This window comes from Patiria miniata, unplaced genomic scaffold, assembly GCF_015706575.1.
Source record: "Patiria miniata isolate m_02_andy unplaced genomic scaffold, ASM1570657v1 HiC_scaffold_13, whole genome shotgun sequence".
Taxonomy (NCBI): Eukaryota; Metazoa; Echinodermata; class Asteroidea; order Valvatida; family Asterinidae; genus Patiria; species Patiria miniata.
The window spans coordinates 5,866,736-5,921,243 of record NW_024037051.1 but is presented as its reverse complement, the minus strand read 5'-3'; the positions used below and the strand labels follow the sequence as shown (position 1 = coordinate 5,921,243).

At 39.9% G+C, this 54,508-nt stretch overlaps 2 protein-coding genes across 2 annotated transcripts; both read right to left on the bottom strand.

The window, feature by feature from the left end:
• Positions 1-11,422: 11,422 nt before the first annotated feature.
• Positions 11,423-37,104, bottom strand: LOC119721002 (A disintegrin and metalloproteinase with thrombospondin motifs 4-like). The gene is made up of 11 exons (XM_038190869.1): positions 37,035-37,104; positions 31,054-31,126; positions 30,222-30,511; positions 29,846-29,999; positions 28,524-28,693; positions 27,404-27,490; positions 18,783-18,904; positions 18,138-18,278; positions 13,040-13,192; positions 12,300-12,353; positions 11,423-11,938 (listed from the first exon to the last, which is right to left on the bottom strand). Exons 1-10 carry the CDS (start codon positions 37,092-37,094, stop codon positions 12,326-12,328), a joined length of 1,278 nt encoding a protein of 425 aa, XP_038046797.1. The 5' UTR covers positions 37,095-37,104; the 3' UTR covers positions 11,423-11,938; positions 12,300-12,325.
• A 4,964-nt stretch (positions 37,105-42,068) lies between these two features.
• Positions 42,069-54,000, bottom strand: LOC119720991 (A disintegrin and metalloproteinase with thrombospondin motifs 6-like). Its single transcript, XM_038190859.1, has 6 exons — positions 53,923-54,000; positions 50,400-50,521; positions 49,752-49,892; positions 43,930-44,082; positions 43,146-43,199; positions 42,069-42,781 (listed from the first exon to the last, which is right to left on the bottom strand). The coding sequence occupies exons 2-5, from the start codon at positions 50,507-50,509 to the stop codon at positions 43,172-43,174; spliced, it is 432 nt and encodes a 143-aa protein (XP_038046787.1). The 5' UTR covers positions 50,510-50,521; positions 53,923-54,000; the 3' UTR covers positions 42,069-42,781; positions 43,146-43,171.
• Between the last annotated feature and the right edge of the window lie 508 nt (positions 54,001-54,508).

The window sequence follows — 54,508 nt, the reverse complement described above, 5'->3', positions numbered from 1 at the left end:
TACCGGCCCTTTGAGGCCGGTATGATCCTCAGCCGGTATTTTTGCCCCTCAGTCACTCAACAAACAACCTACTGGTATGCAGCCTGATGTCTGCCTCCAAAGTTAAACAAAGAGTTCTAAGCGGATTAGTGTCTATTGTTTAAACATGGCGTAAACAACTTTCCAGACTCTATCTTTCCATAGATGGATGGCTGGCACATATTTATTCATTACATTTCATTTGAGCGTATTACCTAGCAGTTTGGTTTCTATGAAAGTGAAATTTAGCAAAAGAAGAAGCAGAAATTAATCCCTAATTATTTATCACAACCATTCGCCTGTAACTGACTCCCGAGGAAAGTGGCCAGTTAATTTCTATAGCAGTAACGTACCTAAGGCCTTTTGCTGACCGTGGAGGATTAAGTTGATTAAATACTCCTCATTGTTGGGTCCCAGATGATGGACCTGCAATTATCAGGTATGAACACAATAGATTACCTATACATGTATTGAGTGGGTGCCTTAGCCGGACACTGGCCGATTGCGCGGCCATTTTGAAGAGGATTAAACTCACCGGCCAAGCTACCGGCTGGCCTGTACTTAAACCGGCCGGTGATGGAAGCTCGGCCTTACTACCGAATGATCTTGAATTTGGAACATGTTAGCAAGTAAGACAAATCGAGATATTCTATGAAGTCTTTTTAAGAATAATCTCAACTTTCACTGATATATGTCATTTACATCTATGGCAAATATATTGTAACGGCGGTGCCGGGCCGCCGGCAGAGGGCGCCAGCACGGACCCACGGTGCAACCGTAGCGTTGGGACCCCTGCTGCTGGGCCAGGGAGACCCGTTGCCAGACTGCGCCGACTCAGTAGTGTGACTTTTGTATAGCGTCCCTTTTTGTTGTGAGTTGTATAAAGAGAGAGCCTCGTGTAAAGAAAGTGGCAAGAATAAAGCGGCCGGAGAGCCCCGAAACCCTGAAGAATAGTGTCTGTGGTTTCCTTCGTCTGGCGTGTGAGAACCCCAGATTCGTTCTACGTTACATTGGTGGCAGCGGTGGCATGTCTGACGGAGGAAAAACAGGTAGAATTTGGAGTGTTTTTCGCCAGGAATACACCGGGTCGAGTTAGTCTGGCGTCCGACTCGCCACGCGGCGGGTACGCACGCTGGATCAGGGCCTCGCAGAGCGTAAACCAACCTGGTGAGATGGCCAGCAAAGCGTTCGTCACGTTGGATGACTCGGAGTTGGACTTTTTCAGGGTTTCGGGGAGCCAGCTAGGCCCACATGCTAAAACCCATGGGGAATCGCGCCGCACTGTGCACCACGGCGCAACAGACGCTCTGTTCCACTCGGAACACTGCCGAGTTGTGCCTGTTGATAATAAAGCAGGGCTGGCCGGGCTTGATCGTCCGGAGACACCCCGCATCAACACACGTGCCAGGTCCCACGAGGGGTCGCCCCGTGCTGCAAGACGATGGCGCAACAGACGGTTCGTTCCACTCGGAGCGATCCCGATTTGTGCTGTCCGATGCAGCGGGGGCGGGGCTTCGTCGGGACATACCCCAGTTTGCTGGTAATAACACAGTACATGCCAGGTCCCACGAGGGGCCGCCCCGTGCTGTAGACGCTGGCGCAGCAGACGTCTCGTTCCATTCGGAGCGATTCCGAGCTGTGCTGGTTGATGCAGCGGGGGCGGGTTTTCGTCCTGGGGCAACCCACAACCCCTACGCTCATAAAAACAGTGCTAGGCCCCACATGGAAGCACCACTCGGTGCTTACATGGATACGACTGGTGCGGCCTCCCATTCGGGGCGCCCCCAGGCTGGATTTGCCCACATACCGGGGGCGGGAAACCGTCCGAGCGCGCCTCAGGCGGCACGACCGGGAGTGGATCTCCCCCAGCAGTACGTTCGTCCCCACTATCGCAGTATGGCGAGTCCTGACCTCCACTCGGAGCAGGCTCGCACTGCACGACTCTATGGGACGGGACCAGTGGACTTGCTCCGCGCACGAGTCAATGGGGTGGAGCCCGTAGAGTTGCTCCGCACACGATTCAATGAGGCGGAGCTGACAGAGTTGCTCCGCACGGGAATCTATGGGGCGGAGCCGGTAGAGTTGCTCCGCACGGGATTCAATGGAGCGGAGCCGGCGAGGTTGCTCCGCACGGGAGTCTATGGAGCGGAGCCGATGGAGTTGCTCCGCACGGGAGTCTTTGGGGCGGAGCCGATGGAGTTGCTCCGCACGGGAGTCAATGGAGTGGAGCCGACAGAGTGGCTCCGCACGGGAGTTAATCGAGCGGAACCGTGGAGTTGCTCCGCAAGGGAGTCAATGGAGAGGAGCCGGCGCAGTTGCTCGGCACGGGACTCAATGGAGCGGAGCCGATGGAGTTGCTCCGCACAGGAGTCAACGGAGAGGAGACCCCGGGGAGGGCCCAGAGGAGAACCCAGAGGTGATCCCAGAGGTGATCCCAACGGAGAACCCAGAGGAGACCCCAGAGGTGACCCCGGAGGAGACCACAGAGGAGACCAGGAGACCCAAGCGGATACCCCAGCGGAGGCGCCGCCTTGTTCGGGGACGAACAAGGGTCCTCGGAGGGGGCTGTGTAACGGCGGTGCCGGGCCGCCGGCAGAGGGCGCCAGCACGGACCCACGGTGCAACCGTAGCGTTGGGACCCCTGCTGCTGGGCCAGGGAGACCCGTTGCCAGACTGCGCCGACTCAGTAGTGTGACTTTTGTATAGCGTCCCTTTTTGTTGTGAGTTGTATAAAGAGAGAGCCTCGTGTAAAGAAAGTGGCCAGAATAAATGGCCGGAGAGCCCCGAAACCCTGAAGAATAGTGTCTGTGGTTTCCTTCGTCTGGCGTGTGAGAACCCCAGATTCGTTCTACGTTACAACATAGCTATTCTCAAATTTGACCATTTTTGGCAGCCATATTGGCAGCCGTCTTGAATTTGGTTCATGGTAGCAAAACGAAAGAATGCTTGAAATGAATTTGTAAGGGTTAAGAGCATGTATATAACAATTAAATGTATGCATTTTTCATATTCTGTGGCTAATATATATAATTTGTCTCACATTTGACAGCTTTTGGAGGCCATATTTGCGGCCATCCTGGCCGTGATCTTGAATTTGAAGCATAATAACAAAAAATGGGATACCAGAAATGAATTTGCGAGGGTAAAAAACACAACTTACAATTTTATTGATGCTTTGATCACACTATTTGGCTGATATATGATTTTTTTCATTTTTATACACAATTTTGGCCGACATATTGGCCGCCATCTTAGACGCCATCATGCATTTGAAGCATGATAGCAAAAAAGCAATACCAGAAATGAATTGTTGAGGGTCAAAAACATATAACTAACAATATCACTTATGATTTTATCATATTATCAGGCTGATATATGACTTTTGCAATTTTTTTCCAATATGGCGGCCATATTTGCCACCAAATTGGCCGCAATCTTTAATTTGAAGCATGATAGTAAAACAAGGATATCAGTAATAGTTTTTGAGGGTCTAAAACAATTAACTAACCATTTTATTTCTGCTTTTATCACAAAATTTGGCAAATATATATTTTTGCCCCAGTTTTTACCATTTACAGCGGCCATATTGGCCGCCATCTTAAATATCTCCTTCGCATCGGATTTTATTATTTTTACTGTTAACATCCAAAATGTGCCTTAGGACCCTAAAAGACACCCCAAAAAATTGGTGAAAGTTAGTTCGGGGGATAACGGAACATAGCGCTCATTTGTGTTGTTACAATTAGAGTAAATACGCAGCAACAGGACCGTTTTCAAACGTTAAATTGAAAGTATATCGAGATCACAATGACGAATATTCCTGGATCACGCGTTATTTGACAGAGGAACTCACATTCTTTCAATTAGTAACAGACTTATTTTGTTTGCCATCTGACAATAAATTGCCCTTTCCTGTTAAAGTCAACACGTTTTCGGTAAGGTGTGAAAAACGCACGTTTTGCGCTATTTTGCGCAAGAAAACCTGCTATAACTTCCAAAGCGTTTGTTGTTGTCATTTGGATCAAGCGGCATGTTGGAGTCTAATACTTTCTCATTACATTCATGTAAAACTTATAGTGATTGGTCAAATGTAACCCATTGCCCTAGTCAATAGTAGTGTATTTCCAGCAATAGACACCACGGTTTTATAACGCTAAATCCCGTTGCGTGATGTGTGCATGTACGCGCTTGCTCGTCCCCAGACACACACCCAATGTATAGGCATATGTACAGTGCGCGCGTGTGCAGTGTGTGTAGCATTTTATGTGCTATGTTCCAATATGGGGGGGGGGGGGGGTGCACGGGGGTCCCCCTTACATACTCCCCTAATACTACTGCGTTATTTCGCAACACCGTTGCGTGATTTCGCAAAAGTATTGCATTATTTCGCACAACTATTGCGTTATTAAAGGGAATAACAGTGTGAGGAGCCGGTCTTCACTGCGTGATAATGACCGGGTTTGGGGGTGACCGCTGTTAATGGACCGAGACGAAGTTAAAAATACCTTTTTAACGAAATAAACAGTTAAAATGCTCCAATTTTGTGACTTTTTCCGACGATATTTCCAGACTTTTTTGTGTTCATGTTCATGGGCCATATTTCAGCTTATGCATGGTACCCTGTCTCTTCAATAAGCGTTGTTATATACACCACAGCCGGGCCCAGGCTGCGCTGGACAATTGCAACGTCTTCATTGCGTACGCGTACGACTTCTGCTGCCGTAGCCATACAAATTACAACAATGTTTTCATATTTTTACCTTATGGAGGAAGCTGACATTTCGTTTACACATTCCTTGTGTCCAGAATAACAAAGATGCTTGGTTTAGGAAAGGTAAATATGTCGATGGGCGAAGTATTTACAGAAAATAAATCGTAGATCTACACTTTCGTCGGAACATCCTCAGTAAAGTGCACTGCCGCTGTACGATGTCGTTTCAAAACTTCCTTACTTCCTTACGCGCGCGCACCCATAGCAACGCGCGTCAGTCTCACGCGAAGGTGGTTGAGCGCATGTGCAGTGCTGTATTGTTACAAGCTGCCGTATGACTGTTGTAAATTTGGCCAATCATTGCCTTCCATGGGGCTGGATCAATGCTGGTTCAGGGGCCATTTATTCGCTTGTTTTTTGAAGCCGGTCTTTATATCACCGTTAATGCCCGGCCACGTGATCGAGTCTCAACCAATCAGAAACCATCAACTCTCCAAGGTATTTATTAAATCGCAATAACAATATTTGTTTTTACTTTTTAAACTTGGCACGAGTGGGCCTCCATAGTATCGCGTTATTTCTCATTACAAATATTTTTCTTTAACTTTTAAAACCTTGCACGAACGGGCTTCCGTATAATAGTTTTAAAAATTGAAATAAAAAATAATTGTTTTATATTTCGCAAAAAAGCCGATCGCCATCGTGTTTACCTTAAGAAATAAGATCTTATGTATTTTGGATTTCGCCTAAAGTCTTATCTCGTCATGATTTTTTAGATTTACTCCTAAACCTCTTGCTAAAAGTAGTGCAACGTCTACCGAATCCTGGGACACGCCAGACGAAGGAAACCACAGACACTATTCTTCAGGGTTTCGGGGCTCTAGGCCATTTATTCTTACCACTTTCTTTACACGAGGCTCTCTTTTCAACTCACAACGAAAAGAACGTTATACAAAAATGTCACACTACTGAGTCGGCGCAGTACGGCAACGGGTCTCCCTGGCCCAGCACGGCAGGGGTCCCAACGCTAAGGTTGCACCGTGGGTCCGTGCTGGCGCACTCTGCCGGCGGCCCGGCACCGACGTACGTCACACAGCCCCCTCCGAAGACCCTTGTTCGTCCCCGAACAAGGCGGCGCCTTCGCTGGGATATCCGCTTGGGTCTCCTGGTCTCCTCCATGGTCTCCTCCGGGGCCACTTCTTGGGTCTCCTCTGGGTTCTCCTCTGGGTTCTCCGCTGGGATCACCTCTGGGTTCTCAGGGGCGGATCGAGGAATTTTCGGAGGGGGGGGTTTCATCAGCAAAAAAATCTGAAAATGTACAGAGGTTTTTTTCTCCGGACACTTGGCCTCCGTAAAATGAAAAACTGGGGGGGGGGGGGGGGGACCATGTTTCAATAGGGGGCGCTGTTCAAATTCGACGATTATTAACACTATATTCCAAAATGGTGAACCGTATTTTGAACAGGCAGACATTATACCAGTATAATTTGTTTGTGGTGTCACAACGGGGGGGGGGGGGGTTCGACTTATTTTTTAGGAATTTGTATGGAATTTTTTGGTTGACAGAGCTGGGGGGGTTGACCCCCCCCCCCCCCCCCCCCCCCCCCTCTGGATCCGCGCCTGAGTTCTCCTCTGGGGCCATCCCCGGGGTCTTCTCTCCATAGACTCCCGTGCGGAGCAACTCTACCGGCTCCGCTCCATTGAATCCCGTGCGGAGCAACTTCGCCGGCTCCGCTCCATAGACTCCCGTGCGGAGCAACTCTACCGGGGAACACGCATCCGGCGCATGTATATGCACGGGACGGAGCCGTTTCCGAAGGGAAACGTGCGTCTGTCGTATGAATGCGTGTGCCACGGGGCTGCTCCGGAGGGAAGCATGCATCCGGTGTATGAATGTGTGTGCTACTTTATTATTATTATTATTATTAAATGGTTTATTTTAAAAACATCATATCGCAGCCTCGCGGCCGAATTGCACAATGTTTTACATGATTTACAAATATTTTTAAAAGACAATGCTTACATACAAATAAGAAAAGAGCGTTATACAAGTCCGACAACGGGTCTCCCTGGCCGAGCAGCAGGGGTCCCAACGCTAAGGTTGCACCGTGGGTCCGCGCTGGCGCCCTCTGCCGGCGGCCCGGCACCGACGTCACAGTATCTAGATAGCGCCGCACAGTAATACTTTTGCAGCAAAACCAAACAGGCGCTCTAACGACTGTACTTGTAAAAACGATACCTATACTCAGTCTTGTAGTTGAGTCACTTGAGTCTCGAGTCACTTCAAGTTCGGTCGAAAACGAGTCCGAGTGTTGAATCACTGATTCAAGTCCGAGTCCTAGTCCGAGTCCAGCCTTCTTCGAAAATCCGCGTGAGGAAACACTTGCAATGATGACCACGTACTATTATGTACATGTAAGCCTAGGCATAATACGAAATGGACTGGACACACATACAAAATATTGTGACAAAAATCACCTTTTCCTTTTGAGTAATCTTTCCGTACTTGCGGGTAGTCTGGTTTCCTGATCATGAATCTCGTACGACAGGGCCATTTTCACTTCTCAAATCCAGTATTTATTCACTGTCTAGACTTACCAAATATTCGTAGTATTTGTAGAATAATTCCATAATGTTGTGAAGAAGCCATTAACTATGCTTTACACTGTTGTTTCTCTCAGGTACTTATGCAAGTTTCATAACGATTCAAGGCATTTGACGTATGCGCACAGTGTTCATTACCAGCACACTTTCGCAAAATGTGGTTCGGCCACCTTTCTATACAAAACCACATTTGCCTGGGGTTTTGTGCGGGAGTGTGTGGCCTAGTGGTTAGGGTTCGTGACTCATGATCAGAGGGTCCGGGGTTCGAATCCAGCCGCTGGTCATATATTGTGTCCTTGGGCAAGGCACTTCACCCCCACTTGCCCATCTCCACCCAGGATAGTATGAATGGGTACCGGCATTAGCTGGGGAGTAACCTGCGATGGACTAGCATCCCATCCAGGGGGAGTAGAAATATTCTCAGTCGTTTCATGCTACTGAAACCGGAGGTAAACGCCGGCCTCATGAGCACATTGGCTCGGGACAGACTTTTACTTTGTGCGTAAACCTTATCAGTCGGACGATCACACTCAATTGACTTCGGCAAAACCCATCATAAAGAATAAGTTAACCTGACCATTTTGTTCCGAGAGTGTGATTCTAATGTTGAATGCACCTATTGTTTGTGTGTTATGTACTTTAATGCAGCTGAGATTTCATCATCAGGGTTGGTGACTCGTTTTGCATACGCGATACGCGCTACGCGCAAGTAAGCCTATTAGAGGGCGCGCGCGTACCGCGACCCAGATTCAGCTTTGCCAAAAGTGCATAGGCGAGCTGGAACAGCGATCGAGTGCATGCTCTGTTCGCCTCTCCAGAACAAACCCTGTGGGAAGAACCAAGCGGATGCCAGTGACCGGAAGAAGAAGAGGAATAAGAATTCAAGAAGGAACAAGCAAGAAGGAACAAGCAAGAAGATGAAGAAACAACATGAATTGAAGAAGTATAGCCAGAGGAAGAAGATAAGAAGTATGAAGAGACGAATACCGATGTCCACAGGGAAAAGGAAGCAACGTACAGCCCATGCATTATGCGCCGTGTACTGTGTGTACATATCCGCGCATGCATGCATGCAATGCATGGCTTCGTGTATTGTGATACGAGAAGTCACCATCTGTATTTTACACTAAAACTATATGGTAAAATAACCCTTGCTAAGTTGCAGGATAACTATTAGTAAAACCTGATTGCTTACATTATTTGAGTGGGCGTACACCCAAGTCACCGCACGACATTTTTTAAAATTATGATAGGGCTGTTAACGTTTTGCGTGTTTTCACTAGTAAAATAAGTATTGTACAGCCAGTTAGTTGGGTATGAAGCCTATAAAAAAGGTAGTCTCTGCATGTATGTAGCCATGTGGTCTATTATATGTGAGCAGATTCGCTGATTAATTATGCAAGACAACCCCCTCTTGACCTCTAGATTTTTACCAATCAGCGGGCACTTTCTATATCGGGTCTGTGTATTGACCAACCTCGTCCCCAGGGTGTCGAGCAGTACGCGCCCACCACTACCTGCTCTCTCACCCTGGTATTGGATCATTTGCATGTGCAAGATTTTTGCACACGTATGCAAATGAGGAACAGTCTGGTGCCTGAATATGCGTTACACATTAGCATTTGTTTTTGTATGCGGTGTCTGGGGTAAAAACAGAGTCAATTCGTAGCAGCGCGAGCACGGCGTGAGTTACGAAAACACGATTTTTGAAATCAAACTGTTACGATCTTATCGAGACAACATGCAGTATCATATTTCATTTTAATATGAGCAAATTGGAAAGGAAATTAGTATTTTCGAGAAGGCGTGGACGAATGATCGCGAAAACACGTACTGCACGTTGTGAATATATAGCACCAAGTACACGATAAAAATCCATTACTAGCCAATTGCGGTATCCAATCAGGATACAGGAAGAAAGTTTCCTATCCAGGGTTTACTATTGGAAACGCGGTTGGAAATAAAGTAAGCACTGGGGACGAGGTTGTGTATTGACCGTTTTGTCGTGGTATTTATACAGCGCAAGTGACGTATTTTGAGTCGTATTTTGGTCGAATAGAGAGCGCGACGCGAGCTACTAGGACGTATCAACAGCGAGCAGAGCGTAGTGTGAACGCAGTGACAGCGCAGCGGCAGCAACTAGATCGAGTAATTGAGCTTGACAGCCTCGGGGCGCATAGAGAGCGAGTTGAGTGCATCGTAAGCGCGGGAAGAGCACAGTATGAGCATAGCTTGAGCTTCTTTGAGACAGAAAGTTGTCATTTTCTTGCGTCCTCGCTGCGATTGTTAAATTTATGAAATATTTTTGGTCGCCGTAAGGTCTCCTATGAGATCGCATATAATGTGACAGGCCCTTTATACAGAAGACTGGGCTCCGTGGATAACTCAAGACTTATGAAAAGGCAGAGCAGGATAGAATAAACCCCGCTTCTAAAATGTCTGTTCACCTGGCTTTATCGGAGGTGGGACCAGTTTAGAAGTCAAAGTAGTTTCACGTTTCCAATCATTTGTTCTTTCAGGGGTGTGTTCCACTCCAATCCCTAATCCACGTAGTTTATCCACTCCCTCCACCCCGGTACACTACACAGGCATGGGCGTCGCCAGGATATTTTCCAGGGGAGGAGGGGGCAAAGCACATTTTCCCCCAAGATTTCCTAACTTTTTTCAACATATTCTCAATTGATCATTTTCCAATATTGCCCTAACCCTCCCTCCCCCAATCAAAATTCACGGCAATATGGCTTCGCATTTAGTTTTCCTTTTTTTTCCTATAGCCTGACCAGATTTCTGCCAACCTCAGGAACATATATTTCAAGCAAGTTATACCACGGAAGAACAACCCTCCCACTAATAGTACACGGTGGTAAAAGAAAGTGAACAAGCTTGAACGACTTATGAAGAACAATACATGTCAGCAACGTGGGCAACACCCCTATGAAATAACCAGAATGTCTAAGCGCTCCTAACGCTGACCTTTTGTGCTGAAACTATTATACGATTCAACGACTATCTTCGCCAAATACGACGGCGTTTGAATGAAGATATTGATTTGTAAAACAAAAATATATGTTTTCCAAAAATAAGAGGCCCGCAAAAATGGTAAAGCGCCCACATGTGGTATTTAAACCACAGCGCAACTAAATGATGTCATAATATTGTAGAGCACCAACCACTAGCCTAATAAGATTTCTCTCAAAATTCAGGAAATTCGGCTGAAGATACATCTAACGATGGAGGGCACCAAAAGATTTTTTGACACTGTCCAATAAATATAATTACCACCCTGAAAATCGATTTCAAAATCCTCTAGACACTTTCATAATAGAAACAGAACAATTTTGATGTTTCAATGTTCAACAATTCAAATTTATTCCCTTCACCTCAAAATGAAAACAAAAATTGTATCAAGTTTATACAACCGCAGCAAATATTTACATATTTCATTTATATATTTATTTATTTTTATTTTTTTTTGGGGGGGGGGGAAGTACAAGAATTGCAATTAATGACTGTTCATTGACATGTGTAAACATGATCTGGGTGAACAATACAGGTGAGGAGGCTCAATTTTGGAGACTGTTTTGGAAATTTCAAAAGGATATTTTCATCGAGTCCTTTTTGAAGGGAATGTACATGGTTGGCTTTTTTACTGTAATTTTCAGAAATGAACTATTTGAGGGGTTAGTATAATAGATCAAATATTGTTGCCCTGACATGTCCGAAGTTTTGTGTTCAAAAATGTTTGAAAAACCAAGAAAAACAAAAATGTTCAAGTAGTCTATTCCCCTGACTCCACTAAGGATAAAATGGATCAATTTGTAGATGCCGGAAAATTGTAAGGTAAGGGAACCAGTGCAGCTGGCCTGCACCCGTTCATGACCATGTAACAAATAGCAAACAACATTTGGACTGTAAAAAATGGAAAATTTGAAGCAGAAGTTGAAAAATAGTTAAGTTTTTCCAACGGTGGTCGGCCAACCACCGTAGGAAATGTATACAAAAATACCATTTTCTTGAAAATGACTTCACACCGTGTGCCATAATTTTACAGGATGCTTTAGACTGTCATTTACCATCATCCTAGTAAGGTATTTTGTAAAAACTTGATAGTTTTATTTTTCGATGTTTGCAAATGTTGTATATTCCCTTTAATGTTAAAAACCGCCAGAAATGTGGTCCCTTAAAATTAAAAGTTTCAAACCAAAATTGTTGCCAGACTGTAGTTTTCAATAGAGGTCTGCAGCTAAGCGTATAGTTAATTTTGAAACTTCAGTCACTAATTTCGTAGTACACTTTATTGTAATCCTGGGGTATAGATTAAAGTGAATACTGAGCACATTTTGTGAACAGAAAACAGTTAAACTCGAAAACTTTCAATTACACATTTTACATGATTGTCACACTATTGTGTCCTCCTGTACCAATATAATTATACATACAGGGTTCTACACGTGTAGAGTGTTATCGGTATTGGTATAAGAGCTGAACAGTGGAAACAGTCCTTCACGAATGAAAACAATACTTTCAAGTGACCTATTTTTAATGCATTTTAAAAACTTTAAATCGAAAGAAAAAAAACAATGTCGATCATTTTCCCGCTTTGTCCTGAAAATACAAACAAACAAAATACAAATAAATATCTTTCGGTAAAGATCCCATGGTTTAGAAAGTAGGTGGCTTTTGAAAGCAAAGACTCTGCTTGTCTGATATTGTTCCTATCAAGACGTCTTTCTTATTTTGTTTCATTTTGAACACAGCATTGCATATACTAAACTTAGTCGATCTACTCCCTCAAATTCAACCCCCCCAACAAAAATCACTTAAAGGACCCTCAGTTTATTGATTAAGGACCATAAAATCAAAGTGATAAAATTGAACCCAGTCTATGATGGTCCAGAGAGGCAAACAATAAAAAAAGGGAAATTACTGCTAATAATTGAACGTGACGCAAATTATATGTACTTACGATTTGAATCACATCCTGGTAAAAATTCAAGCATCGTTGTAGCATGTCGTCTGACTGTTAATGAAGAATCAAGATCAATATGGTATTTAAGGAAAATAGTTCTAGCCCTTCAAAAATCAGGTATTATAGTGGAAAATTATCACATCTGTTAATAGATCTCAATCCGGGTATTATAATTTTATAGTTGTTTTTGTTTGTTTGTTTATTTGTTTGCTGAGGTGTTTGTTTGTTTGTTTGTTTGTTGGGGGGGTTGTTGGGGTGTTTGTTTGTTGGGGTGTTGGGGTGTTTGTTTGTTTGTTTGTTTGTTTGTTTATTTGTTTGTTTGTTTGGGTGTTTGTTTGTTTGTTTGTTTGTTTGTTTGTTTGTTTGTTTGTTTGCTGGGGGGGTTGTTGGGGTGCTTGTTTGTTTGTTTGTTTGTTTGTTTGTTGGGGTGTTTGTTTGTTTGTTTGTGGGGGTGTTGGGCTGTTTGTTTCTTTGATCGATGCGATCCAGGCTATGTTGCACGGTGAACTAGAAGCACTCACTGGAAGCATTCACCACGCGCGTCAGTGTAATAACACCCGTGGGCCGGGACCGGCGCCTGCATCGAGCGAGATGGGTAAATCATATAAATATTCATATCCTCCTGATTCTTGATTCTTAGCAAATCAGAGTGCTCCGTCCAATTTTGGTAGCAAGCTTGATATGTTTGATTTAAAGTCTAGTTTTGTACCCTTTTTTTGGGGGGGGGGGCAACTCACGTGATACGGGTGTCGTAGTAGCTCCGGCTACATGACGACCAGCCGAGATCTAAGCGAGGATTCTCTTTGTATTGAGCCATCAAGTAACCGCTTGACGAGCAGCCGTTTCTAGGACCACCCGATGGACCTGAAGCATCATGCCACATGCCCAAGCTGTAATCGTTGCAAAAAAATGTAAAAATCAAGATGGCGTTGAAGGTTTCAATAACATCTTACCACAGATACGCCATTAACCAACCTGGTTCCCAGGGTGTCGAGCAGTATGCTCCCACCACTATATACCTTCTCACTCACCCTGGTATAAGATCATTTGCATATCCAATTTTGTTTGGATACGTATATATGCAAATGAGAATATTCTGGTATTATTATTATTGGTTTATTTATACTTGCTTGCAGCCCGAAGGTTTAATAGTATTTATCGTACAACCATAAAACGTCTAATAAATACAAAAGCGTTTACACATTTTAATTCCTTTTAACGTTTGGATAAAAACACATCAGGTAAACTTTTCAATTTTTTTTTCAGAGAGAATGAAATACACAAAGATCTAACCATCACAACATAAATAATCCTGACATTAGTGAAAGGGCAGTACAAACTTGACACAACAATTATTAATCGAATGGAAGTCAGATCATTACGCCAAGTGTATCATTAAAATAAGTCACAGGCATCTTAAACTTGACTGCAGCTCATGGGATAGCCTTGGTCAATGCTCTCGTCGTTATTCGTCCCGTACGCGGTCAATCGTCGGCATATATCCTCACGCGCTATGCACATGCATGTAAAAATACAGCGCGAACAGCGACCTCACGCGGCCACTATTTTTATGCAAATCAGTTGGAGACGATGTCGAGCCTTGGTTCAATCGTCCATGTGAGGTTTTGGGGGTGGTGCTCATTATGTTAATAGCCGTAGCTGACCTTAAATGTCGTTTTCTTATTGGTCGATCGTTGCGTGGAAACTTGCATAGTGAAACGTGGCACCGTACATAATCCATACACGTACACATTGTGTGTCTCTGCACACGGCACCAATGCACAAAAACTGTGGTTCCTGTCACGTCCGCAAAAGCCGGAATAGCTGCAAATAATTTGATGACGTCCGGATTTACCAAGGTGTGATTGGACACTCCACATATTAGCCCCGCCTACATTATCTGTATTCGCATACGAGGTGGTGCGCTGGAAATCTAGCGCAAAGTAAAGAAAAACATAAGCTTTGGCCGACGATTGAACCAAGGCTCGACATCGTCTCCAACTGATTTGCATAAAAATAGTGGCCGCGTGAGGTCGCTGTTCGCGCTGTATTTTTACATGTGCATAGCGCGTAAGGATATATGCCGACGATTGACCGCGTACGGGACGAATAACGACGAGAGCATTGACCAAGGCTACTCATGGGAATAAACTGACCAGGAATGCGTTCTAACAGGGTTGGTTGATTTAAATCACGTTGATTTTAATCACTGATATAAATTGCGATATAAATCAAATGATCTTTTTAATATCAATGATTTGAAACACTTCTTTGTAGAAATCTTATTTTTGGCGAAATATATTGATTGAGGGTGATTTTAATCATTTAAATCAACTGATTCCACCTAATTACAAAGTGTAAGATGTTCTTTACACTTTCAAACACCCCTACGTGGACTTCATCAGCATCGAATCAACTTACATGTAGGTTTTGCATAATTACCTGAATCATTGATTAAAGTCAAGATCTGAGTTTAAAAGCTTTTCTTTGAATTTGAATTTCAATGACAGCACACTCACTTTTGCTTTAACCATTCATTGATCTGTTTAGTAATATTGTGAATCAGCTGTGCTGGTGTAGGCTTACCTGAACCATCTAAAAGTGTATTAAAGTCCCAATTGATAGTCTTATTCCTGTTTCTCCATAAAAAAAATGTAGATTGGGATAAATGTAATGCCTTTTAGAGGTGCAAGGCCTGATTTCTGTTTTCCACCTCGTATGAAGGACCATCATCAAACAATATATTTTGATATTTTATCTTTGTAACCATGTGCAATTCAGCCGCAATGCTGCAAGACATTGGATTTTTAATAAACCAGAATAATAATGATATTAATAATTATTTAAAAACTATACGTTCACAATATACATCCACATTATAATAACTATAAGTTCACAAGGATCAGTGCTGTCATTTTGAAATTTTTATGAAATAAACATTCCCATGGATAACTGTACTCGTTTTGCGTACATACCATGTACACATAAAATAAGTCACGTTTTTCATTCATATCTGCTCACAATGTATCTGAGCTGTACCAATCAAGCCATAAAGTGTCTTCAGTTTTAATAATGTTCCATTTAACCAATGAGGTAGACTACATGTATTGAACCAGTATAAATGGATCGAGAGATCTATGTCTGTTTGAAAACAGAACATAGGGCTTTTCCGCTTATTTTATTTTGTATGACTTTCTGCTTTTTTGCCAATGTGGAGTCATGTAGTTTATATTTTTGGTTCAAAGTTCATAAAAAGTTATATTGAGCTAGAATAGCCAACAGATATAAAATGTAATTAGTTGATGGCGTCATGTTGACACCACTTTGGATTTGGCATTTGATGACGTCACATGCCCTACTGTGACATCATCTTGATTACACTTTCCAATGCACATTTTTGCATTGTGGTCTTGGTTTGCACTAAGCTTAAAGTCAATCCAATGAAAGGATGTGTTAAATTTTAGAAGCGCAATGAAATTGTAAATATGAAAAAAAATTCATAAAAAAATCAACCGTAAACGTCATAGTGACGTCTTTTCGGAATTTGCATATTGGTACCATTACTTAGCTATCCTCCAAGTTTCATGACAATCGGACCTTCCCTTATATGTGTATTCAAAAATCGCATTTTTGATGACGTTATGATGATGTCACACATTTTTCAAAATTTTGTGCATATACCTGATACCTCACAAACATAATACGAAAAGAATTTTGAATTTTGCATGTTACATTCGTGAGATATGGCTTAAAGGTCAAAAATTCCACAATTTGACATAAAATCACACAGAGTAACATGCACTACTAGGGATGAGTTCCGATATATGTTGAAAGTCATTATACCGTTTAGGAGAAAACCCGCGGTCTGATGACGTCATCATTTTTTTTTCGCACACAGGTGTTGTTTGCATTAAGGTCATTATATACCCTCATTTTGAAGCGATTACCGCAAACTTCGCCACAGACATCAACTCAAAATTCATTTTAAACATTTTTCAACCTGCCGCTAGAGGGCGCTCTTAAATGTATGACTTCACCCGTAATTTGTTGTGAACTACAACTACAACCACAGACTAACAGCGTTGAAAGCAAGTTCACATTTTTTTCCAGTTTTAAATTATAAGCTACTTCCGGTTTGGACCGGAAGGAAGGGTCACGTGACTTTACGCACACGAGATAAAATAAAGACCCTGGATTATTATATCAATTCCCGCAAAAATCAAGTTCAGGTCTCTCACGGTTTATTTTATATTAATTTTCAAAGATTAAATCTATAAATCTGTAAAGTGACGTCACGTGACCAATGATGACGTCACCATGACGTCACTCTTCGGGACACAACTTGACTATAGGGGCTATGCCTGTGGTAACTTTGAATGATGTATGACAAAGATTAATGCCAAACGTGTATAAAGTCTATGGGATTTAGGCGACAAAAAGAAGAAATAAAAAAGAGAGAACAAAAAGAAAGGCTTTTCCGCACTATGCAGAAAAGCCAAAAATCAGAAAAAAAAGAAAGGCTTTTCACAAATTTTGCGAAAAAGCCAAAAAAAAATCAGAACACAAAAAAGGCTTTTTCGCAAACTTGCGAAAAAGCCAAAAATTAGAACTAAAACAATGCTTTTCCGCTTTCATAGGTCTGACAAAATCTCATCTCCCATCCAAATAAAGGCCTATAAGTCCGACGCCTCATAGGTCCGACGCCCATAGGTCCGACGCCTCGTAAGTCCGGCGCCTCATGTCCGAAACATCGTTTGTTCGTTGTCCCAATTATGACGTGTCGGACTTATGAGGCGTCAGAGCAATTTGGCCGAATCCCTTAGTTTGATGTCTCATAAATCGGACGCCTCATAATTCCGGAAATGTCGGACTCAAGTTATGAGGCGTCGGACTTACGATACGGCCCCGTTTGCGGGCGTTTTTAATACACTCAACCAAAAAAGAAAGTCCCCCCTTAATTCTTTTTTGTCTAACTCAAAAACTACTGGGCACATCTTGCTCATTTTACGACTGATCAATACAGAAATTCCTTAGCAATCTAGACATACTCTTTGTATGGCCGAAAACAGTGATAATGTGTACAAAATGATTTTTGCACTTTTGTATACGTGCAAGGTGAGTGTGAACCGCAACTTGCACGTATACAAAATTGCAACTGTTTTCGGTATCATTTGTCATAAATTGTATAAATTCGTACACATAATTATCGTTCTGGGCCAAATAAAGAGTATGGCTGGATTGCTAAGGAATTTCTGTACAGATTTGTCGTTATTCGAGCGCGAGGTGCTCAGTAGTTTTTGAGTTAGACAAAAAAGTATTGGAAGGGGGGCTTTCTTTTTTGGTTGAGTGTAGCTATGGGTCCTGAGAAGGCACCAAACCAGCATGCCAAGATTACGATAGCATCACTGTTGTGATAGCACGTAGCTTTTAAAGTCCTCGAAATATTATGTGCGAATGGAAGCACGGGCGGATGTAGCTTTCGGGAAGTGTGAGGCTTGAGGGAAGGCGTGCCTAAGGCACGCCCTGCCAAGGGCATGCCCCCCCCCCCCTAAAATGTTGAATTGTACAAAACTTCCTCTTGCATTCTAATGCAGTTTGAGAATACATCTAGGAACTTAAGCATTCTATTTATTAATTTTCCCCCCAATTTACGAGGATCAGAACATTAATCAGCAGCTGAAAGGGTATTTGGGGGATTGCAACCCTCCTCTAGAACCGCCACTGGGAAGTAGCTTACACGGGAATGTAGAAAACGAAAATTGTCATCCCTACAGGATCAATAGTATAGGCTCCTTGTGTGTGGCGGCCATTTGTGGAAAACATAGCAAAACTCACTTGTGTCCGATCTCGTGTGCGGTAGTGCTAGTGGCATCCAATCCACGGAATTCACTGAGTGATGTACCCCACCGGCCACACTGCCCAACGTAGGCTATGCCCAGTAAATTGTTACCAGCCGACGAACTTGAAAGGTCTCTTCTGTTTGGGACGAAAGGAAAACACAAAGCGCAAAGGGTGTGGAGTAGTTTTAGCATTACATGATGTAGGTATTTGGAGTCCAAAACTAAAGTCTATTATTGAAACATCTGATCAAATTTAAGGAATCTGCATGGTTGTTTGCTTGGTTTTTTTTTCAAAACAAGGGCCGAAATCCTTCGAGTTTCACGCTCTCCACCCCACGTATTACACATGTCAAGTTTCGTTTTTTGTTCTTTTCTTACTTTGAGTATTTATAATTTTTACCTTTTTGTTGTTGTTTTCTCCGTCCTTCTCTTCGAGATTCAACCCCGAGAGTGAATCTGCTTTTTTATTGCTATTTCTAGCAAAACATTTGTTTCCACTTTTAAATACGATATCGACCAAAAAATAGTTGTGATATTCTAATTTTACTTTAGAAATCGATTTTGAATTATTTGCGGCCCGACAATAATCCGCCCCACTCGCAGACAGAGATTTACGCCACTGTTGCGCACGAATACTCACCCTGTCAAGAATGCAGCGTTGTCCCAATGCTCACTGCTTGAGGACGATTTCTTATTACTATCTTGCCAGCTCGCGCAGTTTGAAAGGTAGTTGTTACCATCAGAAACCGTATTCAATCCACTCTAAATAAACCAAGACAAAACAAGAGGTTCGCGTTTGTTGTTACAAACGCAGAGTGGTCGGGTAGACAACTATTTCATTAGACATTGTCCAGTTAAGTTATGAATATGTTTATTTCAGAAAAAAGGATCAATAACTTTAACATTTCCAGTACCATTTTTTTGTACAAAAAGAATGCGTCTTTTTAGGGTATGATAAATTTCAGTAAACATTTAGGTAGGCCTACACGTACAAGTTATTTTCGGTTTGATGACGTCTTCAGTCAAAAAAGGGAAGGGAATACTGATTCAATTCAAGGAGGACACTTGTTTATCATTAAGTAAAAATAACGCGGTAATGTGGAAATTAAGTGTATGTAATAATAACACCCAACTTCCGGTTTGATGACGTCAAAGTATTTGGAAGCAAAAGGTCAATATTAAGTGTATCAGATGTCATTTTTGGGGGCAAGGATTTAAGTCATGAAACAGGGATCATTATGATGGATTTCAGTTAAAAATAAAATGATCATTGTTATATTCTCCGTACAATAACTTCCGGCTCGATGACGTCATGATTATGAAATCTTGCAAATTCATTTGTGGTTGCTCGCGGGATATATAGGGGCAATTTGATAAATATGTGATTGAGGGTTTCAAAAGATCAAACTGTTTTCGATGTGTCGCTAGAGGGCGCCCTTTCGTGGGATGACGTCAACATTAAGTTTTTTGTGATAGGAATTCCTCAACACTTCCATAATGTATTTGTCTGTTGTAAAATGCTTCCGTTTAGAGTTAGATTCAATTTCTATTGCACTTCCGGTAACACAGGAAGTAAAGCATCGGAAGTAAAGGTTAAGCAGTTTTGTGCCCGGGAATATGAAATGTTGCTCAAGGCACGGTCTACAACCTCACGAAAAAACGAAGACGATACTCTATTTAGTTCAAGAGATATAGGTCGAACTATTTTGTCAAAACGTGCCTTCAAATCGCTTGTAATTTGATACCTGATGACGTCATGATGACGTAACAACATTTATAACATCTTCGTAACATGGTACAAGTTCACTTTAGGTTTTATGATCATACCGTAAACCGTTCGGAAGAAATTGTGCTTTCAGGCTAAAATCGATTTCAGGCTAATATCTTCATTTTGAATTCACCTAACTTTGACCTTCCGGTAGAACCGGAAGTAAAGGTCAAGCGAGTTTATGTACACAACAAAAAATGTTCATCAATCAATGGTCTATCTGATAACAAGATTGGAACATAATTGATCATTTTGTTCATGAGTTATAGATGAAAGAAGATCGTCATTTTTTAAACGAAAATCGCTTGTAATTTGACACCCGATGACGTCATAATGACGTCAGAGTAATATGCTTCACTTAAGATGAGGGTCGATAAATATTGAAAGTTACAAGTTCCTTTCATAAACCGTTTAGGAGAAAACCTGCGGAAACGTGCAGTACGGGAAAAAAAGAAAGAAAGAACTAGAGCTTCGCGTTTGTTGTTACAAACGCAGAGTGGTCGGGTAGACAACTATTTTATGAAACACTGTCCAGTTAAGTTATGAATATTTTTATATAAGAACAAAGGATCACGAAATTAAATCCTTTCCAAGACAATCAAATTATTTTTTTGTTAAAAAAATGCATCTATAACGGTGTGATCAATTTCAGTAAACATTCTATGTACACATACAAGTTATTTCTTGGTTGATGACGTCATTATTCAAAAACGGGAAGTGATGTTCATTGTGAAGTAAAATAACGTATGTATTCATAACACCTACATTCCGCTTTGATGACGACACAGTATTTGGAAGCAAAGGTTAACAATGTAATAGATATCTTATTTGGGCTAAGATCGACATGGATCAAAGGATATTAAATTTAAAATTTGATCGTTTCAAATTCTCATAGAGGTAACTTCCGGTCTGATGACGTCATGAATTTGCAACCTTGCCAAGTTATATGTGGTTAATCAAAGAATATCACGGGCCGATTTCGTACAATTTGAACGGATGGTTTTCAAACTAAAGAAAGCAAACACTATTCTATGTGCTGCTAGGGGGAGCCCTTTCAAAAGATGACGTCATCACATTGTTTTATGTGCCTGACATTCCTCACTAAAAACTTTCTTAATGTGTATGTGTGTAGTAAAATGCTTCCGCTTTTAAATTATATTCGGTTTTTATTGCACTTCCGGTAACACCGGAAGTAAAGGTCCTGCGGTTTTGTGTCTGGGAACAGGAAATGTTTTGTTCACGGCATATTCTACAACCTCACGAAAAAACGAACACGATACTTTATTTAATAGTTCAAAAGATATGACGCAAACTATTTTGTCAAAATTTGCCCTTAAATCGCTGGTAATTTGATATTTGATGACGTCATGATAACGTAACAAATTATAACATCTTCGTTACATGGTACAAGTTCACACAATGTTTTATGATCATAACGTAAACTGTTTGGATTAAATGTTGCTTTTTTTATTTTAGGCTAAACTTCTTCGTTTTGAATTCACCTAACTTTGACCTTCCGGTTGACCCAGAAGTACAGGTCAAGCGAGTTCATCTACACAACAAAAATGTTAATTAATTAGTGGTCTATCCGATTACAATGTTTGAACATGATTGATCATTTTGTTCAAGAGTTATAGGTGAAAGTAATTGGTCACTTTTTCAGCTCAAATCGCTTTTAATTTGACTCGATGACGTCATAATTACGTCAGAGTAATATGCACCACTAAGGATGAGGGTCGATATATATTGCAAGTTACAAGTTCATACCATAAATCGGTCAGGAGAAAACCCGCGGAAACGTGCCGTACGGGAAAAAGAAAGAAAGAAAGACTAAAGGTTTGCGTTTGTTGTTACAAACGCAGAGTGGTCGGGTAAACAATTTTATTAGACATTGTCCAGTTAAGTTATGAAAATGTTTATATTTCAGAAAAAAAAGGGATCAAGAACTTTAACATTTCCATTACCAATAATTGTGTACAAAAAGAATGCGTCTTTTTAGGGTATATTTTAGAAACAACAAACTTCCGGTTTGATGACGTCATAGTATTTCGAAGCAAAAGACAAATATTAAGTGTAACAGATGTCAATTTGGATGTCAAGTCACGAGACAGGGATCAAATGATGGATTTAAATTAAATATAAAATGATCATTGTTGAATTCTCCCCACAGTAACTTTCGGTCTGATGACGTAATCATGATTATGAAATCTTGCAAATTCATTTATGATTGCTCACGTGATATATAGGGGCAATTTCATAAAAATTTGATTGAGGGGTTTGAAATTTCAAAAGATTAAACTGTATTTGATGTGCCGCTAGAGGGCGCCATTTTGTGGTATGACGTCAAAATTATATTTTTGTGTTTGGCATTCCTCACTTAATACTTCCATTATGTATTTGTTTGTAGTAAAATGCTTCCGTTTTAGAGTTAGATTCAATTTCTATTGCATTTCCGGTAACACCGGAAGTGAAGGTCTAGCAGTTTTGTGCCCGGGCATAAGAAATGTTGCTAACGGCATAGTCTACAACCTCACAAAAAATGAACACGATACTCTATTTAGTTCAAGAGATATAGGTCAAACTATTTTGTCAAATCGTGCCATCAAATTGTTTGTAATTTGATACTTGATGACGTCATGATGACGTAACAAAATTTATAACATCTTCGTAACATGGTTCAAGTTCACACTAGGTTTTACGATCATACCATAAACTGTTTTGATTTCAGGCTAATGTCTACATTTTGAATTCACCTAAATTTGACCTTCCGGTAGAACCGGAAGGCAAGGTCAAGCTAGTTCACGTACACGACATAAAATGTTTATCAATTAATGGTCTTTCTGATTACAAGGTTGGAAGATGATTGATCATTTTGTTCAAGAGTTATAGGTGACAGAAGATCGTCATTTTTTTAACGAAAATCGCTTGTAATTTGACACCCGATGACGTCATAATGACGTCAGAGTAACATGCAGCACTTAGGATGAGGGTTGATATTAAATGAAAGTTACAAGTTCATATCAAACACCGTGTAGGAGAAAACCCGCGGAAACGTGCTGTACGGAAAAGAAAGAAAGACTAGAGGTTCGCGTTTGTTGTTACAAACGCAAAGTGGTCGGTAGACAACTGTTTTGTGAAACAATACCCAGTTGGGTTGTGAATATTTTTTGGGTAAGAACAAAGGATCATGAAATTTGAACTTCCGTATACATTTTAGGTACACGTACAAGTTATTTCTGGTTTGATGACGTCAGTCAAAAAAGGGAAGGGAATACTGATTTAGTTCAAGGAGAATACCCGTTTAACAAAAAGTAAAGATAACTCATGGAAGTATGGACTTTCTAAGTGTGTGTAATAATAACACCAAACTTCCGGTTAGATGACGTCACAGTATTTGGAAGCAAAAGGTCAACTTTAAGTGTAGCAGATGTCATAAACTGGACTAGGAACAAAGTCATGAGACAGGGATCAAATGAAGTGGAAATCAACAAAATGATCATTGTTAAATTCTCCCTACGGTAACTTCCGGTTTGATGACGTCATGATTTTGAAACCTTGCAAATTCATTCGTGGTTGCTTACGGAATATGAAGGGGCCATGTGATAAAATTTTGATCGAGGGTTTTTAAAGATTAAACTGAAAAGATTAAACTCTTTTTGATGTGCCGCTAGAGGGCGCCCTTTTAGGGATGACGTCAAAATTATGTTTTTGTGTTTGGCATTCCTCACTTAACACTTCCATAATGTATTTGTCTGTAGTAAAATGCTTCCATTTTAGAGTTATATTTAATTTTTCTTGCCCTTCCGGTAACACCGGAAGTGAAGGTCAAGCGGTTTTGTACTAGGGAATAAGAATTGTTGCCTGATGCATCATTTACAACCTAACGCAAAAACGAACACGATACTCTATTTAGTTCTAAAGATATAGCTGAAACTATTTTCACAAATTTGGCCGTTAAATTGCTTGTACTTTGATACATGATGACGTCATGATAACGTCAAATTTGTTTTTAACACCTTCGGACGGGCATTGAAGTTCATACCAGGTTTTCACGTACACGACAAAAAAATGTTAATCAATTAATGGTTTATCTAATTACAAGGTTGGAACATAATTGATCATTTTGTTCAAGAGTAATAGGCAGAAGAAGACGGTCATATTTTCAACGAAAATCGCTTGTAATTTAACACCGTATGACGTCATCGTGACGTCAGAGTAATTTGCACCACTCGGGATGAGGGTCGATATATGTTTAAAGTTTTAAGTTCATACCATCAACCGTTTAGGAGAAAACCCGCGGAGAAGTGCCGTACGGAATGTCAGAAAAAAAGAACTTCAACATTTCCAGTACCAATTAAGCGTAATCAAGATGATGTCATAGTAGGGCATGTGACGTCAACAAATGCCAAATCCGAAGTGATGTCAACATGATACCATCAACTTATTTCTATACATTATATATCTGATGGCTATACTAGCTCAATATAACTTTTTATGAACTTTGAAACAAAAAATATAATCTACATGACTATTGGCAAAAAAGCATAAAGTCATACAAAAAATAAAATTAGAGGTTCGCATTGTTGTTACAAACGCAGAGTGGTCGGGCAGGCAATTTGTTCATTAAACACTGCCGAGTTGAGTTATGAATATGTTTATATAAGAACAAAGATTCACAATTAAATCCTTTCCAGTACAATCAATTCTTTGTTGAGAATGCATCTTTAACGGTGCGATAAATTTGAGTAAACATTACATGTACGCATACAAGTTATTTCTAGCTTTATGACGTCATTATTCAAAGTGGAATAAAAACCGAACATAACTCAAAAGCGGAAGCATTTTACTACACACATTAAATTAGGAAAGTGTTTAGTGAGGAATGTCAGACAAATAAAACAGTGTGATGACGTCATCTTTCGAAAGGGCGCCCCCCTAGCGGCACAGAAGATAGTGTGAGCTTTCTTTAATTTGAAAACTATCCGTTCAAATTTTACCACATCGCCCCTTGATATTCTTTGATTAACCACATATAACTTGGCAAGGTTTCAAATTCATGACGTCATCAGACCGGAAGTTACTTCTATGAGAATTTGAAAACGATCATATTTTAAATGTAATTCTATCAATTGATTCATGTCGATCTAAGCCCCAAAAAAGGTATCCATTACAATGTTCACCTTTGCTTCCAAATACTGTGTCGTCATCAAACCGGAAGGTGGTTGTTATGAATACATACGTCATTTTACTTTACAATGAACATCTCTTTCCGTTTTTGATTAATGACGTCATCAACCAAGAAAGAACTTGCATGTGTACATAGAATGCTTACTGAAATTGATCACACCGTTAAAGATGTATGTTTTTACTTGCAGATAAAAATAATTGATTTTACTGGAAATGATCTTATTTCGAAATCCTTTTTCTTACATAAAAATATTCATAACTTAAAGGAAACATGCAGTGGAAATTCAGCTCATCTTGTTTTCATGCACATTACTATGTGTTGCAACAATACATACAAGATCTTAATACTTGTTTTCATTGGAAGTGACAAGAAAGTGGTAGTTTTTCAATGATTAGTAAATCCTTTCATCAATATATAAGAGGGCGCTATTTTGCTTTTGTCACACAAGGTACTCCTTGCCAAAGGTGCGTTATGAACAGTACAAACATTAGTCCTTCAAAATTACCCACAAAACTTTTTTGGAAGAAATATTTGCCACTACGATTGTCCAAATAAGCTGTTTTACATGATAAACAATAACAAGTAGAATTTACTCCAAGAAAATAAAGAAAACTTTGACATATATTTGGATACACAAAGCTATAAAGACACTTCGGTTCTGCCTTGAATGACATCACGCTTTGGCTCATGAATATGGACATTTTCATTAGCATAAAAGCTTAAATGTTGAAATTTCTTTCTTTTACTGCTACAAAGGAGGTGGAAACTTCATAGTTACATTGCACATGGCAAGAAAGCTGTTTTAAATGTATTTAAGTCATATAAATCCTATTACATGTTCCCGTTAACTGGACAGTGTTTCATAAAATAGTTGTCTACCCGACCACTCTGCGTTTGTAACAACAAACGCAAAACTCTAGTTTTGATTTCAGGTTCAAGTCTTCATTTGGAATTCACATAACTTTAACCTTCCGGTTGACCCGGAAGAAAGGGTTAAGTGAGTTCACAAACGTACACAAAAAGAAATGTTTATCAATTCATGGTCTATCTGATTACAGAATATAAACATCACTGGTTATTTTGTTCAAGAGTTATGGGTGAAAGTAATTGGACCCTTTTTCATGTAAAATCGCTTGTAATTTGACACCCAACAAAGAAGATTTGTGAGAACAATTCTAGACAGTGGTCGGGTTGTGCCTGACCACTCAATAAGCGGAAAAGCCCTATGTTTGCCCATATCATTTGTACACGTTTTTTGTTACCGGCACTTTGGGCACTGAAATCAATTCGATTGACTTTATACTTGGCATACACTTTAGACCAGCAGCTGAAGTTGTGTACCGAACATTGACATCATCGTGACGTCATCATGAGTCACGTGACGTCACATTATATACGATTTTTCTGTTGTGACTATTTTCTAGCAGAATTCGGCTAGATCTCACAGATTGGGCTATATCTTCAGAACTGCAGGTCCGATTGGAATGAAAGTTGATATGTACTTAGACTGGGATGTGTTACAGATGAAAATTTAAGTGACGTCACGATGACTTCATCACGTGACATGTGACGTCATATTAAAAATTGCATATTTTGAAGGCCAATATCTACAGAACTACAGGTCTGATTGTGTTGAAACTTGGTATGCACCTAAACCGGGATGTGTTATAGATGAAAATTTAAGTGACGTCACGATGACGTCATCACGTGACATGTGACGTCATATTAAAAAAATATTTAAACAAAATTGTTTTAAAACATTTTTGTTTTAAACAAAATCATTGGTTGCACTGGAAAGGTTAAATTTTCGTGGTCTTTGTTTTGACATAAAATTATTCATACCTTAACTGGGCTGTGTCTAATGAAACAGTTGTCGGCCCGACCACGCTGCGTTTGTAACTCAACAAACGCCTTGACCTCTTGTCTTTCATTTGTCTTTATCATTTTCTTTAGGGCATATTTAAATTATTGGCAAGAAACGAATATGTTAAAAACGTGAGCCACAGTCCAAATAAAAAACTTGTTGCAGACACTATACTTTTCCTTGCAAAACTTGCGTTATTGTTTTCGTTAAGTTCAAAAATATATCAATACAAAGAAACACAGTTTCAGTCCAACGATAAATGTAGCCTGGACACGTTAGACTTGATGCAATATTAAAATAATACTTCATATGGGCTTCAGCAAATCCATTCTTCATTAGAGATAAACTTCTTCAGTATGAACTTCAACTTTAATTTGTTCCATGACTCGCTTCCATGTGATAACTACATGACTTGTATAGGCTTATACGTCATAAACCTACCTCAGATGCTCCAAAGACCTTGACGTACGTCAGCCTGGGAACCAGCCCAGTTCCTCTCAGAGAACTCAATTGCAAAACATTTTTCACCTTAATTATATATAAGAATGAGAAAGCAAAGAGGAAAATTCGCTTAAAGAATACTTGTAAATATGCGTCTTTCATCACCAACAATAGTAGGCGCACATCACCAACAATGGTAGGCGCACAACGTGAAGAGCCTTCTCAAAAGTACCAAAATAAAGCGAAAATGGTGACGACAAAATAGTAATAGCAAAAAGATAATGGGGGAGTGGTCGAGCAACACCTTTTTGGTCAACTGACTGCATCTGGCCTTCAAATTCATTTTGATTAGATAATGACGCCAATTAAACGCCGCCAATGGGCGCAGGAAAATAACTCAACAAAGGCCACTATCTGTATCGCAATGTGGTATGAAAGACTGGCATAAGCTCAAGCACATGTAGGCCAATTTTCCCTTATTTCCAATTGACCTTTTTACTTTAGGCCTACCTTTTTTTCTTCACAACAGTTCCCGCTTTTCAACATTATTTGATGCTTTAGTGACACACTAGGTACACATTGATTAATGGAAAGTGTTTTAAAGGCACGTATAGGGTTTACTGCTTTTGTGCACTTGTTTTCGTTTGAAGCAATAGCTTCAAAGTTTAGGTAGGGTGCATCCTGCTGAAGTTTTTGCTTTATATGAATGCAGGAACAAAACATGTCTAACTGGAATCCGTTGCTAACGCACGTTTAAAGTTGCCCGCGGGCACCCTATTATTTCAAAACATCCGTCAGGTTTAGTTTTCTTCCGAATCATTTCGCAGGGTGTTTGATAACGGTGTTACAACGGATAATGTAGTAACCAACGGATAACGTATCACCAACCGATAATGTAACATAAATTGACCCATGGTGTGGCAACATTTACTACACTATCGGTCAATGTTTTTTAAATTATCGGTTATAGTGCTATAGCATCGGTCAATTTGTGTGAGACATTATCGGTCGGTGATACGCTATTCGTTGGTTACTACATTCTTCTCAGTTGTAACAAACAGTCTGATGTTCGCTTTGAGCAAGGTTTCTGTCATTGATATACTGTCATACGAAAACTCACCGCGTTGAAGAGGGTGTTAACGCACGTGGTGGTTGCGCTGGTGCCCCCTTTACGAGAATTTAAATCTGGATCGGAAATGAATGCCAGCTCCAGATATTTCGTTGCCTTCGTGTCAATCGGCAAGGCTTCTGGCGGCTCGTCGGCAAATGTTAACGGCAAAGTTGGTGGCGCTTAGGAGAACAATTAAAAAACAAACCAGTCGGGCATCAAGCTTGGAGTTTGACAAGCTGTCATAACTGACGAGCAGAGTTGTAACGAGTCACTGATTTTTGTGACTCGAGTCGAGTCATTTTAAAGAAGTGACTAAGTCGAGTAGAGTCATTAGATCAACGAGTCGAGTCAATTCGAGTCACAAATATTTTAACACTATATTATAAATTACACTAAAAAGCAACAAACACAAGTGAGAAAGAATACAGGCACCAGTCTATTACGAAAATCCAAAGACATAAAGTATGCTATATGGTACCCAACCAACAGTTGCTAGCTCATGTCACAGATAAGAAGATGTGAAACCTCGGTCTTATAACTGGTTTGGCTTCGGGTCTAGATTTTGTTGTTCGCTGATCCCCGACAACGTCAATACCTAATTGCATTATACAAAACTGTTTCTGATTATTAAAAGGTTGGCCCGTCCGTATCCATTTTGTTTTGTAAAATCGGGAAATAAATTTAGCCAGCGTTCCACCAAGAGCTTAATAAGAAATCGCCCGAAACCAATGATGAAACCACGGATTGAGAAATGCGTTTTAAGTCTGGTTCCGGGTTTAGCATTACATGCCACAGGTATAGAACCACAAGGTGGGAGTCCGCGACACGGTGTATGTTTGTTGTATCACTATGGAGGAAGGAAAACAGACGGCCGCTGTATATGAGCGTACATTATTCGCGAACATAATGTGACGTGAACAAAAACTGGCAACGCGAACGGCGCGGCGTAAGTCATTGCAAATATTTTTCGCAAATAAGGTTTGCTTTTATTTTGGGACTCGAGTCGTATTAGCCTTCCTCGAGTCGAGTTAAGTCATTGTGATGAGGGACTCGAGTCGAGTCGAGTCATTTGCTCCAGTGACTCGAGTCGAGTCGAGTCATTTACCCGTCGGGACTCGAGTCGAGTCGAGTCGCCAAAAAAATGTGACTCGAGTCGGACTCGAGTCGAGTCATTGACTCGAGTCATTACAACTTTAGTTGAGCATTCCAGTTTTCAGTTTCAGAATGAATGATCTGCGTCAGAAATGTGAGTTCTTTATTGTTTTGACTTACATGCGGAATTTGTTTTAAAAGTGTGATCAATAAAAACAAAATCAAATAAATTATATTACGTTCTGTCTCGCAGAATGCCCCTCTTTCCACTGGTCTGTTCCTATAGGCAACGTGCGGGTGACCCCGACCAACATCTCGCTTGACGGCATGTTCGTCATCTAGTGGCTCGATGTAAAGCTCACCACGGCCATGGTTGCGAAATATGACCGCCATCTTGCAAAAAAGACACCATTCAGAAAATAAAACAACCGAATAAAAGGCATGCAAACAGACCTTTGGTGTCGGCTCCAGACAAGGTTTACTTTTGAAATAATTCCTTTCATTATTTATTTGGGAAATATCATAACTTATTCCAATCAATGATACTATATACCCTTCTTCAAACATTTTGGTGGCAGCTATGGGATTCACCGAAGCACTAGGCCTATGACTTACCAAGCCGTCACAAACGGTTACGGATGCAAGAGAGTCCTTTTCACCGGCTACCTTCCCTGTGTAGACGCAGTCAGTCCGAAGTGGCACTTTCTGGATGCCTTCATCTGTGTAGATCTCAACCTTGAGTCCAGGGGCATAATTACTGTCGTCGTGGTCTACGATGAGGTTAAGCGTCTCTCCAAAGGCTTCGACTTCCAGTTCTAAGAATGAGGCGGCAGTGGCTCCCTTGCCAACACTCCTCTTGCCTTCAGCTTCGACTACGAGTGGGTACACAATCTCATATTCCGGGGCTACAAAGAAAGGAAATTTAATTGTTATCTTCTTCAGTGCTATGACCTTCTTAGGTGACTTCTCTCAACAATACCCCTTTCAAACTTATTGCAACATGTAATGAGCGTGCACAAAGGAATGCATTGTGGTCATGCGTTGTGGAATACTGAGTTTAATAGCTACAATCCCGCCAAAGTGGTTGGGACACTTCCTTGGCCTTTCCCCCGCTCCCCCGGTCAATGTTGTTCTCTCCAGCTATTGGAGCACACGCCGCGCAATGAGAGACAACATTGAGCGGGGGCAAGGGGGTTGGGGCCCTAAATGGTGATGCTGAAACGAAATAGTTTTGCAAACGACGCAAAAGTTTGCGACAACCTTCAATAGTTTTGCAAATAAACCCAATACATGTATTATACTTCGTATACTAAGCAAAATTTTTTGTGGCAATAATTATATTTTCTATGTTTCGAGAGACAATCATGATTTTTTCATATTCGGTTCCAAGGCACCAAAATAAAACGATGTTTTAGCGCGGTTGCCCTCATCAATTGTGCCACAATACCTTTTTCGTGGCTTTCAACACCGAAGTAGCGAAAAAGCTCCTCCGTTGCAAATTCAAGATCTTTGTTACGAACCTATACAGCGAAAAAAAATAAGAAATATGAGTGTTGTTCATGTTTATTTAATACACCCAAAACCACACCTTTTTATACTTCTTTGAAAATCATTTATAATTGGGTGGTGTCTTTGACACATTTGTAAATAAATTAAATAACTCTTAATGAAATGTATGGATGACTGGTCATTCTATTTATAGTGCATCACATCCGCACGGGAGTTGTGAGCTGTACATGGCACTTAAAAAAGAATCACAGGGAACAAAGCAGAAAGCTGAATCCCATTTAGTACGTGGTTACATAATCATGAAAATGCAAATCATACAGGGTGTCCTGAAAATGATGGCGCATGTAAACCCCGCCATTTTCGCCAATTTACAACCGGAATTTACTGCAAATCGTGTAAGCACACGATCGTGTAAGCACACGATCTTCAAGGTTACAGATTTAGCTTGAGAATACCGTTTGCTTAATTAAGATTGCTTTTGAAAATCCAGAGAAATGTTTGAATAACCGCAAAGCCCAAAACACCATTCTCTGCCACTTTTAGGAAGCGAGTGCTTCAAAGGTCAGACAATGCCAGCATGGCTCTTTTTATAAGATTATCCCTATGGGTGTAAGACAAACATTCCATTCACACGACAATATAGGGTTTTGTTCTTATGTTGAAACGATTTAATAGTACAGACAGGTTCACTTTGTAAAACTTCAATGAAAGAGTTCAATTAAATATAAATAAATATTGCACACTCTGCTTAAAAATGTTAAACTCACTAACAGTAAAATGATTTGGTTTTAGATTGGGACTATACTGATTTTAACTGCTTCACAGAAAGTAGCTTCTTGGCTTTGCCGTTATTCAAACATATCTTTAGATTTTCAAAAGCTATCTCAATGAAACAAACGATCTTCTCAAGCTAAATCTATTATCTTGACGATGGTGTAAACATCTGTAGAAAATGTTTGTTGTAAACAGCGGCGGCACAACGGGTTTGTAACGGGGGGGAGCACCCACAAAGGGGCACTTGCAAACCCGTGCTGAAATGGGGGGGGGGGGCCTGGTACCATCTTTCAACATAGGGGGCGCTCTTCAAAACCAATGATTATATGCTAAACATACATTATGTGCCAATTTTCAGGGCGTCTTGTATGGATTATAGGACTTGGTTTTCATATTCCTCGTTTATATCAAAAAATTCTCTAACATTATTTGGAAAAGGTTACTTCTAAGAAATAGTAAGATACTTTAAGGGCATTTTTTATTTATCTCGAGGGGACACTTTAATGATCGAGGGGGCACATTTATGGCCGCAAAAGGGGCACTTGGGAAAATCTGGGGGGGGCAAACGTATCCCCAGCCCAGCCCCCCCCCCCCCCCGGTTCCGCCGCCCCTGGTTGTAAATTAGCAAAAATGGAGGGGTTTACATGCACCATTTTTTTCAGGACGCCCTGTAAGTAAACGGAAAAAGCACTGAAGCCTGTACAACCAAGATGTAAAAGGAGACATGTGAAACTTAAGTATGTGCCAGCAACAAGACAGCAGCCATTTTCTGCTTGACATATTCAAATTTTCACAAGATATTCATGCATGGCCGACTTGTAGTTGCACAAGAACATTGTACAGTGGGTATGTGGGTATCGAGGGGCTTAACCAATTCCCTACTCTATCAGGTAATGACCCTTGATTGCAAGGTTAATCTTGATATTGTAAGCACGGTTGAAAGATTGGATAGCCAAAACGCACGTAGAATCATTCAGCAAGAACGGGATAATCCGTTTCAGCTAATTGACACACAAAAGACTGAACAAAACAGGGTGCAGAAGGGGAAAAGGCTGGCTTCTCTCACCCAAGACAACCTACAACACGGATAAAATAAACTTAGCCGTTGGAAAGGTATGCCAAGGGTTGCAGTTAGTATACAAATACATATAATATTCAGAAGATACGGTGTCTGAAACGTAGACTCAGCACTTGACACCCGCGATACGAGTTGTTATCGAAAAACTAAAAGTTGAAAGGCCAAATAGTAAAAAGACGCCTCCTTTAGTAGAGTAAGCTAACACAATTCATAACAACTATTGTATTAACTACCAAAACCACCGGAAACACTGAGCAAGTGCACTGGGTGCACCTATACTAAGGCTTAATTTGAAATAACTTAAGCAGTGCTTTCACACGGACTTAGGTAATTAGTAGGCAATTAATTAAGGTCCACAAAACAAACCAGTACATCAAACCCCGGTTAGTTTTACATGGGTAAAAGGTGGCCGGATCAAGTTTAGCTAACAAACACAATTCATCCTATACAACATAAATGATTCAAGCAAAAATTGAAAGTTCTTGACAAATTGATTACAGATAGTAAGTCAGAGTATAACCAAGTCAATTTTACTAATCCTGTTCAGGTAATGTTAGAAAAATGGTATTACGGAAATTAAGTCATTGTATCAATGAAAGTCAGGTACTGTTATTAAATAACCATCAAAGTAACTTTAATGATGGTAAGAGATTATGGGAAAGTAATCCCGAAAATACGACATGACATGTTGCCCTTAAAAGGCCAAGAAAGAATGTGACAAAAGAACAAAATAACCAGAAATAAATATTGGTGAATTTAGAAATAGTTTGAAAAAAAAGTTAAAAAGATTAATAAATAAATAAATTTAAAAAATCAAAAAATAAAATCAAAGTTATAGAGCATGGTAATCAAGGAATATCGCAAAAAAAGTTGTAAACAACAGGTACTACAGTAAAGATAAGGTCTCAATTTTTTGAAAAAAAAGGAAATGATAAACTGGAAGCAACGCCAGCGTTAGCAAGATTACTAAAAGTTCGTCATAGATAAGGGCAAATAAGGCAACTGTTTGAAAAGCAACCTTTAAATTGAAGAAGGTCAACAGGTTATTGGAAGGCTAAACATTCATATTCATACTCATATTTTATTAGACCAATTCGCAGCCGGACGCTGAATTGCATGGTTATTACAAGAAAATAAAAAAAACCACTAGAAAATTCAACAAAAAAATTAAACAAGAACAATTTGAATTTAACATGAATAAGAATTACAGAACTTCATGTATCTACAGTGTAAATATAAATCTAAAAACACACGAAAGGGGACATAACATTATTATTGTTATTATTGCTGCTAAGGAATTCTGGTTCAGGAGTTTTGTCAGAGAGGGAATTGCACTATTGCCATACCTATTTGTTTTGTGATGTGGAATCTGGTAAATGTTTGATTGTCTCAGAGTCATATTGTGGGTGCTATTGTTAGGAGGAAACCATTCTGCATATCTAACTGATTTTGTACATTTACTAGCAAATGGGGAGCAGAGATGGAGTCTTTCTGTCTTCCAGAGTTTGAAGGCCTAACCGATCACAAGCGATTGAGTATGACTTATAGTCAGCTCCAAGAATAATACGACATGCACGCTTTTGAATGCGTTCAAGTTGATATGTCTGATTATTGCTGATGTTACCATGCCAAACTGGGGCTGCATGCTCACAAACTGGACGGACATAACAAGTATACACAGAGACCAAGTCGTCGATAGGCAAACCAAACTCTTTCAGGCGGCAAAGCATGTCTAACCTACGACTACTTTTTGAGACCATATCATAACCTGAGATTGCCAGCCAAGATTAGATTGGACTATCAGGCCCAAAAGCCTAGTCTCGGACACCACCCCAAGCTCAATCCCACCAATTTCAAGACAAGGTGGTGTTGGAGGGTCTTTTTTGAAGCAAACTTGCGTAACTTTGCATTTGGTAGGATTGAGCCTGAGGTGGCTGTCCTTCGTCCACGCATCCAGGCCGTCAAGATCAAATCCAATCTGGCTAGATTTATTAGCATGACGGACCTCTGCAAGTGTCAGATCGTCTACATATTTAAAGCTTAAAGCTCAACTTAACTAGAGATGAACGTTCCAAAATATTGGAAATAAAGGAATGTTACGAGAAAGGTTGGCAGTTAGTGGCGCAAAGATTACAATTTAGCACTAGGATATTATCAGAACCAGAACTTAATAAAGCCATGAGTCAGAACAATTGAAGCAATTAATAAATAAGTTCAAAACACGCCGATCTACGGAGTTATAAACTTGGTTGCCACTTGTGGAGCCGGATTGGGAGTTTCCCCGTGTTTTTTTCCTCAAAAAGTTTTTTACGGGGTTTTCGCCCATCCCGTCAATCTGCAGGATAAATATTTTACTCAATAATATGAATGAGCCGTATTGGTTTAAAACACAAAATCTGGAGAAAAATTGATGGCCTACAACCAGACGTTACACAGGTAATAGGTAAAACATTAATGCAACACACTTTTCTGTGATTGTAAAGATACAATGACAAGAGAATACACCAGGAAAACATCGGAAATTTTATAGGGCCCTGTTCGCCTTATTGGTTTCATACAACTTTTAAACAAGGTAATAGGTGCCCCTTTTACCTTTGTTTTCAATCTCAAGGTTGTTCTGCCATATCAAGAAACTCCAAATGTAAGGGCACAAGTGTGACGCCATCTCAAACACAGACCTTAATGTCACAACTGGTTCAGCACAATGCGGGACCAGAATCCTGGACATTTGGCTGTTTTAGCGGTGTTGCTATTTAATAGTTTGTTGTTATGATACAGGTATATGGCAATATGCTAGGTAGCAAACGTTTGGCAGAAAGGGTCAGGAAGCACATCATGAAGTGTGGTTCATAAATAGTACAGAAAACTCTTAATTACTACAGTGCCTTCATGAAATAACATCACAGCAACAACGTGCGAAATTGTCATGAGAAAAAGAAAAACTGGGAAATGCCAAATAGTTCCGAAAGTGCACGTTACATATAACATTAACCCGAAAGGGAGGTCAGATGTAATGTTTACATTTAACAGGAGTAGCAAGTGCAGAATATATTTTAGAGTAAAATCTATGTCACGATCCCCTAAAAGATAATGAAGGTTTTCTAATGTTTAGATGTAAATATTATTTCACGGCCGGCCAAGTGTTCCCTGCAATAGAAGGGAAAGTGAGTCCAAGCGACACTGAGCTTTTTGAGGGGAGCCGCCCCGCACAAAAACAACAGCAATGCGCGGGTCGATTAGTGGCGAAATGCCCCGCAAACACAGCTCAGTGTTAGTTGCAAAGGATAAACAGGGATGAATTATAACGAAGTGGATGAGTATGCACAAGAATGACAGATGAAGGTTAACTGAAATATTATGAATAAAGCTAACGACAATAATTAGGGTGTGTGGGTGTGCGTGTGAAAACACCGGCAATCGTGGACGTAGGACAAAAGAATTGGGGCACAAACAATACGTCCACACAAAACCAATGAGAGCTGTTGCTAAAAAGTTAGATTACAAACAAAGGAAAGAGGATTAGGGACAATGGGGCGTCCACGATTGCCGGTGTTCACGTGTGTGGCAGAGGAGACAACACAGTGTTTCCCCATTTCTGGAAAAACAGGTTTATAGAGGCATTTTTGGGTTAGGTTTATCGGTGGCAAAATGAAGAGAAACACTAAGGGATCATAGGGGGGAAAATGGGTTGAAAGAGTTTTCACAGTTTGAGAAAAATGAGCTTTTTGACTGGTTTTTCTTAACTACACGAAACCAAGGGAATGTCCACACTTGGTATGTAACGTAAACATGCGTGGACTAAGCTGTTGATTTGTCAATGGATGCACAGGGAGAGCAATCTTAACATTATTCAGGTTGGTACAGGTTTTTGAAAACCATTTGTCTGACAGGATAACATTCAGCTGTCATTAAAAAAAAGTTGTGCAAAAAGCTGTATCCAAAAAAAAGACATAATAAACGAGGTATTATGAAGTAACCTGGATGTTAGTAAAATAAATATCGACACAATAATCGGCAATGTTCGAAAATTATCTTGCAAAGATGCACTGAATAAAGAGTCTACGTACCCCTGGCTTGGAGTAAGCCGTGTAGGCCAGCACGGCAAGCACGACAATCTTCAGCATCATTCTGCAGCTGTTGAGTGGTAGGAATGACGAATTTGGGTCATTTTGTGGGCGATTTATAGACTGCGTTTGGGCTTGTCCATGCGCCCAAACCCCCGTTTTTTGTACAACGGGAGACAAACAGAAGCCCTCACACCGTCTCATGCAGCCCCAGAAAGCGCTTCTTGGCGCCCAATGCAAACGTCCTTGTTACCCTACCAGCATCAATAAACACTTCAGAATTATGGGCTTCACAATTACATTCGAATACATCAAACGTTATAATTAATAAACGTGAAGAGACCACTTAATCGTAAAACTATACTTATAGGTACACTTGTACTGTTTCTTTTAATTAAATAATGAATAGGCCTAGGGCTAATGGGGCTTCAAATTGATTGCATCCGTAGGCCAATGCTGAAATGCATTTAGAGCTGATGATGAAAAATCAACAAAGTAGACACAGACGCATTTTGTGTTACTCTGAACGGTTAAGGTAAGGCAGTAATATTCCCCATGAAGTCTCCGCTGGTCATTTCCGCCAAATGTATAGAAAAAATGTCTTTCATCCCAAAGGTTTTCGGGGGGACCTGACTTGGATAAAGATCGGGAAAATGTTACTTTGACCCTGAAAAGTACCAGGTGAAATATGTGCCGCCGTCCGGCTCAAATCTGACCTGCTGGCAGGGCTTTTTAAAGTGCACAGTACCGATAGGCGTTATATAAAAATGAACAACGGTCGGTCTCACGCTTCGCTTTCGAGAGATGTGCGTAGGAACGGCCTGAACTCTAGATTTACTACAATGTGTCTTCGGTTCCTCCTCAACCGTGTCAACGAAGCTGAAAAACAAATAAACACACCAACAAACAAACAAACAAACAAACACCGCCAGCAATTAACCAAAAAGAACACCTCAATTCCATCTTTCACCCAAGGTTCGTACTTTGACGTTCATTTTGTTGGAGTTCGCTAAGTTGAAGAGCTTTTCGAGCCTTTTTAACACAAATTCATTCAACTCGAGTTAATGGATTTTTGAAGGTTGCCCCAAAACAATATCCGTAGTATCCGTAGTCTCATCAGCAATTTGAGTGAAACTCTTTTGCTGGTACGTAGCCCTAGAGGAAAAGTGACAATCTCGTGAGTTTTGACGTCACAGATACCTGAGTCAAGTGCAAAGTACAACTGACGCAAGCACAACCTCGTCCCCAGGGCTTACCTCATTTTCAACATCGTTTCCAATAGTAAGCCCTGAATGGGAAACTTTCTTCCTGTATCCTGATTCAATACCGCAATTAGCATGTAATGGGTTAATATCGTGTACTTGGTGTTGGTATTTCCAGCGTGCAATGGCGAGGTTGATTCACAGCTACCACAAAATCTGCTTCAAAAGTAACTGTACGAGTGCAGTGAAGGAGGAAGTATTAGACCGAGTGACCAAAGTGGCTCGAGAGTGCCATCGGTCTTCACCCAGCCATGTCCATCCTCTAGTTTTGGGAGCTAGTTCGTAAATTTGGACGTGGGACCGCTTCAATTGATACACCCTGTAGCTTACTCGGTTGATTATGAGGGATGAGAGAGTCTTTGCAGGGTAGACATGGCACCTTGTGGTAGCTCTCAGCAGCCAGATATGCCTTAATCGAGTCATCCAGGAATTTGGTTTGGCCCTGAAAATCGCTTCTCTAATCGCCCTTTTTCCAACTTAATCCATGAAAATCCTCTCGCTAGTCGGTACGCCCCTTCCTTCATCTGAGAATTCGGGATACGCCAACGCAGAGAATTCCCTGATACTCTGCCCTGACTCCAGTTATGTCTCTTTGTCTCCCTGACGACGATGTCGCCTTCCATTAAATTGTACTCCGCCTGTTGACCTGGGCTAACAATAAGAGTTGATGAAATCCCTGCAGGAATATTTCCTACCCTCCGGCCGCCAGCCCAACACACTTAAAGTTGGTCCCTGGAGGGACAGGAAGAAACAAATTTGCTTGCTCGTCGTTCCACACATTGGCCATACGACCGGCCATGAAGTGTACCTTATAGTCCTTTCAATGCACCTTCCCGTTAAATCTATCCGGACAAAATAAAATGTTTGGTTTCTTCAACTTTCTCTATCTCTGATTCATCCAAAACGTCTCTCAGAAAAACCGATGTCACAATCTTCCAGCAGGGGGCCCTCGCCAGAAACGGGCTCCATACTGGTGTGCATGTACTGCGGGTTTCATACTACGTATCGGGGTTTCTCCGTGTGTGTACAGGGCCGGGGGCCAGAGCTGGGTAAGCTAGCTGTTGCCATGGCAGTGATACGCGTCCGCTGAAACAGCACAGCCTTGAAATTAAGGCTAGTGCTGTAGAGTTATTGTCGTAAGAGCTGACAGGGTAAAAATGTCGTGCCTAACGTACAAATTAAACTTCTTTTTTCGTTACTGAGATGTGGAAATCGTAAGTTTTCGTTAGAAGCTTTTTTCGTGCTCTAATCTTTCGGCCACTTGCATTTCTATCTTCTTCTTTTTTTACGTCATTTTGATTTCTATCAGTTTCTTCTTATACCGTACAACTTTCGCAGTTCGCTGTTTATCATCCGACCTAGCCTATCGCCATCGTCTTTACCTTGAGAAATAAGATTTTATGTATTTTGTGTTCCACCCAAACTCTTATCTCGTCTTCTTTTTTAGCTTTATACCTAAACTTTTTGCTGAAAGTACGCTTATATCTAGATAGCGCCCTTCAGCCACGATTCACCAAACACCAAATCTTACCAAAGTGAACTGATGTGAACTCTGTTTTTTGGGGGCATATATTTATGTTATTTGTGCTTTCATATTTTTTCAAGTGTGTTTTCAGTAATCCTTTTACAGCAAAACCAACAGGCGCTCTATAATAAACGACTTTACTTGTGTAGTGATTAGAAATAATATGTCTATAATAAGAATTGTAAAGTTGCCCATTTACAGCCGATTGAAGGCGCTGTTTCAGTTTACGGGTCGACCTTCCGTGGATTTGCTTGGGGGTTATATGAATAAAAAGTAGTGCGTGCATAATTAAGGGGTCCTTTTGAGGATATAAGTGAAATAAAAGGGGTTCCATCCATTTTTATAAGGTCGAGTAGTACTGAGGGTAAACTTCCAATAAGTAATGGAAAGTCTATGAGTATACTTGAGTATCCATTGGTGATTTTTATTGTTAACTGTGTGCGGCTTAATAGTAAACATAAGTTTACGTGAACGGGTTTTGCGGGCATTGCTGAGCTCGCTGGAGTCTCGTTAAAGTACATTTTACTCATTTTTATGGCCATAGAAGGGCCATATTGTTTGCAGTTAGGGACCCAAACGAGGGAAGGAGAGGCAACCCAGGGACCCAAGGCACTGGCTGGTATGGTGAAGATTTTCACGCTATTTTCTTCATTGTGTATATTACAATGTTGCATAGTTTTATGGCGCTGACAAAGTCAAAGGTCACCCGTGCATGCAAGGGTCTTTCTACTTTAGCACACAATATACATATACATGTATATTATATACTTTCCAGGTTTAATTTATTAAGTTTATTTTGATTAATGGAAGACACATGTACATGTAGCATTTGCGGACGTTTATATCGTTTAATTTTGATTTGATTTTATTAATAGGTTTTTTTTAAATATATATTTTTATATATTGATGATGATATAAAGACAGCTCGATCAGTACTAACAACACCCCAGAACCTGACACCACAGTTTCACTACATACACTCGTAAAAACAATACCTATTTTCGGTCACTTTAGTCGAGTCCGGGTCAGAGTCTCGAGTCATTTCAAGTTGGGTCGAAAACGAGTCCTAGTCCGGTCATGGCTGTTCGAAAATTGACGTGCCAAATCACAGTGCAGTGATGATCATGTATTATGTACACGGAAGCCTATGCATAATACGAAATGCTTTACCATATCAGCAAGGTGGGCAACACCCCCATAAAATACCCAAAATGTTTAAGCGCCCCTAACGGTGACCCTTTGTGCTGAAACAAATATGATTCAACGACTAACTACGCCAAATACGACGGCGTTTGAATGAAGATAAATAGATTTGTAAAACAAAAATATGTTTCCAAAAAAATAGGCCCGCAAAAATGGTAAAGCGCCCTCCTGTGGTCACCACAGCGTAATTAAATGATGTCATAATATTATAGCTTAATGATATTTCTCTCAAAATTCAGGAAAGTTCGGCTGAAAATACATCTTACGATGGTGGGCACCAAAAAGATTTTTTGACACTGTCCAATAAATATCGTCACCGACACCACGAAGTAACACTCTACCGTGTTTAACCATATTTTTTTCGATTTCCTTTTTTTTTGGATTTTTAAACATTATTCATCAAGGCCTACCATTGCACGAAGTTTCAAAGCTTCAAGAGCTTTACTTTAATAATTACGCTAAGTATCCATGGCAACTTTTGCGCAAAAGTGACAATTTTCGTTTTCACGAAGTAACACTCAGGTTCTATTTACCATTGCAATGCATGGCATGCACTCTGCTCAAATGCGAGCAAAAACGTTTTCACGAAGTAACACTCTCGTTGTTTGAGCGCGCGCGTGCTGACCTCCGTTTCCACGAAGTAACACTCTTCTAGTGTAATACATTGAAGCGTGCTACTTCGTGAAAACGAAATTTTACAGTTTCGCAGCTTTTTTGGTTTCACGAACTAGCACTCATCTTTTTTCTCTTATTTCTTGTTGTTTTAATACACAAACGGGTCAACAACAGCAAATTTAATAACATCAATACATCAAGTGTCTACATCGAGAAACTCAACTGAAAATACTCTGTATAGTTTTGACGCAAAGTGTTGTTCTAGAAGGCGTTCAACTTTAGATGCCGTGTTCTCCGATTGCTAAATTTTACCGGTATGTACATGAGTGTTACTTCGTGGTGTCGGTGACGATTATAATTACCACCCTGAAAATCGATTTAAAAATCCTCTCAATACTTTCTTAAGTAACAGAAACAGAACAATTTTGATGCTTCAATGCTTCAAATCAAATTTATTCAAATGTATTCCCTTCACCTCAAAATGAAAACAAAAACTGTATCAAGTTTATACAACCGCAGCAAATATTTACATAAAACATTGTTTGGGAACAGTACAAGACTTGCAATTAATGACTGATTATTAGTGTAAACATAATCTGGATGAACAATACAGGTGAAGAGGCTCAATTTGGGAGACTGTTTTGGAAATTTCACAATGATATCTGGTGGCTTTCATCAAGTCCTTTTTAAAGTTAAAATCCGCCAGGAATGTGGTCTCCTCAAATTAACAGTCTGTTTCAAACCAAAAATGTTGCCTGACAGCGGTCTGCAGCTAAGCGTTTTGTTAATTTTGAAACTTCAGTCCCTAATTTCGTCGTACGCCTTATTGTTATCCCGGGGTAATGATTAATGTGAATACCTAATAGCACGTTTTGCGAAAAGAAAACGTTTAAACTCGAACACTTTCAAGACAGAATTAACACATTTTACATGATTGTCACACTATTGTGTCCTCCTGTACCAATATAATTATACATACAGGGTTCTATACGTGTAGAGTGTTATCGGTATTGGTATAAGAGCTGAACAATGGAAACAGTCCTTCACGAATGAAAACAATACTTTCAAGTGACCTATTTTTAATGCATTTTAAAAACTTTAAATCGAAAGAAAAAAAACAATGTCGATCATATTCCCGCATTGTCCTGAAAATACAAACAAACAAAATACAAATAAATATCTTTCGGTAAAGATCCCATGGTTTAGAAAGTAGGCGGCTTTTGAAAGCAAAGACTCTGCTTGTCTGATATTGTTCCTATCAAGACGTCTTTCTTATTTTGTTTCATTTTGAACACAGCATTGCATATACTAAACTTAGTCGATCTACTCCCTCAAATTCAACCCCCCCCCCAACAAAAATCACTTAAAGGACCCTCAGTTTATTGATTAAGGACCATAAAATCAAAGTGATAACATTGAACCCAGTCTATGATGGTCCAGAGAGGCAAACAATAAAAAAAGGGAAATTACTGCTAATAATTGAACGTGACGCAAATTATATGTACTTACGATTTGAATCACATCTTGGTAAAAATTCAAGCATCGTTGTAGCATGTCGTCTGACTGTTAATGAAGAATCAAGATCAATATGGTATATAAGGAAAATAGTTCTAGCCCTTTAAAAATCAGGTATTATAGTGGAAAATTATCACATCTGTTAATAGACCTCAATCCGGGTATTCATCTGACAGGTCTTCAACGACTTGACTTATATGAATTCGGGCGTTATTCATTTATGCGCGCAGCGAAATGCATATGTATTACGTTTCCATAGAGAGCCAATGATAACCCGGCTGTGTCACTTGGAATCGTCCATTATTAGAGTGCGGATACAGTTCGTAGCATGCTTGATAAATGCACACTTTTTCTCCCCCCCCCCCTCTCCCTCTCTCTCTCTCTCTTTTTGTAGCGATTTCCGTCAAAATATTACACTCAGTGGTAAAATAGAAAATTATAGTGTCCAAATCGTGTTTTCCGAATGACAATATAATGATGCATGGATTCCAAACGACCAAGGAATTAGCGTTCGATCCTTCGCGCAATCGATTCGATCCAGGCTATGTTGCACGGTGAACTGATGCATTCGCTGGAAGCATTCACCACGCGCGTCAGTGTAATAACACCATTGGGGCCGGGACCGGCGCCTGCACCGAGCGAGATGGGTAAATCATATAAATATTCATATCCTCCTGATTCTTGATTCTTAGCCAATCAGAGTGCTCCGTCCAATTTTGGTAGCAAGCTTGATATGTTTGATTTTAAGTGTAGTTTTGTACCGGGGGGGGCAACTCACGTGATACGGGTATTGTAGTAGCTCCGGCTACATGACGACCAGCCGAGATCTAAGCGATGATCACCTTTGTTTTTAGCCATCAAGTAACCCGTTGATGCGCAGCGGTTATTAGGACCACCATCGGGACCTTCAGAATCATGGTACATGCCCAAGCTGTAATCGTTGCAGAGAAAATTGTAAAAATCATAATGGCATTGAAGGTTTCAATAACATCTTACCACAGAAACGCCATTAACCAACCTGGTTCCCAGGGTGTCGAGCAGTACGCTCCCACCACTATATACCTTCTCCCTCACCCTGGTATTGGGTCAATTGCGTATCCAACTTTGTTTGGATACGTTTATATGCAAATGAGAATTGTCTGGTGCTGTCCTGTTCTTTACACCAGTGTTTGTTTTTGTATGTGGTGTCTGGGATAAAAACAGAATCAATTCGTCGCAGCGTGAGTTACGAAAACACGATTTGTTTCAAGATAAAATATTAATACAATCTTATCCAGCCAATATGCAGTATCACACTGCATATTAATGTGAGCAAATTGGAAAGGAAGGGATTATTTTTCAGAAGTTGTGGACGAAAGAATAACAGTAAACGTGAAAAAACGTAATAAAATTGGAAATAACAACACCAAGTTGCAGGATACAGGAAGCAAGTTCCCATTTCAGGGCTTACTATTGGAAATGAGGTTGGAAATAAAAAAGCTCTGGGGACGAGGTTGGTCATTAACCCCTTTCTCGTATATTCATTCCGCATCACTATTTTTCTTAAGTATCATTATTATTTGTTTATTTCTACTTGCATGCAACCTAAAGGTTTAATAGTATTTATCGTACAACCATAAAACGTCTTAAAAATACAAAAGCGTTTACACATTTTAATTCCTGTTAACATTTGGATAAAAACACATCAAACCCTAAAAAAAATTGAAACGTTTAAAACGTTTCAATTTTTTTCAGAGAGAATAAAATACACAAAGATCTAACCAACATAAATAATCCTGACATTAGTGAAAGGGCAGTACAAACTTGACACAACAATTATTAATCGAATGGAAGTCAGATCATTACGCCAAGTGTATCATTAAAATAAGTCACAGACATCTTAAACTTGACTGCAGCTCATGGGAATAAACTGACCAGGGATGCGTTCTAAACAGGGTTGGTTGATTTAAATCACGTTGATTTTAATCACTGATTTAAATTGAGATTTAAATCAAATGATCTTTTTTGATCAAAATCACTTCTTTGTAGAAATCTTATTCTTGGCGAAATAAATTGATTGAGGGACATTTTAATCATTTAAATCAACCGATTCCACCAAGTTACAAAGCGTAATATGTTCTTTTCACTTTCAAACACCCCTACGTGGACTTCATCAGCCTCGAATCAACTTACTTGTAGGTTTTGCATAATTACCTGAATCATTGATTAAAGTCAAGATCTGAGTTTAAAAAGTTTTCTTTGAATTTGAATTTTAATGACAGCACACTCACTTTTGCTTTAACCATTCATTGATCTGTTTAGTAATATTGTGAATCAGCTGTGCTGGTGTAGGCTTACCTGAACCATTTAAAGGTGTATTAAAGTCCCAATTGATAGTCTTATTCCTGTTTCTCCATAAAAAAAATGTAGATTGAGATTAATGGAATGCCTTTTAGAGGTGCAAGGCCTGATTTCTGTTCTCCACCTCGTATGAAGGACCATCATCAAACACTATATTTTGATATTTAGCTGTTTCGGCATCGGCCGAAACAGCTATTGTTTTCGTTAATCTGTTTCGGTGTACACACCGAAACAGCTCTTGTTTTCGTTAAGATTTTTTTTCTCCTTTTTCAGACTTTTTCTCCATAGGTTTAACTTTCGTAAAACACTCCACTTTGGCACTTTCGTAAATTCGATGGACTTTAGACTTGACACACATTTAGACCACCACCCACAGATGGTCCTAGAAGAAGTTTGTGATCGTGACGTTGCCAGGTGTTGGGTTTCGTCACATTAAAGATGCATTTTTCCCCATAGGGTTTGTACACGTTTTAAAACTTTCTATTTTGGCACTTTCGTAAATCCGGTTGACGTTAGACTTGGTACACGCTTAGACCAGTCCACCAATAGATGGTCCTAGAAGAAATTTGTGTTCGTGATATCATCAGGTGTCAGGTTACTTCACATTAAAGATGCATTTTTCCCCATAGGGTTTGTATACGTTTTAAAACATTCTACTTTGGCACTTTCGTAAATCCGATCGACGTTAGACTTGGTACACACTTATACTACCACCCACAGATGGTCCTAGAAGAAATTCGTGATCGTGACATCATCAGGTGTAAGGTTACTTCACATTAAAGAAGTATTTTTCCCCCATAGGTTTTGTACACGTTTTTCTTCAAATCATATTTTGGCACTATATTTCTGATTGACTTTTCACTTGGCAGATGACATTCGAGGTGACTTCATGAAGTGTTCATCACGTGCACAGAGTATTTCAAATATCCGATACAGCTTGTGTTTTTCCACAAACACATTTCTAGGTTTTTTTTCTTGGTATTCAGTAGGTTCCATAGAGTTTGTGCACGTTTTTCTTCCACCAGTCGACTTTGGCATTTTTGTAAATCTCATCGACTTCAGACTTGGCACACACTTAAACCACAACCCACAGATGGTCTTAGATGAAATTCGTCATTGTGACGTCATCAGGTGTCAAGTTACGTAACATTAAAGGTGCATTTTTTCTCCATAGGGTTTGTACACATCGTACACGGAAACGCATAAATGGCATGATTTATGAGCCGCTTGATTAAATAAAGGTTTATACTAATGTTGAGCGGGAGACTCATAAATGATATGTTGTGTTAGCCCCTTGAAACACGGATTTGATTGATTTTGTGGACGTCGACGACGACGATATCCCTTATACACTAATTGCATACAGGGATACTCAGAAACGATGCTTTTTGTAAGTTGGCAAGTACGTACAAACTAAAGCGTTTTAGGGAAACACAGATTCGATATGTTGTGTTACCATGTTGGTTCACATACAACACTGCTTAAGACAGAAACACAGATTTGATTGTTTTTGTGGACGACGACGACGATATTTACCCATACACTTATTGCATACAGGGATACATAGAATTTATGTATTTTGTAAGTTGGCAAGTACTTGCAAACTAAAGCGTTTGAGGGAAACAGAGATTTGATATGTTTTGTTAGCTGCTTGGTTCACATACAACGCCGGTTAAGACAGAAACACGGATTTGATTGTTTTTGTGGACGACAACGACGACGATATATACCTATACACTTGGTGTATACACGGATACTCAGAATTGATGTATTTTGTAAGTTGGTTGGTGAGATACGTAGGCCTACAAACTAAAAGCGTTGGAGGGAAACTCAGGTTCAGTGTATTTAACCGCCATTATTTTTCTGAGGCCTATAACTACACATCTGTTGGTCCGATGTGGTTGAAACTTGGTAGTAAGTAGTAACCTATATTGGGATTTGTTATACATGCAGAAGAAAATTGTAGTCATCATGACGTCATCACAAGTCATGTTACAACACATGAAGCGGGCATGTTTCTAAAGCTTATAACTACACACCTATAGTTCATATTTAGCTGTAACTTTCTATGTACTTATATTGGGATGTGCTACAGATAAAAGTTAATTGCCGTCCTCATACCGTCATCACAAGTTATGTGACGTCATATTCAACCAATTTTATGTATATCACTTACAAGGAATGTCATATCCTTGCAACTGGTTTCTGTCATAAGCCTCAGTCAAGACCTTCTTCCCTTAAAAAAAACCATTTAACATCACCCAAATTGCATTCCATCTGTTTTTGCACGACAACAACTCATCACCTTCACCACTCAAGCAAAAAGTTCAATGCTTTAAGCGTGAAAACGAAAACACATACCAAAAAAGCTTCCATGTCCGTCACCACATTTCGTCTAGCCTCTGAATTGACTCTTTCTTGCTAGATTGGTTGCTATTAATATTTAATTATATTTGCCCGGCCCATTTTGAAAAACCTCATCAATTCATTCAAATAGAATACAATGATTTTTAACTTCTTAACATTCATGATTTCTATGTTCCCCGTCAGACAAATGTGCATAGGCCGTCAAGCATGAAACCAAAAGGGCCTATTCAAAATGTGCAGCGGTCAAAACAATTAATGTTGTCATTTTCTCTCAATTTTTGAAATATTTGTCCCATTTCTCTTTCGAAAAGTACCTTAAATCGTCACGTGTCATACCTAACACTTTCTGTCATCGTCACATCATATCGGTTGTTTCGTTTCAGCTAAATAACTGATTGAGTTGTAACTTCTTGTTATAGTGTCATACGTGAATTGAATAGTGACATCATGACGATGTCGTCACAAGTCGCAGTTTTTCCAAACAGCCGAAACAGCTGTGTTTGTACACAGACACCTCTAGTTTATCTTTGTAACCATGTGCAATTCAGCCGCAATGCTGCAAGACATTGGATTTTTAATAAACCAGAATAATAAGGATATTAATAATTATTTAAAAACTATAAGTTCACAATATACATTCACATTATAATAACTATAAGTTCACAAGGATCAGTGCTGTCATTTTGAATTTTTTTGTGAAATAAACATTCCCATGGAAGACTGTACTCGTTTTGTGTACATACCATGTACACATAACATAAATCACGTTTTTCATTCATATCTTCTCACAATGTATCTGAGCTGTACCAATCAAGCCATAAAGTGTCTTCAGTTTTAATAATGTACCATTTGACTAATGAGGTAGACTACATGTATTGAACCAATGTAGATGAAATAAAGTGATTTACGTGATGGGTATAAGGGTGCATGGGGAGATTTTAGACACGTTTGTAGACATGAACATTTTGAAAATTGAATAAATAAAAAATCCAATTTTTTTTTTTTTTTTAAATCACGCCAAGCTGTTTTTTTTTGGGGGGGGGGGGGGTCCGCGCATAAGTCGGACGCCTCATAGGTCCGACGCTTCATAAGTCTGACAAAATCTCATCTCCAAACCAAATAAAGGCCCATAAGTCCGACGCCTCATAGGTCCGACGCCCATAGGTCCGACGCCTCATAAGTCCGACGCCTCAAGTCCGAAACATCGTTTGTCGATTGTCGGAATTATGAGGTGTCGGACTTATGAGGTGTCAGAGCAATGTGGCTGAATCCCTAAGTTCGATATGTCCCATAAATCGGACGCCTCATAATTCCAGAAATGTCGGACTTATGAGGCGTCGGACTTACGATACGGCCCCGTTTGCGGGCGTTTTTTATAGCAATCGGTCCTGCGAAGGCGCCAAAACAGCATGCCAAATTGACGATATCACCATTGTGATAGCACGTAGCTTTTAAAGTCCTCGAAATATTATATGCGAATGGAAGCACGGGCGGATGTAGCTTTCGGGAAGTGTGGGGCTTGAGGGACTGAGGCGTGCCTAAGGCACGCCCTGCCAAGGGCATGCCCCCCCCCCCTAAAATGTTGAATTGCACAAAACTTTCTCCTGCATTCTAATGCATTTTGAGAATACATCTATGAACTTAAGCATTCCATTTATTAATTTCCCCCCAATTTACGAGGACCACAACATTAATCAGCGGCTGAAAGGGTGTTTAGGGGGTTGCAATCCTCCTCTAGATTCGCCACTGGGAAGTGAATTTACATCGGAATGTAGAAAACGAAAATTGTCATCCGAGGATCAATATTACAGGCTCCTTGTGTGTGGCGGCCATTTTTGAATAACATACCAAAACAATTATAATTATGTTTGCCATAATAGCTGCTAAACTCACTTGTGTCCAATCTCGTGTGCGGTAGTACTAGTGGCATCCAATCCGATGAATTCACTGAGTGATGTACCATACCGGCCACATTCCCCAACGTATGCTATGCCCAGTAATCCGTCACCAGACCTCGAACTTGAAATGTCTACTCTGTTTGGGACGAAAGGAAAACACAAAGCGCAAAGGGTGTGGAGTAGTTTTAGCATTACATGTAGGTATTTGGAGTCCGAAACTAAAGTCTATTATTGAAACATCTGATCAAAATTAAGGAACCTGCATGGTTGTTTGCTTGGTTTGTGTTTTTTTTTTCAAAACAAGGGCCGAAATCCTTGAGTTTCACGCTCTCCACCCCACGTATTACACATATCAAGTTTCGTTTTTAGTTCTTTTCTTACTTTGAGTATTTAGAATTGTTCCTTTTTTTGTTGTTTTCTCCGTCCTGCTTTTCGAGATTCAACCCCGAGAGTGAATCTGCTTTTTTTTTATTGCTATTTCTAGCGAGACATTTGTTTCCACTTTTAAATACGATATCGACTAAAAATAGTTGTGATATTCTAATTTTATTTTAGAAATCGATTTCGATTTATTTGCGGCCCGACAATAATCCGCCTCACTCGCAGACACAGATTTACGCCAATGTTGCGCACGAATACTCACCCTGTCAAGAATGCAGCGTTGTCCCAATGCTCACTGCTTGAGGACGGTTTCTTATTATCATCTTGCCAGCTCGCACATTTTGCAAGGAAGGTGTCACCATCAGAATACATATTCAATCCATTCTAAATAAACCAAGACAAAACTAGAGGTTCGCGTTTGTTGTTACAAACGCAGAGTGGTCGGGTAGACAACTTTTTCATTAGACATTGTCCAGTTAGTTATGATTATGTTTATTTCAGAAAAAAGGATCAATAACTTTAACATTTCCAGTACCATTTTGTTTGTACAAAAAAAATGCGTCTTTTAGGGTATGATAAATTTCAGTAAACATTTAGGTACACGAACAAGCGATTTTGTACAATTTGAACGGATGGTTTCAAACTAAAAAAAACAAACACTATTTTATGTGCCGCTAGGGGGAGCCCTTTTAAAAGATGACGTCATCACATTATTTTATGTGTCTGACATTCCTCACTAAACACTTTGTTAATTTGTATGTGTGTAGTGAAATGCTTCCGCTTTTGAGTTATATTCGGTTTTTATTGCACTCCCGGTAACACCGGAAGTAAAGGTCATGCAGTTTTGTGTCTGGGAACAATGTTTTTCACGGCATAGTGTACAACCTCACGAAAAAACGAACACGATACTCTTTTTAGTTCAAAAGATATGACGCAAACTATTTTGTCAAAATTTGCCCTAAATCGCTTGTAATTTGATATCTGATGACGTAATGATAACGTAACAAAATTTATAACATATTCGTTACATGGTACAAGATCACACAAGGTTGTATGATCATACCGTGAACTGTTTGGATTACATGTTGCTTTGTTTTGATTTCAGACTAAACTTCTTCGTTTTGAATTGACCTAACCTTGACCTTCCGGTAGACCCAGAAGTACAGGTCAAGCGAGTTCACGTAAAAAAAAACAAATGTTCATCAATTAGTGGTCTATCCGATTACAAGGTTTGAACATGATTGATCAATTTTTTCAAGAGTTAAAGTTGAAAGTAATTGGTCACTTTTTCAGCTAAAATCGCTTTTAATTTCACTCGATGACGTCATAATTACGTCAGAGTAATGCACCACATGAGGGTCGATATTTATTGCAAGTTACAAGTTCATACCATAAACCGTTTAGGAGAAAACCCGCGGAAACGTGCCGTACGGAAAAAGAAAGAAAGAAAGACTAGAGGTTTGCGTTATTTGTTACAAACGCAGAGTGGTCGGGTAAACAATTTCATTAGACATTGTCCAGTTAAGTTATGAAAATGTTAATGTTAGAAAAAAAGGGATCAAGAACTTAAACATTTCCATTACCAATTATTTTGTACAAAAAGAATGCGTCTTTTAAGGGTATATTTTAGAAACAGCAAACTTCCAGTTTGATGACGTCATAGTATTTCTAAGCAAAAGGCCAGTATTAAGTGTAACAGATGTCATTTTGGGGGCAAAAAACAGTCATGAGACAGGGATCAAATGATGGATTTAAATTAAAAATAAAATGATCATTGTTGAATTCTCCCCACAGTAACTTCCGGTCTAATGACGTAATGATTATGAAATCTTGCAAATTCATTTATGATTGTTCACGTGATATATAGGGGCAATTTCATGAAAATTTGATTGAGGGGTTTAACATTCCAAAGATTAAACTGTTTTGATGTGCCGCTAGAGGGCGCCATTTTGTGGTATGACGTCAAAATTATGTTTTTGTGTTTGGCATTCCTCACTTAATACTTCCATTATGGATTTGTTAGTATTAAATTGCTTCCATTTTAGAGTTAGATTCAATTTCTATTGCAATTTCGGTAACACCGGAAGTAAAGGTCAAGCGGTTTTGAGTCCGGGAACAAGAAGTATAGTCTACAACCTCACGAAAAAACGAACACAATACTCTATTTAGTTAAAGCCCGAGTCCGTCATTTGCAGCTATCCAAAAAAGTAACTGGCGTAATTATTGTTGAAAAACATACTGGTTGAAAGATAGTAAGGGGACTAAACTCCCTGTGAAATTATCCTCTCTGGCAAGCTCTCATTTTGAAGAAATCAACGAAAGAAGGCCTTTCCAACGGTGCATCTTAAGAAGCACCGTAGGAGGAAAATTTAAATTAGTTGTTCGTTTTGTTATTCGGCGCAGCGCGCACAAGCATTGGAACGACGCACAGGCGCGCGCGGTTGCTATAATTCGTCGGATAAGTGCGCGACATCGCGTAAAGCTGCAATTCAAAACAATTCGAACATGATTTAGCAACTTTTGATTTAAAATTGAGATCCTAGAATGCTGTTTTTAAGAAAACCCGCGGAAACGTGCTGTACGGAAAAAAAAGAGAGAAAGAAAGATTAATCGTAACAATAATAGAGAGTGGTCGGGTGTGCCCGACCACTCAATGAGCGGGAAAGCCCAATGTTCTGTTATCAAACAGACATACTCGCGTTTTCTTTTTCAGTCATTTTGCCCATATCCATTTGTACACGTTTTGTTACCGGCACTTGGGATCTGAATTCAATTCGATTGACTTTATACTTGGCATACACTTTAGAGCAGCAGCTGAAGTTCTGTACCGAACAATGACATCATCGTGACGTCATCATGAGTCACGTGACGTCACATTATATGCGATTTTTCTGTTATGACTATTTTCCAGCAGAATTTGGCTAGTTCTCACAGATTGGGCTATATCTCCAGAACTGCAGGTCCGATTGGGATGAAAGTTGATATGTACTTAGACTAGGATGTGTTACAGATGAAAATTTAAGTGACGTCACGATGACTTTATCACGTGACATGTGACGTCATATTAAAAATTGCATATTTTGAAGGCCAATATCTAAAGAACTACAGGTCTGATTGTGTTGAAACTTGGTATGCACCTAAACCGGGATGTGTTATAGATGAAAATTTAAGTGACGTCACGATGACGTCATCACGTGACATGTGACGTCATATTAAACCATATTAAGCCAGAACATAAAATCTATACTGAAAGTTGAAACATTTTTGTTTTTAAACAAAATCATTGGTTGTACTGGAAAGGTAAAATACTCGTGGTCTTTGTTTCGACATAAAATTATTCATACCTTAACTGGGCTGTGTCTAATGAAATAGTTGCGTTTGTAACTCAACAAACGCCTTGACCTCTAGTTTTTTATTTGTCTTTATCATTTTCTTAAGGGCATATTTTAAATTATTGGCAAGAAACGAATATGTTTTAAAACGTGAGCCACAGTCAAAATAAACAACTTGTTGCAGACACTATACTTTACCTTGCAAAACTTGCGTTATTGTTGTCGCTAAGTTCAAAAAATATATCAATACAAAGAAACACAGTTTCAGTCCAACGATAAATGTAGCCTGGACATGTTAGACTTGATGCAATATTAAAATAATACTTCATATGGGCTTCAGCGAATCCATTCTTCAATATGAATTTCAACTTTAATTTGTTCCATGGACTCGCTTCCATGTGAAGTTGTGAGATAACTACATGACTTGTATAAGCTTATTCGTCATAAACCTACCTCAAATGCTCCAAAGACCTTGACGTACGTCAGCCTGGGAACCAGCCCAGTTCCTCTCAGAGAACTCAATTGCAAAACATTTTTACCTAAATATATATAAGAATGAAAAAGCAAAGAGGAAAAATCGCTAAAAGAATACTTGTAAATATGCGTCTTCATCACCACAATGGTAGGCGCACAATGTGAAGAGCCTTCTCAAAAGTACCAAAATAAGGCGAAAATGGTGACGACAAAATAATACTAGCAAAAAGATAATGGGGGAGTGGTCGAGCAACACCTTTTGGTCAACTGACTGCATCTGGCCTTCAAATTCATTTTGATTAGATAATGACGCCAATTAAACGCCGCCAATGGGCGCAGGAAAATAACTCAACAAAGGCCACTATCTGAATCGCAATGTGGTATGAAAGACTAGCATAAGCTCAAACACATGTAGGCCAATTTCCCTTATTTCAATCGACCTTTTTACTTAGGCCTACCTTTTTTCTTCACAACATTTATTTGATGCTTAGCGAACACACTAGGTACACATTGATTATTGGAGAGTGTTTAAAGGCGCGTATGGGGTTTACTGCTTTTTTGCACT

What these genes read in the sequence shown, in the direction of transcription:
- LOC119721002 (XM_038190869.1), bottom strand. Translation starts at nt 37,094, where the DNA reads ATGATGCTGAAGATTGTCGTGCTTGCCGTGCTGGCCTACACGGCTTAC. An exon ending in TTAACACCCTCTTCAACGCG is followed by an intron (nt 27,491 to 28,523) that starts GTGAGTTTTCGT and finishes TATATAATTAAG; the next exon opens with GTGAAAAATGTTTTGCAATT. An exon ending in GCACACGAGATCGGACACAA is followed by an intron (nt 13,193 to 18,137) that starts GTGAGTTTTGCT and finishes CAACGATTACAG; the next exon opens with CTTGGGCATGTGGCATGATG.
- LOC119720991 (XM_038190859.1), bottom strand. Translation starts at nt 50,509, where the DNA reads ATGTATTCTGATGGTGACACCTTCCTTGCAAAATGTGCGAGCTGGCAA. An exon ending in AACGCTGCATTCTTGACAGG is followed by an intron (nt 49,893 to 50,399) that starts GTGAGTATTCGT and finishes CGTCCCAAACAG; the next exon opens with AGTAGACATTTCAAGTTCGA. An exon ending in TACTACAATACCCGTATCAC is followed by an intron (nt 43,200 to 43,929) that starts GTGAGTTGCCCC and finishes CTTCATTAACAG; the next exon opens with TCAGACGACATGCTACAACG.